At 36.0% G+C, this 60,948-nt stretch overlaps 5 protein-coding genes across 21 annotated transcripts in view; 3 read left to right on the forward strand and 2 right to left on the reverse strand.

Annotated features, from left to right (window-relative positions):
- The window catches only part of LOC122318854 (RNA-binding protein 24-A-like), a 6,411-nt gene extending 1,815 nt beyond the window's left edge, over positions 1-4,596 (reverse strand). The window contains exons 1-5 of one of the 3 annotated variants that reach the window (XR_006244919.1): positions 3,680-4,595; positions 3,231-3,354; positions 2,327-2,456; positions 917-953; positions 561-798 (exon numbers count right to left, since the gene is read on the reverse strand). Coding sequence is in view for 1 of the 3 variants with exons in the window: in XM_043136549.1 (XP_042992483.1) it covers positions 561-798; positions 917-953; positions 2,327-2,456; positions 3,231-3,354; positions 3,680-3,898 (748 nt within the window). In the remaining 2 variants the exon portion in view is untranslated. Of the gene's footprint in view, positions 1-560; positions 799-916; positions 954-2,326; positions 2,457-3,230; positions 3,355-3,679 lie in introns of all 3 variants that reach the window. The other 2 variants (XR_006244918.1, XM_043136549.1) reach the window with 2 other exon arrangements.
- A 26,045-nt stretch (positions 4,597-30,641) lies between these two features.
- Positions 30,642-32,799, forward strand: LOC122318056 (AT-hook motif nuclear-localized protein 25-like). The gene has a single exon (XM_043135185.1). It carries the CDS (start codon positions 31,560-31,562, stop codon positions 32,427-32,429), a length of 870 nt encoding a protein of 289 aa, XP_042991119.1. The 5' UTR covers positions 30,642-31,559; the 3' UTR covers positions 32,430-32,799.
- A 4,691-nt stretch (positions 32,800-37,490) lies between these two features.
- LOC122317994 (DEAD-box ATP-dependent RNA helicase 42) lies at positions 37,491-42,937 on the forward strand. 6 transcript variants are annotated; one of them, XR_006244698.1, is made up of 3 exons: positions 37,491-37,673; positions 37,789-41,830; positions 41,978-42,874. XR_006244698.1 is itself a non-coding variant. In XM_043135104.1 (2 exons), exon 1 carries the CDS (start codon positions 37,801-37,803, stop codon positions 41,266-41,268), a length of 3,468 nt encoding a protein of 1,155 aa, XP_042991038.1. In that variant the 5' UTR covers positions 37,492-37,800; the 3' UTR covers positions 41,269-41,270; positions 41,978-42,874. The 6 variants fall into 6 exon arrangements, 1 of the variants encoding a protein (XP_042991038.1); XR_006244697.1 differs by having other exon boundaries at positions 37,492-41,830; positions 41,978-42,081; positions 42,480-42,937; XR_006244700.1 differs by having other exon boundaries at positions 37,492-41,791; positions 41,978-42,081; positions 42,480-42,937.
- A 4,299-nt stretch (positions 42,938-47,236) lies between these two features.
- Positions 47,237-53,114, forward strand: LOC122274270 (protein PIN-LIKES 3-like). Of its 9 annotated transcripts, none has more exons than XM_043083304.1 (11): positions 47,237-47,391; positions 48,412-48,577; positions 48,677-48,756; positions 48,877-49,001; positions 49,603-49,724; positions 50,174-50,434; positions 51,092-51,184; positions 51,724-51,824; positions 52,333-52,385; positions 52,492-52,677; positions 52,854-53,114. In XM_043083304.1, exons 2-11 carry the CDS (start codon positions 48,443-48,445, stop codon positions 52,976-52,978), a joined length of 1,281 nt encoding a protein of 426 aa, XP_042939238.1. In that variant the 5' UTR covers positions 47,237-47,391; positions 48,412-48,442; the 3' UTR covers positions 52,979-53,114. The 9 variants fall into 9 exon arrangements, 8 of the variants coding, with proteins under 8 accessions (XP_042939238.1, XP_042939236.1, XP_042939237.1 ...); XM_043083302.1 differs by lacking the exon at positions 47,237-47,391 and adding an exon at positions 47,669-47,819; XM_043083303.1 differs by lacking the exon at positions 47,237-47,391 and adding an exon at positions 47,709-47,854.
- Positions 53,115-53,356: 242 nt separating this feature from the next.
- LOC122274271 (cyclin-dependent kinase B2-1-like) lies at positions 53,357-60,694 on the reverse strand. Of its 2 annotated transcripts, none has more exons than XM_043083309.1 (8): positions 60,489-60,694; positions 59,737-59,878; positions 54,536-54,609; positions 54,325-54,436; positions 54,138-54,231; positions 53,961-54,030; positions 53,728-53,866; positions 53,357-53,629 (listed from the first exon to the last, which is right to left on the reverse strand). In XM_043083309.1, exons 1-8 carry the CDS (start codon positions 60,683-60,685, stop codon positions 53,537-53,539), a joined length of 921 nt encoding a protein of 306 aa, XP_042939243.1. In that variant the 5' UTR covers positions 60,686-60,694; the 3' UTR covers positions 53,357-53,536. The 2 variants fall into 2 exon arrangements, with proteins under 2 accessions (XP_042939243.1, XP_042939242.1); XM_043083308.1 differs by having other exon boundaries at positions 59,743-59,878; positions 60,489-60,685.
- Positions 60,695-60,948: the final 254 nt, after the last annotated feature.

A 60,948-nucleotide genomic window follows, 5' to 3' on the forward strand; every position in this document is an offset into this window, starting at 1 on the left:
CCCAGATGTAACTAACCATACAACCTTTAATCATTCATCCTTCTCAACACGCATCTATTCATATTAAGTCTAATTAGAGTGGTTCCATCATCATTTACTCAGGACATAACTTTATCCCGAGTCTTTCTGAAACAGATTCCAATCAGACTCCCAAGATGACCAAAAAATCTCAATTCAGGTGTTTCACTACCTTTTGCATGCTTATTTCCCTATCTTATGGGCTGGTACTGATACATACACTACAATACAAGATATGGCAAATCATTTTATTGCTAATAAGTTTGAATATATTTGTTGAGCTGTGTGGTTTCTAGCGTAGAATGCCAAATTAAACATTAAAATCTGGACTTTATAACTGTTAGGTCCTTCAAGAAGGCTCGTGTAACGTAGAATTGTTGGAACTATCAGTAAACAATAACTTTGCATAGAAAAAAGTCCAAAGGTGTTCTTTCTAGAACATTCAGTGCATAAAGAAGGTGATGCTGTCACAGTACAATCCTATTTTCCAGGTGCAAGTAGCTATTGATGTTGTAAGCCATAGTTTTGAGGACAGAAACTACCTGTGGGATATGGTGACTGAATTGTAGGCATAGGTGAAGTTGCCATCGCACTAGCACTTGGTCCACCAAAATGTACTACCTGAGCACCCGGTACAGGATAACTGGGCACTGCCGTATAACCATGACCACCAGGAAGAGTTTGACCCAATTGTCCATAAGGATAAACAGCAGGGTTAACCGTCCCAGGTACTCCATATATCTGAAGGTAATGCTGACCAGCATAAGGGTTGTAAACACCCTGCAGTAAAAAATAGAACACAACAAATTATTACAAGAAAGTCGTGGTGAAATCGGGCAGTGTAACCATCATTAAATGCAGGTTTTGATTACTGCCACAATTTGGGAGCAATGCTGACCTGTGGGTAGACATATTCAGGTCCATATGTTTGATACCTGCAGGTTAAAACCAACATTGAAATTCTATAATTAGCACTAGGCCAGGGTTCTACATGCAAAAATTTTGATACAAATGAGTGATGCAGCTAGGACCCTTTCAGCGAATAACAGACAACCAACATACAACACCAATGACAAGACTGAAATGGCCCAGGTCTCCCAAGAAAATAAAAGGTTAAAGTGGCCCTGTCCTATCAAGAGCCATGTCATGCAGGCCTGAAGAATAAATCAATAAAATATTGAAACAAACAAGCCAGTATGTGGTCCTTGAGAAACAACCAACCCCTATCATGCCTGTCAAATAAGCAATGAGCTAGAACACATCATCTGAAGCTACCACAGTTTGCATTGCTTCAATTACCAATCATGCATATTACTGCACACTGGACGAAATCATGCACAAAGGAATGAATGTATTCTTATTTCCATTCATAAGTAAGGTCACATGTTGTGATTGGTAGGTAGCACACAATAGGAAACACAAAACATTAAGCACTTGCATACTTAATTGAGCAAAGTGGTGACAAATTATTTTAAGGTTGCTGAACCACAAATATGGGCTAACAAGCATATATTCAGCACAAGTCGAAAACATTCAGCTTCTAGGGCAAAGTGATCCAAGGGCAATCACATCATTCTATAATTAGTGATAACTGTGAGTGCATATGCACATAAACTATGTAAGAAACCACGCAAGATGAGTGAGGTATTACGTTTACTAAACATACTAAACACACCTCACAACAACTAGCCAAAAAAAGAAAATACAGCACTTTTCAGAGCTGACCCAACTTATTTACTTGTTCTCCAATGAGACATGGGAGCAAGGTTACTAGGCCAAGATAATGGAGGGGGGCGCCGTGCGGCGGTTTTTTTTTGGGGTGGGGAAGGAGGGGGGGGGGGGGGGGGGAGGGAATAAAAAAGCCATGCAACTATTAACCAAAGCATTTTTGTTCAAATATCAACTAATGCAATTTAATTTTTTTTTTTTTTTTTTAATTATGTCGGGAAACCTCTCCAAGGTAGGACCCATCCCTGCAGATTAAACCCCAATCCCGTGCCCCACACACTCGGGAGTTTCCTTACACGAACTGGTTAAATCACTGACTTTTCACCAGGGGTGTGGCCCTAAAGGATTGTTTGCACACATGAGGTGTTGAACCTTGAACCTTGAAGGGAGTGATACATCAGACCAAGGCCTTCACCACTTGGGCTAACCCCTTGGGGTTTAAAATTTAAATTTTACTTAACCTTCTATAAAAAGAAAAAAAATCAAAAAGAAAAAATGATACTTTTTTCTCTTAAGAGTTTGGATTTGAAACTACAACTACCCATCAAGTTGACAATTTGCTTTGAAATTCACAACTTACCCATATGGAGGATACATCAATCCATGTTGGTAGCTATAAGAAAGTGGATGCTGGTAGCCAAAATTTCCAACATAAGCTCCCCGGGCAACTTGCACACTTCCAGAATATGGAGTTGTTGGTCTCAAACGTCCTATAATATAAAATAAAAAATCGACCCATAGGAAATAAATAATATATAAGGAGGCTAATAGGAAAAGATGATTTAATGGGCTGAAAGTTAACTTAATTGAAATTAACAATCAAACTCGCTCAATTATATTAACTTTTTTTTTTTTATCACTAAATAAGAATTTTACTAATAAGACTAGCTCAATTATATTAAATTTTAGGCATTAGTTCACATGTTTCTCAATGAATTCATTTTCCACCAAAACAAAAAGACAAAAGAATAGGAAGAGCACCGTTATCACACTACTAGCTGCTACTTATTGCAAGTATAAGCACCTTAGAAAACGGCTTAAGGTTAAAATGGACAGAGTCCACCTTTAACAAGGCAAAACATATTGCATGTAATATTTGTTCTCCCAACAACACATCAATCGGCTCACCACAACCAAAAGGACCAAAAAATGACAGAACCCACCTGCATAGCTTGTTTGAAGAAAAAGTAAAAATTCAAGAACATCAACAGCCATGCAAAAAATGAATTATCAGTAAAAATATCATATTTCTGGAGAGCAGTATCTCAGCAGTGATACACAGAAATCAAACCATGGTAATAAATTATAACTTAAGCCGGGTGTAACAGAGAGGTCAGAGAAGGCTTTGGCACAAAAGCAATCAGTTTTGTGATGTTTCGAGCATACCAGATAACATATATAGTGTATAATCTTAAAAAAAATATACATAGAATGAAAGCACGAACAGGAAAATTATTAGATAAGTTCCGGCAAAAATTTCATACCATAAGGCATAGAAGGCCGAGGCCGCCCGAGTGAAGCCAAATTACAATTTGCCCGCCTGCCATCAATAATTGGAGTTGGATCAATGCAGGCTCTCCTAGCAGCCTCAGGTTCACGAAAAGTCACCTAAAACCCTCCATGTAAATATGAGTGAAAACCAAGTCATTTCAGAAGTCAAACAAGTACTCTCCCCATTTAGATGGCTCAATGTAAATGATGCAAACACCAATAAACTCAATCATACACATATTGATAGCTACAAACATCTAAAGTTTTCAAATTTCAAAGTAGCAAACAGACCGTTCTAATCAATTCTAAGATCATCAAAGAAGAACGATTATAATTGGCATCTCTACAATACCATGATACTCATTTTTTCCAAATGAAAGATAATATATACATATATATATAAGATAACGAAAAACACAAATTGAAAAGAATAAATACTCACAAAACCATAGCCTTTCGATCGACCAGTATTCTTATCAGTGATCACGACGGCCTCTAGAATCTCACCGAACTGCTCGAAATACCGCCGCATAGTTTCGCTCTGCGTCTCCCAGGCAAGTCCCCCAACAAAGACCTTGGTGAAGGTCGTATCACCAAAAGGGGAGTTCATGAACTGAAAGCCGGAACTCGAAGTCGGACCCGTAATCGGCTGGTACGCCATGAATGAAAATTTTCAACTCAGACAGAGAGAGAGAGCACCAATTCAAATTCACAGAGAAAAAAGACACCAAGAGTAAAAAGACGATATATTTAAGTGATACTACAGTCGACCCAGGAAACGCGAAGCCGCATATCAAAGGAAAAACCCTAGAAAAACCCTAGATATTGACGACGAGATATCCTAAGAATCCATATAGAACTTTTTAAAGAATCCAAGAAACAGAACACGGAGCTAATCTTAAATGAGAAGGGAATGATCAGACAGCACAGTAATGGAGGGAATAAGCCCTAAAAAATCAATGATAAAAGAAATTACAAAAAAAATAAATAAAAGTGGAAAGAAAAGGAAAACACATAAAAAGGAAACGCTAGAATAGAGGGGGTGGGGATGATGGGCCAAGAGGTCGGTGGTGGGATTGGATGGTGGAACATAGAAATAGCATGGGCTGGGCTCTGTTGATGAGCGGTAGCACCCAAAAAAATTTATAAAAAAAAAAAAAAACTGTAGAAGAATCTTTTAGAGTAGCCGTAGCAGCAGCGAAGTATTGGTACTGTAGAAGGAGGAGACACTGGGAAGTGGGAGACGAACGATGGATCCTGATTTTCTCCTACTTTTTTCTTTCGGTTTTCTCATCTTCTCGGCGAAGGAAGATAGTCATTTGATCTTGCACTGAAAGAGAAAAAGGAAAGGGAAAAGGAAAGAGAACGGGGGGAAAGGTAGGACCCACTTTTGTCTTTTGAGATTTCTGAAACATTAGCCGACAACAGCTCGGGAGAGGGTACAGAATGTGGGACCCAATCATGCTTTTTGGTTTTCCCCCTAACCTTTGAAAAATAAAAATAAAAAAACAAAACAAAAACCTTTGTAAAAATGGGTTATCCTCTGTGTCTCTGTCTCCCGTCTCAATCTAATAATAATCCGAGGGCTTTTGCTTTTGCACGTACTGATAAAAGGGTGTCCACCATATACAAACTACACCGGCACCGACCTAACACTGTAATCATCATATCCTGCTGTCTTTCCGTTCACAACCTTCTTTCTACCTTTCGATGCTTCGAATTTTTGTTTCATATTAACTTTTTATTTTTTGTTTTCATCTTCATTTAAGAAATATAAAAATAAATAAATAAATAAAAATAATTATTGATTAATGTTATCAAATTAAATATTATGTATTATTTTCCTTTTGATATATAATAAATTTATAACATTTAAAAAAATTATATTTATAGACTAACAATATTCTTACCCACTGGTTTGCGAAATTATTAGATTACTAATATTCTTAACAATTTCGTGCATTGGAATCTTTACTCATTTTTCATTGAGAATTGTCACATACAAAAAAACTTATATAAAAATAATTTTATAATTTAATATATCACGTCAAATTATATTAATTTATAAATTTATTTTTACGTAATCTTTTTATATTTAAAATATTTTCTTTCCTCATTTATTTGAAATCTAGATTATTCTTGGAGGAGCAAAATTCCATATGCAAAAGGATTCTATCTTTAGCAAAACTTATAAAAATTTTAAAACAAATGGGGTATCTTTTAAAAAAAAAAAACAAAAATGGGGTATCTATTTATTTAGGAGAATGGGAGATTATTATAAAAGAAAAAAATAATGATATACTTACAACTTATTTTACAATAAATTAATATAAATAGATCAATTAATTTATAAAATTACTATTTGTTTAATATAAAGTCAAAGAAGAGTTGGTAGGTAATCATTTTTAATAATTTCGGTAGTGTATATAATAGTCGTAGGGTAATACCGAATATACAGAATCAAAACCCGGCATTGGATAAAGAGGAAGGAGACGTCACGTAAGTATATATTGGTAATGCTCTTACCCAGAAAGGGACCCTCACTTTGGATGATGCAGGTCAGTCCGGACACGAATCATTACTTTCCTTTGTGAAACGGGTCGGTTTTGGTAATGCTCTTAAACTATTTTATCATGGGCCAAGATCACAAGCGCTCGTCTCCACTGCCTGCTCCTGCTGCATCACAACTTGATTCCATTTAACGTGATTTTTAAAATTATTTATATTAATTTAATGATTATGTTAGATTATAAAATTATTTATATTATAAAATAAATGATATAAAATTATATTAATTTATATATTTATTTTTATATAATTTTTTTTATCTTTTATTTTTCCACTTTAGTCGGCATCTCTTCCTTTGAATTTTTCTCACACGCAATCAGGAACCGACCAAACCGACTAGCCACTGTGGGGCGATTGCAATCGTCTCCCACCGGCGCTGTCCGGCTAACATTGGGCTGTTAAGGCTTAAGATTGACTAATAGCTGTTTTTCTTTCAAAAAAGAATAAGAAAAAAAAAATGCCTTCAGTGTGTTCTAGAGGCCATAGGCCCATATGTAGTTAATATATAATATAAAATATAAAATATTTATAAAAATAAAACTATTAAAATAAACATACAATTTTAAAAAGTTATGTTTCGAAATGTTTGACAACTAGAAATTATCATTGAACTCAAATATATATTTTAATCAAAAATTATTTCAACAAAGTTATAAAGATCCAATCCAATATGATGGATAAAATATGGATGAATTTATTGGGCCTAAAATTATGCTTAATGGGCTAATATTTTGTAAGATCTAATTAAGATTTACTGGATAATTTTAAACGAATAATATTACTCATCATCTTTTTTATTATTTTCTCATTATTTCGTGATGTAATATTAGATAATTAAAGATTATTTATTATATTTTATTTATAAACTTATTATTTAATGTTATATTATAAAATAATAAGAAAAAAAATAATAAATATTTATTCATAGATAGATCACAAGCTCAAAAGTTATTTAAATGGTTATAAAATCTTTAGTGGGATTAGTAGTTGGAGTTAAGCCCATTTTATATTTTATGGATTAAATAGATTCAAACCCATGAGAACTAAGGCTCGGTTTATTTATGAAGTCCAAGCCAATAAACATGTTCAATTTCAAACATGGTTACAGTTCTACAATCCTCTTCACGTTAAAATTCCTAAACACACTCTTCTATATATTCAGACCCGTAAACCACTATAACCCAATTGTGACTCGTGAGCATTTCTCTGTGAGTAGTATCCACATGATTTCATTGGTTTTCATCACTATACTAGGATGAAATAGGAATTTTGTGATGACGGGATGCTTTACATGACATTATAGAGACCGCCAGAACAGTAGCTGATCATGTGGCCAAGAGGTGCGAGTCCAAGTTTCACCAAGAAAATGATGAAAGAGCAATAATGGTACAACTGTTGAAGGTGCTAACTCATTTAAATTTGGGTTTGGTCACTGGTTTAAATCTCTTCTTGCTTGAGGGCCACACCCGTTATCTAAAATAATGAAAAAATAACAGCTTAATACGATGTGAAAAGGAATTAAGGAAGTAGATGTGCATAATCATCGATCCTCCTAGCAAATATGAGCTATAGAGAGCTTGGAATATCTCTTTAGATTCTAATTTGTCTACAAATGAATAAACCTCGGAAACAAAATGACTGGTTTTCCTTTTCATTTTGATATATTGTTGGGGAGACCCGTAGGCCTTCAGTATCAGATCAACACCAGTTCCATTTTATGATGTCTTAAAGAAAGTTGCCGTCTTTCGTCAATAAGCTTTGGCTCAAATGGCACTTTCTCCCCTAAATAATAATGGGGGACGACTTTCTGGTTACTGTACAGGACACTAATAAAAAAAAAAAAAAATGGAAAGGAAGAGGAAGCTGCTCACTTCTCCTAATTGAGTGGAGTTCTAAATTGACGACTTTCTGCATGCGATAGTCCTAACTGAACCGCAGATAGGTTGAAAGATGCATCCGCGGTTATTGTTGGTAGGTCTGTCTTTTGGAACCACTGCAATTGATGTTTGAATCCATTAATGTGGCATTCATATCCTTGATAAGGTTCTCGAATGCATGTGGAAGCCCCATCATGACCTTAATGAGCCATGGATTCCTCAATTGTTGCAGATATTTGATACTCGAAATTCCATATCTTGAGTTGTTGGTCTTGAAAAGATTGTAGTATTGTGTATTTTTTAATATGCCAAATGTCTATGTATACCAGTTCCTTAATTGAGTAATGGCTAGAGGTGTGTCAGTGGTCATATTGATTTAGATCTCTGAGTCGAGCAACCTCTTGACCCAACCGATTGCGGGCAGGAGTAGAAAACATTTGGTAAGCTGAATTGCTCAATAGAATATAAGACAGATCTCTCTCTGCATGGTGAAGAAAACTCTAATCAATTTAGCTTTAGATAATATTTGAGAAATGATTTGTACAAATCCTAAATAGATAAACGTCATACAAAAAATGGATCATACCTAAACAAAATGTTAAAAAATTATTATTTATGAATGGGACCCACTTTTTTACAAATGACTTGTATGAAACTTGCACCTAATATTACTCTTTTTATTTTTAGATTTGTACTTAATAGTAGGAGTTATACTTGATTACTCTCTCTCTCTCTCTCTCTCTCTCTCTCTCTCTCTCTCTCTCTCTCTCTCTCTCTCTCTCTCTCCATGGCATAGCAGATTTAATCCTATATGGTTCCCTTATTCTTTCGGAAATTTGCCATCTAATGCAGGCAGATTATTGTGGTAATCTAATTCCTAACACAATAATCTAATTCCTAATGAATGTGTTTAAGATTACCCTTCTTGATGCGCAAACTTGCTTGCAATAAGAATATTCCTAATGATAGAGGAGTGGTCAAGTGGGAAAAGCATGCTGAATTAGCAGTGAAAGCAAATTAGGATGCTACCATGGATGCTTAACATAAAAGGGTGTGTATTGGTGTAGTAATTAGAGACTCAAAAGGAAGGGGGGGGGGGGGGGGGGGGGGGGCGGGGGGGATGCTAACATTTTTGTGTTCAACTGCTGATCACATAAAGAAACCGATAGTTGCTGAAGTTTTGGCATTGAGGAGAGCAGCTGTACCATGTGCTGAATTGGGCCTTTAGGACTTGGTATTGGAGGGAAACTCTCAACTGGTATTGAAAGCTACTAATAGCAGAGATATGGGCTGAACATGGAAATATTATTAAAGATGTAAGGATGTTAATGACTGAGAAGTGAAAATTAAGGTGTAAGATTTGTGTAAAGAGAAGCAAATAAAAAAAAATGAAATATCCAATTCATAGAGAAAAATGACTCCGCAATTGGATGGTTCGGGACAACATATATAAACGTGTTATGAACCAAGCACTGCCGATCTTCCACGGAGCCACTGGGAGAGTCAAAAGTCCTTCCCTCTGGTCAATATATATATATATATTAATATAAATCGAAAATGTGCACAGATAGAACCCATGCATAGAGAGAGAGAGAGAGAGCTAGACTTTCCCTTGACCAGCTATTTAATTACCAACTCCCACTGCAACAAAAATTGATTTTTCTCGTAAGGAAATTTGATCGAAATAGGTGGAGATTATGTGAGAAAAAATATTTTTTTCCCAATTTTGTTCATGAGATGTTGGTGGCATATAATTCATGAGCAATAAATTTATTCGTGGGAAAAGACTACTTTTTGTCACGAATAGAAGTTGTAGCAAACCTGTTTTCATCCGTTGCAAATGGAGATAGAAACTTGGCTCTTTGTGGTGAGATTAACATCAATTATCACCAGAGTTACAGTCCGAAAAAGTGTATTAACTACATATGATTTTGTCACACATTTAGTGGTATAAAGTTTTTGGCCACTCCCTAAATCGTGACTATTATTAGTATTGGGGCTCAAATGTTTGGTGATAAATATGTTTTAGTCACTTCTATATTTGTCGAAAGAACTTATTATTTACTACTTGTACTATTAGAAATAAGTATTTCCCGTGACAAAAGCAATGGCGGATGATTTAGTGTGGTGGCTTACTGCATCATTTTCGTGAGAATAATTAGTCGAAAAAAGTGGGGAGGTCGTGAGAACAAACATTTTTCCACCAAATTTCCTTGTGAGAGACTCGTGGCATATAATTCATGAGCAATAATAATTTACCCACCATTTCTACACTCATTGGACAAATACTAGTGTAATTAAGGAGTAAATATTAAATTTGTCCACTACAATCTGAAATTACTCTCAAAACCTATGAACATACAATTACTAAATCCATAGTCCACTTAAACTCAAGCCAAAACATAAGGCTGCATACAATCATAATAGAACATATGTTTTCAAGCCTGTACCAAGTTTGCTGGAGGTAGGTGACAGTGCAGAATCTACATGAAAGGAAGAGGATATCTAAATCAATTCAAAACTCCATAGCCCACATAGGCAAAATAAATAAAGCATCATATTCCAGTGATACAACCCTGAATGTTAGGATAAAATAAAAACATATAAATTAAAACCAGTAGGGAGATAGAAAGCGACTGACCCATAGCTAGTGGCACAAGCAGAAAAAGGGGCACTAACTTCAGGGCGTTTAAGAGGCCATTTTCTAATTTTTTGCTTCTATCTTGATATTTTCTTGTCAAAATATAAACATGACAAAATATAAAATAGCTCATGACTATTAAACACTTATAGTTTAATCATGAATGTCCGCCTATCAATTTCATGTATGGTCTCTAAAACAACCATAACTTGTGCATGCACTTGGGGAGTAAGTATCATAACTATCGTAGACATTAGCCCTTCTGCCTGAAAATGTTGTGAAAAAACGATGACAATGAATTGAAAGATATTAACGAACGAGAAAAACAATCACACACGCAATCACACACGACACAAGATGTACGTGGTTCGGCAAATTGCCTACGTCCACGGGAGCTGCAGAGGATTTTATTATTGAGGAATATCACACTACAAGATGGATCTCAACACTGTTCGTCCACAGTGTTTTTTTTTTCTTGTCTACAGTAACCGGCTATATGAGTTTAAACATCATATATATAGTTCAAACGGCGGAATCTCTAAAATCGCATGTTCGCTCGAGCGGCGTGTCGAGCGCGCGTCGAGTGAACTTCCATTCCGCGTCCCGCTCGAGCTCACTGTCGAGCTGACGTTGAGCGTTCGACTCTGTCTGACTTCACTCGAGCGGCCAATGCCTCCGCTCGAGCGAACTCCTCCCGCTCGAGCTCACTGTCGAGCTGACGTCGAGCGTTTGACTCTGCCTGACTTCGCTCGAGCGGCCAATGCCTCCGCTCGAGCGGTGTGGACCAGACTCCACAGTACTCAACAATTCTCCCACTTGGAGACTGGTACACTCGCTGTATCGCCGTCTTCCTCAAACATGATATCCACCTCTGCAACTCACTGCTCCTGTCTTCATTCTAGAAGACCAACTGAAGTTTCTCAAGCGTAACACCCTTTGTCAACATATCAGCAGGGTTCTTGCTTCCACAAATCTTCTCAAGTAACAACTGTCCGTCATCTAACAATGACCGTATGAAGTGATACCTAATCTGAATGTGCTTGGTCCTGGAATGGAATGCTGGATTCTTGGCTAGGAATATGGCACTCTGACTGTCACTGTAGAGAGTGCCTTTCTGATTCTTATTACCCAATTCTTCCAAGAAGCCTTGTAGCCATACCATCTCCTTTGCAGCCTCTGACACTGCAATATACTCAGCTTCTGTTGTAGACAAAGAAACTGTTTTCTATAGATTAGAACCCCATGACACTGTAGTACCACCAAGTGTATAAACAAAGCCCGTGGTACTCTTTCTGCTGTCAATATCTCTAGCTAAATCAGCATCAACATAGCCCTGCACCTCCAATCTCTCTCCAGAGAAACATAAACAGGTTTTTGAGGAACCCTTTAGGTACCTCAAAATCTACTTCACTGCTTCCCAATGTTGCTTTCCTGGGTTACTCATGTATCTACTCACAACTCCCACTGCATGGGCAATATCCGGTCTTGTGCAAACCATAGCATACATAAGTGAACCAATGGCTGAGGCATAAGGAACCTTACTCATGTAATCTTGTTCCTCCTCTGACTCTGGTGACTGATTCTTGCTGAGTCTGAAGTGACTTCCCAAGGGTGTGCCAACTGGTTTGGCCTTGTCCATATTGAACCTGCTGAGTACCTTTTTCACATACTCAGCCTGTGAAAGTCTCAACGTACCTCTGACTCTGTCTCTGACAATTCTCATGCCAAGGATTTGCTTTGCAGCTCCCAAATCCTTCATTGCAAAGTGCTTTGACATCTGCTTCTTCAGATTATTGATCTCATCAATACTAACCCCTGCAATAAGCATGTCATCCACATACAATAGCAAAATAATGTAAGAATTGTCAAAATGCCTGACATAGCAGCAGTGATCTACCTGACATCTAATATACCCTGCACTGTGCATGAAGTTGTCAAATTTCTTGTACCACTGTCTAGGAGCTTGCTTCAGGCCATACAAGCTCTTCTTCAGTCTGCAAACTGAACCTTCCTTTCCCTATACCACAAACCCCTCAGGCTGGTGCATGTAGATGTCTTCTTCAAGGTCTCCATGAAGAAAAGTTGTCTTCACATCTAACTGCTCAAGAAATAGATCTTCAGTGGCAACCATAGCCAGTATCATCCTGATAGTTGTGATCTTTACCACAGGAGAAAAAATCTCAGAGTAATCAATAACCTGCTTTTGCTGAAAGCCTTTTACAACAAGTCTAGCCTTGTACCTCTTACTGTCGTCATGCTCAGTTTTCACCCGGTACACCCACTTGTTGTGTAATGCCTTCTTCCCTGATGGAAGTTCTGTCAACTCCCATGTCTGATTCCCTAGCAGGGAATCCATCTCGTCTTTCATGGTCAGCTCCCACTTGCTAGAATTCTCATCTTGCAAGGTTTCTTCATAACTTTGCGGTTCTCCACCATCTGTCAACAAAATGTAATTCAAAGTAGGTGAGAAGCGCTGTGGAGGACGTATAGTCCTAACTGACCTGCGAACTGCAACTGTAGGAGTAGACGGTTCTGAAACTGCCTGCGGAATAATAGGAATGGATGCACTGGACCCACTCTCCCCGTCACTCACATCTCTACACTGCACTATGACCTCTGGTAGGTCATCCAATCCTACAAACTCGGACTCCTGAGGAGTTACTACAGAAGCTGTACTCGACTTATCCTTGTACATCATTTTCTCATTGAAAATCACATTCCTGCTTCTTATGATTTTCCGACCCTGATCATCCCAGAAACGGTAGCCAAATGCCTCGTCTCCATAACCAATGAAATAGCATTTCTTTGACTTAACCTCAAGCTTACTACGAGCATCAGAATCAACAAGCACATTGTAACAGCCCGCTAGAAATTCAATTGTGAAATTTCTATTAACTTTAGGAACCTCGTGAAAACCTCATAAGTTTTCACGAATCCATTAATCGTATAGGTTTTTGTCTAACTACATAGTTAGTGTTATTATTTACTATGGTATCAGAAGTGTGTTTTTGATTATTGGAGATAGTTAGAAGTGTCAAAATGTATTATGGTTTGTGCCATTAGACTCGAAGGGTTATTTAAAGTCTTATGGCGCAATAACTTTTTTTCATATTTTCGGACAAAACGTCTGTTCAAAACTGTAGATATTATTGGATAAAAAGAAATATCTTGAGGTAATTTTCATGAATATTATTGGGTAAAAATATTTTGAGTTGATTTTTATAGATATTATTAGATAAAAATATCTTAAGTTGATTTTTTGTAGATACTATTGGATAGAATATTATGAGATAATCTTTTATAGATATTTTGGGTAGGAGAAAACTACACTCAACTCTCAACTCCAACCTCATCTCTTCCATATCTCATCCATAAGTATCTCCAGCCACCTCTCCCCGTGAAATTATCTTCATTTACACTTTCTATTGAAAGAATATCAAACACTCTCTCTCGGACAGCTTTTAGGAGGTCTTTTGCACACCCATTTCGAAGCTTTTGTAAGTGTTTTATCATAAAGTCTCCTCCATATAAGTTGTTCCTTTTTTAGTCTAGTTTACATGGATATCTTATTTGCCCCATTTGAAGATCATTTGGCCAGTCAAATATTGTGTAAACTATAGAAAGGTCATTCTGGGAGATAAACTGGAGAATATGTTATAGTTTGAAGTTTTTGACCAAGCTAATAGATAGATATTGGTCCGAAATTTTTATGGAGTATTGTTAACATGTATATATGACTATTGGTTGAAGAGTTTTGCATGATTAAAGGTTTTGATGAAAGATTTTCTTAGATTTAGAAACTTAGAAACTGGAAGAAGAAAAACAGTTTCTGTTTTGAGAAAGTTTAACTCTTTGGTGATCTTAACCTATTCTAATGACTTTAATAATTTTATTGGAGGATCCTAAGTATCTTATATACATGTTATATTATTATTTTGAAGATATTTGATATTAGTTTCAAATATATGAAATTTTATGCAAAGAGATATTCAAATAAGCCAAAGTGTGGATATTCTTGGCTAAATTTATGTTTTGGTTAATTTCTAACCATGTGATCTTGAATTAGAAGCTTATATATGTTTTAGGACATCTTTTTAAACCATGTGATGGTTTGGTTTGAAGATCATATATTTATAAGTCATAGATGAAGAGATTTATCAAAACTAGTTGAGGAAAAAGTTTCTGTTTTTGGACTAAGTGTAAAACCAAAAACTCCAAATGTTATTTTGTGATTTTGGTGACTTTAGTTTGATGATTTAAAGCATGGTTGATGTTAGGATGATATTATGAATATGTTAGAAGTAAGATTTGATTTTTGAAATTCTTGGAGATGTTTTGATTTAAGGTCAAAACTTGTGATTCAAGTGCTTGGATTTTTTTACAAAAAGTTTGGTGTTAATTATTAGCTTTTTCTAAATGGATGTTTTAAGTATGGTTTTGAACTTAGGATTGGAAGATGTTTGTTGCAAAATTTTGGTTTAAGCATGAGTTTTGAAGTTGGAAGGAATTGCAACAAAAATCAAGGGAAATGGTCTATGGATGTTTCGGCCATAGTGTGTTCTTCATAGTTGTGTTTTGTTTTAAATTTTTCTGAGTTGATATTTAAGTTTAGGACAAAATTTACATGAGGAATGTAAATTTTGAAAACTTTTGGAATTAGTATGCAAAATCCTTAAGTTATGGGTAAAACGGTTATTTTCCCACATGTAGAGAGTAAAATGAAAATTTTACTATTTAAGTTAGTATTTTCAATATTTCAAATTATTAGTGATTTAGTTCTAACTTTTAGAATCACTAATTACAGTTCCTCGTGGTCACACTTGAAGTTTTATAAGAAACGCGGAGATCGAGGTAAGTTAGTTTTTAACTTACTAGCAATCTACTGTGTATGTGTGCTAAGTAAAGGAACTACAGTGTATGTATGTGTGTTATCATATATGTCATGCCATGCCAAGTTATCACGTAATTGTCTATTATACAGAATTTATTCTGTCATCAATTTTTATCTGTTACATAATATATTCTGTCATGTATTACTGTACCATACAAGTACGTCATGCTAAGTATGTCATCTATTACATGTATGTCAAGTCATGTAATATTCACTGTTGCAAGTATGTTATGTTAAATATGTTGTCTATTATATGTTATGCAATGTTACGAAATATTTCTATCTCAAGTTGATCATGTATTTCAAGTTTTATTCAAGTCACGTTATGTTACATTGGGACTTCAGTCATTTCGTATTCTAGTCACGTTTCATCTTGATTACTTATGTATGGGGTCACAACAATTGTGACGCATACACTACGTGAGACACAACAATTGTGACACGTAGAATACATGGGGCCACAACAACTGTGGAGTATGTATTTTTTATGTTAAGTCAAGTTTGTGTAGAATACATGGGGCCACAACAACTGTGGAGTATGTATTTACACGTAGAATACATGGGGCCACAACAACTGTGGAGTATGTATTTTTCATGTTAAGTCAAGTTTGTGTAGAATACATGGGGCCACAACAACTGTGGAGTATGTATTTACACGTAGAATACATGGGGCCACAACAACTGTGGAGTATGTATTTTTCATGTTAAGTCAAGTTTGTGTAGAATACATGGGGCCACAACAACTGTGGAGTATGTATTTACACGTAGAATACATGGGGCCACAACAACTGTGGAGTATGTATTTTTCATGTTAAGTCAAGTTTCAGATCAAGTTCATGTCAAGTCAAGTTCAGTTCATGTTTCAATTTAAGTTATGTCAATTATACTATGTTGTACGCCAAGTTATGTTTTAATTACTTATGAATTTGATTATGCATTTATGCTTTTACTGTCATGCATGCATCATTAGCTTGTGTGGAAGTTTTTTTATTAACTTACTGAGATTTGTAATCAAATCTCACTTTGGTAGTCCCCACTTTGGTAGTACTTTTTGGATCATAACCATTTTGGACTAGTGTTGTGATCTATTCAATGGGTCTTTATGTATGAAGTATGTTTTAAGCATTTGGGATATTTTCAATTTGGTGCATAGTATTGCTAAAGAAAAAAAAATTATCCGCTGTGAATATTGCATAATGTTATATGCATGTTAGGAACATTGCATCTTATATGTCATGAACGGGGGCAGGTAACCTTGTGTTGCATGTCTTGACGCTTCGAATGTCCGTCCGATCCCAAACGGAATTTGGAGGCTTCACACACATAAGAAAGACAACCAAAGGTTTTAAGGTGAGAAAACTTAACCTCTTTCCCGCTCCAAACCTCCTCAGGCAATCCACAATCCAGTGGAACTGATGGCTCTCTGTTTATCAAATAAACGGCAGTGCTGACTGCATCTGCCCAGAAAGTTGGTGGTAGTCCAGCGTGCAACCTCATGCTTCTAGCACGCTCATTAATAGTCCTGTTCATATGCTCAGCAATTCTATTTTGCTGTGGTGTCCCAGGAATGGTCTTCTCCATTCTGATACCCAGAGCTGCACAATACTCCTTGAACCCGCCATCAACATACTCACCACCATTGTCAGACCTCAAACACTTCAGTTTCAAGCCTGTCTCTGTCTCAACCATGGCTTTCCAAATTTTAAAAACATTAAATACTTCAGATTTATGTTTCAAAAAATAAATCTATACCTTCCTACTATGGTCATCAATGAACGTAACATAGTAGCGAGAACCTCCAAGAGATGCAACTGGGGAAGGACCCCACACATCTGTGTGCACAAGATCAAGTCTTCCTGTCTTTGGCGTTCTGCCACTTTTCAAGAAGCTGACCTTCTTTTGTTTCCCCATAACACAACTCTCGCACATACTGAGATCAACTGTCTTTAGTTCTGGTAGCTTGCCTCTAGACAGAAGTTCCATCATGCCCTTCTGACTCATATGGCCAAGCCTGCAATGCCACAAATCTGCTGTGCTTTCTGCAACGGTAGTAGCAATAGTGTCAATTAAACCAGTAGTCATATGTAGTGTACCAGTTTTCTTACCCCGAGCTAGTACCAATGCCCCTTTTGTGACCTTCTAGGTGCTATCTGAGAACACCACTGAATGACCACACTCATCAAGTTGTCCAATAGAAATGAGGTTCTTCTTCAACTCAGGAATGTGCCTGACCTTTTGCAAGGTCCATTTGTTCTTACCAGAGAGTGCAATGTCAATGTCTCTCATCCCCACTACGTTCAAAACCTCACCATCAGCCAAATATACCTTCCCAAAATCACCTGCAACATAGTTCCGCATTAGCTCCCGGTGGGAAGATGTATGGAAGGAATCCCCTGAATCCAGTATCCAGTCATCAACTGGACTATGAACTGCAAGCAATAGTGCATCCTGTACTTCTTCAGTTACCACATTAGCACTATCATTCTCCGTCTTCTTTGGGTTTTTGCAGTTCTTCTTTATGTGGCCAGCTTTGCCACAATTCCAACAAGTTGCCTGCTGACCAGGCCTCGACTTGCTCTTACCCCTGTACTTTGATTTTGATCTTCCTCTGTTTGAGTTCCTGTCATGTGATCTCCCTCGAGAGTCAACATTTAGGGCTGAACTCAAACCCGAGGTCTCGCCTGAATCTTTCCTGCGCACCTCCTCAGCCAAAATCAAATCACGAATATCATCATATTTCAGTTTAGTTTTACCAGCAGAATTACTAACAGCCATTCTCATGGCTTCCCAACTATTTGGCAATGAAGCCAATAGTATCAGTGCACGTATCTCATCATCAAATTCAATTTTAACAGACGACAATTGATTTGTGATAGTATTAAAATCATTCAGATGTTGTGCAATAGACGTACCATCTGCCATTTTCAAATTGAATAACTTTTTCATCAGATGTACCTTGTTATTCGCTGACGGCTTTTCATACATACCTGACAAAGCCGCCATGAGATCCGCTGTCGTCTTCTCCTTGATGACGTTGTGTGCAACGGATCTCGACAGGGTTAATCGAATAACCCCCAGAACCTGTCGATCCAACAGGTTCCAACTAGCATCATCCATCTTTTCCGATTGCTGCCCCAATAGTGGAAAATGAAGTTTCTTCCCATAGAGGTAGTCCTCTATCTGCATCCTCCAGTATCCAAAATCCGTGCCATCAAACTTCTCGATCCCCGATACCTTCAATTCATCTCCAGCCATCGTTTCTCCTCAGACCCGAACCTTGGCTCTTGATACCAATTGTTGTGAAAAAACGATGACAATGAATTGAAAGATATTAACGAACGAGAAAAACAATCACACACGCAATCACACACGACATAAGATGTACGTGGTTCGGCAAATTGCCTACGTCCACGGGAGCTGCAGAGGATTTTATTATTGAGGAATATCACACTACAAGATGGATCTCAACACTGTTCGTCCACGGTGTTTTTTTTTTCATGTCTACAGTAACCGGCTATATGAGTTTAAACATCATATATATAGTTCAAACGGTGGAATCCCTAAAATCACGAGCGGTGTGTCGAGCGCGCGTCGAGCGAACTTCCCTTCCGCGTCCCGCTCGAGCTCACTTTCGAGCTGACGTCGAGCGTTCGACTCTGCCTGACTTCGCTCGAGCAGCCAATGCCTCCGCTCGAGCGAACTCCTCCCACTCGAGCTCACTGTCGAGCTAACGTCGAGCGTTCGACTCTGTCTGACTTCGCTCGAGCGGCCAATGCCTCTGCTCGAGCGGTGTGGACCAGACTCCATAGTACTCAACAGAAAAGACCATGAATGAATCTTTTTATTGCTCTTTGTATATGTGTGCATGGGTGGGTAGGGTGAGGTATATATTAGTACAATAAGAAGATGACTAGTCGTGCAAGTAAGAAAACTCAGGACTAATATTATTGATATATATATATATTATTTCATTAGATTGGACTTTATTGACATATCGATTATTTTATTGACATATCTAGTAATTTTCAAATGCCCTTTCTCTTAACTTGGAACAATATAAGGTTGACATTATGCAAAACACTAAGTTTCCTAGCCACTGACGCTAGACATACATACCCTCTAATTTTGGCTTTTGAATTTAACAAATATCAAGGGGCCCAAGCATTTGAAAAGCTATCATACCATATATCCAAAACAAATGTATTCTAACAAATGTATACCATATAAGAAAAGGAAATATACAAGGGGCTTTAAAAACTTTCCAACCACTAGAAATACAAAAGAGCAACTTGTTAGTAGAAATCTACTTGACAAATAAGCACTGGAATAAAATTTCATTGAAGGAAAGATTATACGTTGGGCATACCTTTTATAAGATTATAAGTTTAACACTAAGAATCTCATTCCTTAAATTGGTCTTCAAATGCACACACCCAACCCCCCTCCCCCAAAAAAAAAACCTCTTTTTCTCAAGCACACACACACACAAACACAACAAACGGAAATCCAAGTTTAAACCATTTAGAGGTGATGAAAAGGTTCAAGCTTCAATCTTACATCATAGAAAGAACTTCAATAGAAAAAATAAAATTCCAAAGGAAAAAATTAACAGCCCACAAAACAGAGCACTCAAGAGGAAAGCAATTAACCAACTAATATAAGTGGAGGGCTGCAATCGAAGCATCATTTACTTGGCCAAATAATACAGAAAAGGGGTACATGTTTGCTCCCATTCCAAGCCTCAGACCTGTTTCCTTAGCAATGGCTAATTGGCTCCCTATAAATTGAGACAAAAGTTTATAAATCTTAAGCAAATGAACAGAAAAACTTCAAAAAAATCATGCAAGGATTAAGGCTTGAGGGGATCAAACAGAGACAACAAACCAACAAACTGCCAACAAACTGGGATGCCTCACAGGTTTCGATAAATGACATGCTAGGCAAGATTGAGCCTTCCACAAATTCTCCCCATCCGATCTCAATTCTCCCACAAATTAAATGGCCAGATTGAGCGTTCCAAACAACCAATCTTACAGCATCCTCGAGAAATTCATCTTCCAATCTTACAGCAACATCCGCGATAAATTCATCATCATAATGCCCACACAAACCCAGAAATCCCAAAACCCTCATATAAGAAATCCCTTACTAACAATAATCAAGACATGCTCTCGAATAGCAACAAAAACACAAATTTAACAAAACCAACCCACTTCAAGTTCTACCTACTTGAGCAAAACCAAGCACTTAGAACCAACAATTATATTACAAAGAAAACGAAAATAAACTAGAGGAGAACTTACAGGAGGTGAAGCGTGGGGCTTCAAACGTGGTGGATTGGGAGTGGGAAATGGTAGTTTGGGTTGCTATAAGACCGGTAATGAAATGGTGAGAAGATGGTGGCCAATAGTGATGGGACGGCGGCACGGGGAGGATTTTGGGCCGCTGCTTGCAGCCGTACGTGGTGGAGTTTAGCGGCGCGAGAGGGGCTAAAAATAAAGGGGTGAGGTCGCCAACTGATGGGGAAGAGAATGGGAGCAGGTGATAGAAATGGGCGGCGCAACAACCCACAACCTGAATGGGTTTCGTACGGCCAACGGGGAGAAGAGAGGGAGCGTGGGGAAGGGAGGTTGGGGTGGGGGAGGTCGCCAGAGTGTGGGGGAGTTGGTGAGCTGGGCGGTGTCGCCGGACGGCGGGGCACAGCGTGGCTGGGTCGCGCACGGGAGATCGGGAGGCTGGATCGAGAGGCTGGTAAATTTAAATGAAGTGTAGTCGTTTTAATCTGAGTCCCAAATAGACCTAACGAAAAAGATTTCACAATGGTAAATTTAAATAATATAATTTAAATGTAGTGATTTAGTAAAATAAAATAATAAAATTTATTAACTACAAAATAATAATTAATAACAAGAAAATACATCAAAATAATTTTCATAACTAAAAAAATCATAAAATAAATCCAATGAGAAATCTGATAAATTTAAAACAAAAGAATTAATCTTTTAAATCTCTAAAATAAATCTCTAAAAAAAATAAAAGAAAGATAATCGACGTTAGGTGTGGGTGTGAGGTATACAATAGGCTGATATATAGTATTCTTCTATTTAAAAATATATAGAGATTTTTATGGCGAGTAGTATTTGTGGGAATTACTTATTTAGTAGCGGGCAAAAACAATAAGCCACGATGATGAGGGTACAAGTTAAATAGTAATTTTGCGACGACTTCAATCCGTGGTAAAAAGTCAATTTAACTCGTTACAATAACTATTTTTCTATTAAAGGTGCATATTTTGTCCATATTTATTATCCAAGAAACAAGTTTGTGACAAAAAGTACATAAGTGGTAGAGAACAAATTTTTGCCATGAAACACTATTGACCAAGACAATTTCATGGGAAAATGTCTATATTTATTCTCTCCAAACGTTTTGGTGACAAAAAGTCACTTTTTTCCACGACAGCTAGCCGAAGAAAAAGAATTCGTGGCAAAAGCCACAAAATGTTGTAGTGTCCCTTTCCTGCACTTACAGATAATACAGCTATATATCATCAATTACAAGGATTATCAATTTATAACAAGCAATTAGTACATGTAAATCATGTGCAAGTTCGACACAAGTAGTGTAGCTCCCTGAGAGTGAGACTTGATGCATGGTGTTAATCTTGCAACAGATTTCTCTTTAGGCCAATCAGAGCTAATGTAAGAAATAAGCCAGCAACAAACAGATAGCATGCAATCAGCTAGCAAACAACAAGCAAATAGCTAACTAGTACCATACATATATATATATATATATATTGACAAAAATTCTATATACAGTCACTTTTGATACTTTTTGTATATTCAATTAATATGATTAGCTGTATCACTTTTTTTAATATAAAATAATTGATTTGGTCAATTATCTCGGTAGAGTTCATAATGAATACGAAAAATGATTATATGTAGCAGAACTCATATCTTGAATACTAATTACAAGTCAAGCGTGCAATTCTGGTTTAATCATTTTAAATAAAGAAGTAGAATCTACTCTATATAAATAAAAGTAATGTTATACACCATACTCTCATTTTACTTTTATTTTATTACATAAAATGTGATACATTTATCACAATTTGATTATAAATAATCATTCAATTGTAATAAATATGTTGGATCTTATAAAGTAAATTGAAGGTATGGAATATAAAATATTCCAATAAATAAAGTGAATATTACGGGTTTCATGGCCTTTTTAAAAGAATTTGCATATTGAAATTTAACCATATGCATTGATCCAACCAATGGATCATTGCCCAACATTGATCGACCAATTAAAATATAATAAATTTTTTTTTTAAAAAGATACATATAAGAATGCACACACACATTAGGCACATTTTGAATGGTAGAATAAAATGAGATGATTTTAAATGAAAGTTGAATAAAATATTATTATAATGTAATTTTTTAATATTATAATTATTTTAAAATTAAAAAAATTTAAATTATTGATTATGATATAAAATTTTAAAAAAATTATAATAAATAAATGAAATAAGATGAAAACAATTCTATACCTAAACGAAGCTTAATCTTCGCAAAAATAAGTTATAGAGTAATGTCGGGAAGATTAGAGTGGCCTGAAATGACCTAATGAAAAGGCCAAAATCGTTTTCTAGAGAGAGAAGACACAATGATCTGGCAGTCGTCCGTACGTGTGCCTGCCTCTCCGCTAGCTACTCAAATTATTAGTATTATTTTATAAGGGTCAGGCATAGTCCCAAACGGTACGCCCAACATTTTTTATTTTTTTTTTTCATTTTTCATTTCATATTTTTTTAATTACCTTTTTGGGCATTAAATAAAAAAATTATACTAATACATTTAAAATTATTTTCTTAATTATTAAATAAAAAAATAAATAAATAAATTTTTATCTAACGAATCAATTCCAAGCAGCAAAAGGACTTTTTCCTATTTTATAAATAAAGCATTCTTTTTATTTTTTAGACCAAATAAATAAAGCATCTTGGGCTTGGCCAACATGCTTAATTATTCTTGTTGACATCGATGATCACGCCTTTTAGTGGTCCTCATGCATGGCAATTTTTAGCCGAATTTAGTTATTACTTTAACAATAAAATAAAATAAGATAAAATAAATTTAAATAAAAAATAAATATTAAATAAAATATTATTTTTGAATATTATTATTATTTTAAAATTTAAAAAAAATAAATTAAAATTTAAAATAATTAAATTAATTTTTATATTTTGTAAATAAATTTTAAAAAATTATTATAATAAAATAAGATGAATTGACAGTTTCTCGATTCAAACGGGATCCGAGTACCTTTCATTATTATATTAAACTTCAAAATTAAGCATTCAAACTTTGATGTTCCCTTTAATGAAATGTGGACCGCTCATGTCCCTTAAAATAATGCATGCTAATTATTATTTTATTTTAATATGCTTATACATTTGTTACGTACCTTTATTATTATTATTTTTGTGTTCCCCGTATTTAAATATTTAATTATATTTAACAGAGATTGTGGTTGTTGAACCGAACTTTTCCGACACCATATGCAATGATGCATGCAGGTAGTGATAATATTGGTTTCCAAGGGAGTATTAATAATTAATATTCAAAAAACTTCTTATCATCTATCGTGTCATCATCTTATTATGTGATGGTAGAGTATCCCTATCCAGTTTTTTAAAATACTGTATTCTTTATAATTTGGGATTTATTATTGAGTTTTGATTAAAATATCCCCACGTCCGGATCCTTATTTTAAGAAAAGGGTTTAGAGAATAAACAGTAAGTTCCTATATTTGGAGACTCACTATTCATTCTCTAAATCATTTTTATCAATATTTTATTCTAATATATAAAATAAATAATTTTCTAACCATCTACACTTTCTCTCATACTCATATTTATTATAGTTTTAAATAATAATATTAAAAATAATTTAATTAATTAAGAAAATATATAAAAATTAATTTTAAAAATATTATCATATTCACAAAAAAATAATTTAAATTTTTGTTTAAAATATTCACTAGAGTAATAGTTCAAAAAATAAGAAAAAATATTGAGTAGTTAAATTTGTAAATAGAAGCGAAAGAAAAAAATAATAAAAAAGGAATAGAAAAATATTATTTAATAGAATAGAGATAGGGATGTGGAATGAGATGTAGGAGGTTTTTGAAAGATGAAAAAAATATAGGAAAAATTTTGAGAAAATGTGATTTTGAATTAAATTATAGGAATGGAGATGAGGAATGGGATGAGGATGCTCTTAGATGTTAGGTTCATAAATAAAATATAATAAACAGTCTCTAATTATCTAATGTCACATCATGCGATAAGAAAAATATGATAAATAACATTTTTCATTAATATTATAGTCATTTAATTAAGGTTTAAACCGTCATAATGCATGCATGCTTGCATTAATTTTCAAGTGATTCCTACATTCCTTGAATAAATAATTATTTCCATAGTTAATCAGGTGATTAAACTAATTAATAGATTAAATTAATATAATTGGTGTATAAACTCAATTATATGGAATATAATATGTCAGTCAACCTCACCTGAAGATATCATTGCAAGAAATTAGTGTAATCTATTTTATTCTTTACCTATTTTATTATTATATACATAAGATCATATATATATATATATATATAGATAAAGAAGATAATTCAGCCAACCTCGCTTGTTGTTTTTGTTTTGTTTTTCTTTTTTTACATGAAAAATAATATTATTATTAAAAAACTACTCACCTAATTATTAAATAAAAATAATAAAAATAAATTAAAAAATTGCAGTGATAGGAGTTGTCAGCATAAAGATCAGTAGCTCCAAATGGGAAATACTAAGGCGGCGAGTCGACTATAATGGGAGACACACTAGCACAAGTGGGTGGGAGGGGAATTGACTAAAATGGGATTTGATGGACTTTTGTGTAACAATCACACGTCAGCTTTAGACTCAAACGTCTCCATCGACTTCCCCACTTGTGTGCAGTGGGACCTCTACTTTCTCGAGACAATGAATTTTGATGCTGACGCCTGACATGGTGGTTATTGAATCTTTCCAATTCAAGGCATCTACAGTTATGTTCAACTTTTTAGACAATTAATGCTTGACTTGTAATTCCATTTTGATCACAACCACTGTATCCCCTATTCATTGATAATTGATAATTGACTTGACATCAATATGAAATATGATTATTCGGAATAGCAGGAAATAATTGAATTCTTATTTGAATACTAGAGCATTTATATTTATTTATGTATATTTATATGTAAAGTTATTTTTATATAATATAAATATAAATTCAGCTGTATTAAATTATTTATTTTTAAATATTTAGTTAGTAATAAATAATAACTTTACACTTTTACATATTTACTGTTTATTCTCTAAAATATATTTTTTTTCTTTTTTTTTTCTTCTTCAATACTCTCCCACACACTCTCTATTATTTCTTCCTCCCAAAATAATAAAATATAATATTTTATTATTATTTTGTTTCAAATATGCAGCAGTCAATGTGAAAGTTTTGTTTGAATGACAAAGTAGATATGCAAAAAAGGATCTTTTGCATATGCATATGTATAGACCAATGTGAATGTTCTAAAAAGATAAGAAATATTTTATTTTTAAATAATGTGAAATTCTATACACTATCTGATTTTTATCATTTATCAAAACGTGGTATCATAATTAGGAGGGTTTTGTAATAGGCATCATAAGGAGGAATAATTCTGATTTATACCCGATTCATTACTAGCTAAGACACTTGCAGCCCTACGTGCTGTTATTTTCTGTAAGGATTTGAGAATAAAACAAGTCATATTAGAGATTGATCATATGAAAATAGTATAAATGATTAAAAAACAATAAACAGATGACACTTGTTGTGGCATATTTAATGAAATCATTGAGAATATGACTTCTTCTTTTTCAATAGTAATTGCACCATGATGTTATCATTTGGGGAGGGAATGTAGCAAGACTACTTATGCTTTAAGCAAAAATGCTTTGGAGATCCATGATGATATGATTAATTTTAAAGTGATTTCTCAATGTATCCTCTCATTATGTCAATGCTTATTAATAAAGTTCTATATTTTTATTAAAGAAGAAACTATATCGTGTTTTATGAATTACAAATAAATAAGAAGTTATGGCATGACGACTGAAGTAATGGTCAACTTCATTGATCTTATTGTCGAGCTTAAATCTGCAATCGTGGATTGATAGTTGCACAAAGTTTATCATATGAAAATCTCATTGTCAAATTTTCTTCTTTATGAAATGAGGTGTCGACAAAGTGAATCATGAATGCTCTTTTTATTTTAAAAGTATTGATTGATCTACCACGAAATAAATTATGGTGTCGCATCATGTTAATGCAAAATTGAAAATAGTTGGTATTCTTGTTAGGGGTGAAGGAAGAAATGATCCCAATGATGGAGGGGGAGTTTGAGAGCCACACATTTTGCAAGTAAAACGATGGATGCTGACATGTCATGATTATGTGGAACTTACTAAGTGGGTGTACATATATATATATATATAGTACTAATAAATCTATCTCTAGGATCTGCCCATGCAACATCTAAAGTGACGGAGATCATCAACACTCTTCATGATCAGTAAGTCTACGTGTGGTTGGGGACTAAACTTGAGGGCTGGGGGACAAGAGATAGAGCTTGCCTTTTCCATTTTCTGATCAGGAAGCTGAGGACGACAGAGTACTTGGGAGCGTCAAAATTACCTTTCATTTCTTATTTATATATATATATATAGTTAAATAGACGAGTATTGATGTGTTAATATATCGTAAGAAGAGATAAGGTTGACCAAGTTCCCATGAGCCGACATCTTCCACGTGGTCCGACCACCGACAACCGATGGATTTGCCCATCTGTGGGTCCCACTTATATTTTAACGTACTAGATCATCTTTTAAATTTGAGTTGTACGGGAAAATACTGGCCAGAAGTGGACTTTCTAATTTCTCTTTACCCCTAGCTAAAGGCTCATCCTTCCTACGTTAAAATTCCAACATTTTTTTTTGAATATAGGAAATACGCTAGATTTACAGTTTTTAAAAATAAAATATAAAAAAAGGTAATTAATTAATTTGCATATGGCTTCCTGATCTAATAGGTAAACAATTTGCATCAGCTCCAAAAAAAAAAAAAAAAAAAGTTAAAACAATTTGCATCTAATATTTCCGTTCCCCTAATAATTGTCATTATCTCATATTCCCACCGCCCCCACGTTAGTTTTTTAATTAGTTTTTTTTTTTAAATCTTATATGTATTTTTTTAATATTTTTTAAAAAATATAAATATAATATTATTAAAAAAATATTTTCTTAATTACTAAGTAAAAAAATTAAAAAAAATTCGAATAGTAACACCGAGAGATAAATTTGAGTAGTGAGAGTATCATTTTCCTAAATTAAAATGCGATGCTCTAATTTTTCAAGCCAATCCACTCGATCTATTTTTTATGTGATGGGATCTGATTGTCAATATCAAGCTGCTGATCATCAAATGTTCGCGTGGAGATCGACCGTCTAATTAGTTGTGAATTAATGTAGGATACAGCGTTTTCTTTGAACCTATCCAAGTCAAACTCAGATACATACATACATACATACATACATATATATATATACATATATACATACTAGTAAAGGGGCTATGTGCAAGGCACATATAGGACCTGGGATCGGTAGTTTGTCAGAAAATCATTATAGAGAACCTATTTGAAAAGTATTATTATAATAGTATTTTTTGTAGAAATATTTGAAGTTTAATATTTTTTAGAGAAATTTTATATCATGATATAAAGAAATAATCAACTATTTTAAATAAAGTGACTGATATAAATACATGCAATTTAAGATAAAAAAAAAAAAAAAGTATATGAAACAAGTTTTTCAAATACAGATATTAAAGAGCAATATATAAAACATATATCTAAACTATATTGAAAAGTATCACAGGAATTCTTTAAAGGTAAGTTCTAAATTAGAATAGTATGTACATCATAAAAGTTTGTTTAAGTTAAGGAAACATTATTTTTACAGCATGAGAAAAATATTTACATTTGCAAGCCATGTCGTTGTTTTGGTTACGGGATGAATAGATATCACTAGGGCTGTGTAGAAAAGTTGGTGACTCGGCCCGTCCTTGAGATCCGACCCTATCCGATTGAGAAAGACGGTTTAAACTAGCTTGCGGGTCGAACTCGCTGAATGTCGAAATGATCCGAGTCATCCGACTCTCACCATTTCTGGTCTTTCACATTGATTCTTCTTCATTTTATTTGCAACAACAACCAACCTCCACGAATCAAGAGCAAAGTCCCAACACCACAAGCAACCAAGATTGGCGAATGCAGCCTCGTAAATTGATGGTAGTAAAACCAGTGTAAAGACACCCAAGACTTTCATCATCAGCCACGTAAGTCTCTCTCCCAAAACTTTCTGTCTATAGCTTAGATTTTCATATAGCATTATCTAGTTTTCCTTCTTTCTCTCCCTCCTCCTTCCTTCCAAAATCCAATTTCTTCCCTCCCACCATGATTCTCCTTCACTTTATTGCCCAAAAAACCACATTTTCCCTGTATTCTCCCTCAAAGCAGTATCACACACAGCGTCCATTTCTTCTCGCTAAGCCCCACAAGATCTATACTTTTCTTCCGTTGATTTTTTTGTGAAACACCTCCATATTTTTGGCCTAATTTTTGGTCGTTTTGTACCCTTGAAATTTGTGTTGCTGTTTACCCAGCCAACTCTATAGAATAGCTTCTTGCTACTCGGTGAGTTGTTCTTGAAGCCTCTCCTTTCTCAAACTAAGGGTCACAATTAAATGAATTATAAGAGGAATACGGAATACAAGTTGAGGTTGCAGAATATGCACGAGAAAGAGAGAACGAGAGGCAATCAGTGTTCGCTGTTGGCAAAATGGTGGAATGGGTTTTGGTGTATTCTGATCTTGATTTACGGGTTGATCCGACTATGTGTCGGGTCGAACCGTGTTCGTTTCATGCTATCGCGGGTCGGTTCGGGTCAGGTCAAAAAACCAAGCAATTTGGCCGGGTTGCAGGCTTAGATATCACGTTAAATTTTGTGTGTTGTACTTGTTTTTTAGATTGAGGGAGACTCAATCTATCTTATTTTATTACTATAATTTTTATAAATTTTAATAGAAAATATAATACAAAATTTAAATTTTCAAATCTTAAAATAATAATAATATTAAAAATTAATATTATAATAATATTTTAATAAATTTTCAACTTTTATTTCAACTGATTTCATCTAAACTCACTATTTATATCAATGACAAGATATTTAAATAAAAATATAAACTCACAAATTGATATAATTTTATAAAATCCATGAATTCTATTTTATAATAAAAATAATTTTATAATTTATATTAATTTTGCATAATTGACTAAATTATTTTATTTATTTAAATTAATAAAAGTCACACCACTACTTTAATACTGCATGTAATCATGATGATTTTTTTTTTATTTATTACTCGGTATAAAGGTAGGTCTCAAGACTATTTATTCATTGAACTGAGACTTTTGAGGAAGGTGACGAGGATTTGAAAATGTATGCAGGGGTAAAATAGAAATAAATGTTGTAATATAAAATACTGTTCATTCACGAATTGACACTTGTATATATAATAATATATATATGGGTGTACGTGTATTTTAGTCCCAAATGATTTCCTAAGTTTAATTTAGATGGAATTTTGGTACACCCCCATATTCCAATGCAGGCATGCACGCAGGTCCTTGATGACCATTATAAGAAATTTTACTACTTGAGTGGGTTTAAGTATTGAGCAGAGTTGTAAATAGTAATAAAAAGTAAATAAAAAATAATAATAAAATAAAAAATAATAATAAAAAATAAATAAAAAATAATGAATAATAATAAAAATATGTGAAAAATAATAATAAAATAATAAATAATAATAAAAAGTGTTCAGAATAGTTATCTTTCTCTTAACAATAATGTTATTTGCCTTAAATATTATCATCATCAATTATAAAATAAAAATAATAATATTTTAATTTCCTTTTATATATTTGAAAAGATAATCAAGTTTCGTAAAAAGACAATGCTGCTGAGTTCGAAAAAATAGATTGAGAGAGCCGACCGAATAGTTTAAATCTTTTTTTTTTTTTATACATTTTTAAATATTTTTTAAAAGATAAAAAAATATGAACTCATTAATAATTAATTTTTTAATTATTAAATAAAATAAAAATAAAACATAAAATCCGTATTTTTTTTAAAAAAAATTGCATTTTCCTTCGTAAAAAGGGTGAGACTGGTAGATAAAACCATAAAGAGAAAGGAAAGGATCCATCTTGGCCCGATTAGAAACGAAATACAAGTATGTACAAAAGTATCAACGCGCTTGAAAGAACGGGAAGAGTCTTTCTCACCGGGCAGAGCGTTTTTTCGTCTTCATATTTGCTATTTTGCTTTGATGATTCTTTCAGCCGCGCGTATTTCCACTGTTTTCTCCTCAAACTCGCAAATTTCTCTCTTCCCACTCAAATCTCCATTGACCATTCACCGTCACTGGAGCGCGTGGATTTATTGGAAGAATTTCATGGTTGCTTCTGTAATTTCTTTTCTTCACTTTTACACAGCGAGACGGTGGGAACTTATCTCATGAGAATTTTCATTTATTAATATTCATTTCTTCCTGACTACGGCCATTTCTTTCTCATTTCTCTCTACGATCTGGTTAATGTAAATGGTAGAAACAGCTGCGCAGGACTTGTTGGGACTCGGGAGCCACCTCTTGCCGGTTTTGGGGTTTGATTCCCTGGCCCAAAAAAGGGACAAGAAAGTACTGCGTTTGATTGGCGACAAAGACCAAGTGCAAAAGCTCTGAACTTATTAAGGATAGTACTTCGAATTACAAACTTGGTTGGGGATTTGATTGGTAGGGAAGACTGTGCACGAAGATCCTTTCAGGTTATGTTGTTTCAGAACTTGTAACGGATTATTCTCCAATAATAGCCCTCCTCCGACTCGATATATTGCCCTGTAGGAAGTCGGATCTAAAATCCCGGAAAAACTTTTTCCGTTGTCGGTACGTGAGCTCCAGAACTTACTATTTTCTTTTTGGGATAAAGATTTGGATTTTATAGTCCTGCGTGAGAAAACAGTAACTCCTTCTCTTACGTTCTCGATCGAGCTTTGAGTCTAAGATCAGAGAGAGTTCCGCTACACGGCTACAGAATAAAGTGGTGGGAGAGAGAGTAGATGTGGCGATGGCTGGTTACAATGAAGCAAACCAGACTGGTTCTCGCTACTTTCATCAATTGCTCATACCCGAACTGCACCTCCAGAGACCGCCCATTTCTCCTCAGCATCAACCCAGCTCCCAGCAAACCTCTGATTCCAACAATTCCTCTGATCAAGACCAGATGCCCGAAGCCGATGCCCAAGCCACTAGTAGCTCCGGTGCAGCCACCACTTCCACTCGCAGACCACGCGGCCGTCCTCCAGGCTCGAAGAACAAGCCGAAGCCACCGCTTATCGTAACGCGGGACAGCCCCAGCGCCCTCCGATCCCACGTCCTCGAGGTGTCGAATGCCGCCGACATCGTGGAGAGCGTTTCGAATTTTGCGAGGAGAAGAGGGAGAGGAGTCTGTGTGCTCAGCGGAACCGGGACGGTGGAGAACGTTACGCTGCGGCAACCTGCGGCTCCGGCACCGGGGAGTGTGGTGACGCTGCACGGGCGGTTCGAGATTCTGTCTCTTTCGGGGACCGTGCTCCCACCTCCGGCACCGCCTGGTGCTGGGGGGTTGTCAATATTTTTGTCTGGTGCACAGGGACAGGTAGTTGGGGGAAGTGTAGTGGGACCCTTAATGGCCTCGGGTCCGGTGGTTTTGATGGCTGCGTCGTTTGCCAACGCCGTGTTCGAACGTCTATCTTTGGATGAGGAGGAAGCTGGGGCCGTGCAAGTCCGTCCCACTGCATCACAGTCTTCGGGCTTGACTGGAGGCGGGGGGCACCTTGGGGAGGGTGGTAGTGGAGGTGTCTCTCTTTTAAGTAGGGGAGCTGGAAATTTTCCATTTTCTGGTGATCTGTTTGGCTGGGGTACTGGGAGTAGTACTGCTCCAAGGCCTCCATTTTAATTGGTCTTGATTCCAAGGGAGATATATTTACTGGAAATGTTATCAGGGATGGAGAATTAAGGAGCAGGAGAATTAAGAGGGTCAAGGTCAGAAGCGATCACAATGTAAAGTTTCCTTCAGGCTTTTAGTTTAAAATTGTTCGTGATATATCCAACGTATTGGTCCTGATCTCAACTTGTCTCTCGGAAAAGAAACCCAGTTAAAAGCAAATTAACCAATTAAGGATTGATGATCTGCAGACTTCTCAGAGGTCAGTCATGAGAAACAATTTTCTTTTTTCTAGGCCTTCACGATCTCCTTCTTCTTTCCTATATATGTCATTTCCTTTTTTTCGACCTTTCTTAATATATATCTCTGCTTATTTGATCAAGTTTTAGGTGTATATTCACATATATATGAGGGCTAGAACTGCATGTATTGAGGAAACATACAGCTATATATTAATGCCCATGATGACATATATATAAATATAGGGCAGCTAGGGGCTCTTTCCATCTCTCTGATGCCGCATGATGCGCACTTCGTCAAATGCCTTTTTCCTGTTTATAAATTTAATGATTGAATGTAAGAATAAGAATAAGAAAGCGTTTCTCAGTTTATTAATAATTTCTTTAATTGACACAAATATGAATTAACTATTGATTCCCCTCCCTTTTAATTAACAATCTCTTTGTGCATATATATATATATATATATATATATATATATTTGTGTGTGTACATGATCTATGGTCTATATTATATATATGGTTGATGGTCTATTATTCTATATTATATATATGGTAGATGCATGAACCTGCTGAAGACCCTGAGTTCCATGCTGCAAATACTTGTAGTACTCTTCGCTTATCCTGCGTCATGCATGCGTGAAGCCATATATATTCATGTGTTCTCCCCATCTTTTTTGTACATTTAGTAGATTTTCTGCTAAACCAACATGTAAAAATTAGCTTGTTCGATCCTCATGAACAGCGTAAACCCTAGTTCTTCTGAAACTTGCTAGTCTCTCCTGCCAACTTACATTGGCTGATCATCACCAACGTTACATGCATGAGCGGTAGAAAGTAGCTAGAAAAATAACGTTGATCAGTACTAGTTGTCAGTTGCATAATTTACAGTTTTTGAGAGATTGGAGAATATTTAAGATCTAAAACATGCATGCCTAGCTACATAACTCATGCCTTATTAATTTGTACAAAACTTGTCTCACAGTTTTGGATTTTGATAGAAATATGGAACCTATTTTCATATTTGAACAAACTTGTCTCATAAACTTGTCTTAGGTGTTGTTTGGACAGTGAATTGAGATGAGATGAGATGAGTTGAAATGAAAATTAAAAGTTGAATAAAATATTATTAGAATATATTTTCTAAAAATAATATTATTGTTTTGGAAGTTAAAAAAGTTGAATTGTTTATTATATTTTGTGTAGGAATTTGCAAAATTTGTAATAATGAGATAAAATAAGATGAGATGAAATACTTCTTATATCCGAACTGGGGTTAAGCTCCGAACAACTTAATTTTGCCCCAATGACAAAACCCAAAATTTGGGATAGAAGAGTAGCTAGTACTGATCAGGCAATATAGTTGAACTCAGTAGCTTTGAAACATAACAGAGAAAAAAGATCATGCGCTCATGCTTAAAAATTTATAAGTTTCTTTCTTTTCTTTGTGGTTGGGTTTTTAAATGCTAGCTAGATCATTTTGAAAGACTTTTGTATCACGCAAATATCAAAGGCTATGTAAGAGCTAGCTCTCCCATATGTTGTCAATGATGTGGACTTTCCTAGCTACCTTATCATGATCTACAAATTGCTTAAATAGCTAATTTGCACAGTACGGTTATATACATTATATAATTGTTTTGAAAATATATCACAAAAGCAAAGCTTACATGCTAAATTTGACTTTTGTGGTACATAAAAAATTGTAAAGCTTAATTTACTGTAAAGTTATCTAAAGTATCATTTCCATCCGTATCAATTTGTGAACTCTACTTTTATGAAATCTTTTTATAGTTCGAGCACTTCTCGTTTTATGTTTAGTGGACGATGTTTAATTTTATTTGTCTTTGCCAATGTCTACACACACGACAGACAGATCCAGGGAAAGAATTCTAAGTACAGTCCATGAAAGATCACTAGCATTAGTGATTCATAATTTGATCACTTGAGGGCATGCAAGAAGATCGGGTTTCTTGAACCTAATTGTAATACTTAACCGTAAAAGATGAAACTAGCAGTACATATGCAGGAAAATAGCTTTGCATATTATATATATAGGCATAAATTGATCAATTTAATTGAGATTTTAATGTATAGATCGATCAAGCTAATTTCTATGTAAATATATTATATAGCTAGGATTGTTTCATTTTGTAGTAGAATATCATGTTATAGTTACCTTAAATTTATATATCTTATAAGAAATTAAGCTCTAAATATTAAGAGGCAGATGATGATGATGATCAGTATCATGTAAATATATATAAACGGTGTTTAAGTTAAGAGCATATAAGATTTATAAATCACATGCAGTACCATGAGTACTTTGAGGCCCTTGCGATCTGAGTACTAGTACTGGACCTGCTTAATTTTCCTAACATTGGTGCAACTAGTAAATCATGATATATTAGCTATTAATATATATATATTTTAATTAGTTAGTAACCTGCATACTTAATTACACAAAAATTATATGTATAGTCATTTTTGTGTATTTTTTTGTACATTCTACTAATATGATTGATTGTGTATTAAAAAAAATTGATCTAGCTAATCATATCTGTAAAGTGTATAAAGATTATGTAAAAGTGACTATATATGCATCAATCTTTTCAAAGTCTCATCATATATATATATATATATATGTAAGTATTCCATGCATATTTGATCAAATTATATATTGACGCATATGTATGATTGGGTACGTACGTATGATGCGGTGAAGTGGAAGACAAAAGGGCCGGGGGAAAGAAAAACCCTTGAAAATGTTATTTGTATAGATGTAGTCCTAAGTCATGATGGGCTCTCTCTGATCTCTAGAACTTGTAAGAGATTTAGATCATCCACCTTCGACCTAATTAATTGTATGGAGAAAATTCCATTATATGATTCTCTAACATTATTTGTACTTCTTATTCTATGATTTTTTCTCATATGTAACAATCTATGAATATAGGAAAGAAGTATAAATGAAGAAGCATGCAGGAATTAAGGAGGCATAATTACTATATATAAAAAAGATGATCATGCAGGTGCAGTAGTCGTACTCACGTTGAGTGACGTTGGAATCATCATGATCAGGACGATCATTTTTCCATTTTGCACTGCACCAATTCCTCATCATCATCATCATGCACATCATGAACTTTCTCGTAAATATATATATATATATATATATATATATATATATATTTTTTTTTGTGTGTGTGAGAGAGAGAGAGAATCCAGTGGGCTAACTGCAGAGATTGGCTAGCAAGGGATAGAAGCAATGTTTGATAGACCGTAGTCCGAACCGTGCTAAGTACTTGAGTTTGATGTGGTCTGCCCGCCAATTTTGTGCTCCAAATTATTATATATAATAATTAGTGGTTGGATAATGCTTAATTAATTTCACGAATTAATTACTTTTCATATAATAACAGAGGAGATCGCTTCTCCGTTTTATCAACTAGGCTGGCTGGCTAGCTCTTGTATAAATTAATTAATGAGTAATTACAGTTATTTTTATATATTTTTTATATATTTTATTGATATAATTAGTTGTATTAATTTTTTTAATACATAATTAATTATATCAATAGAGTGCATTAAATAATACACAAAAATAATTACACATATTTTATTTATTAATTAACAGCTGACCACCGTCATAACCATCACCATGCATATAAAATGAAGTTTTTATATTTTAAGATTGTAACACACCAAAAAATTATAATAAGTTGTATATATTTTATTTTAATTATATGGTGGGGATTTTGATAAGTGCCTTATTATCTTGCTGTATTTATCAAATCACATATGATAAGACTATGAATAAAAATTGAGATTTTCTTTATGGGCAAAAATGTAGAGAGATTCAAAATTTGATATCATTTGTACATGTCCAAGATCTTATAATTGTATTGATCAGAAAATAAATTATAGTTGTAACATTTCAGTCGAAATATTCTTGTCACGCTAATGACTTATAAATTTTTTTTATGGTTGATGTTGTAGGCCTACAGCATGATCTATCTATTACATTAACAATATTACTCAATAGCTACTCTTAGGGTGTTACGAGTAATTTAGTGTTTGTTTCCATAACAAAGAGGTCTTATATAAATAAAGTTTATAAATTAACGTGATTGGTTGTGATACATTAAATTTTAAAATTATTTTTATTAGCAAGTAGATATAATATATCAAATTTAACCATATCAGAGAAGTGCTAAAAAAAATAAAAGAATTATATAAAAATAAATTTATAGTGACTTAATTTTAGATAATTCGTTAAATCTATTTTATGATATAAATAATTTTATAATTAAATGTACCATATCAAACTATGTTACTTTATAGATTTACTCTAACAAGATTCATTGCATAAGTTCTATATATTTTTTTAAATATAATACTTCTCGTTAGTTGTTATAAAATAACAAATCCAAGTATCAAGATCTATTGGATCAATTGATAATATCTTGATTTCTTATTAAGAGAACCAAAGAACGAATTCCCTTTCTCATATATAAAAAAAATTTATATTACATATAATTATTTTTGTGTATTCATTATATATTCTATTGATGTAATTGGTTAAAATAATTATTTTATATTAAAAAATTAATATAATTAATTATATTAATAGAATACGTAAAAATTATATAAAAATGATTATATATAGAATTTTTAATAAAAAAATAAAAATAAAATAAAGAGTTCAAGTATTCAAAACTTGAATTGGGCTGCGGTAAACAGCCCATTTGTTAGTTAACGCAGTCCAACAATCAGTCCAATGGGGGTCCGTACCATCGCGACGTGGGCGTTCTCCCTCGTTACGCTGCCCGCTTATTTATTCGACCAAAACGGGGAGGATTAGGGTTTGCGAAATTTCTATCTGCATTCATTGCTCTACTCGATTCTCTCTTATTCGAATTTTTCAATGCTTGGGAGTTTGATTTCGCGGCTTTTCTAGATTTTCTCCTGCTGAAGATTTTTCTTTGTAATATTTCACTTTGGTATCTTTGATTCAGGTCTCTCATAAACTCAGCCGTCGTAATTGCTTTTTCATAAGATTAGCATACAGTTTTCGGCCTAATTATATGATTTCTAGTTTGTTTGGTTTTGAGTTTTGATCTGTAAATTCAGTAGGAAGAAGCAATGGATGAGGGGAAACGTAAGTCTAGGAGGGAGGACTCGGAGAGGAGCGAGGAGGATTTGAAGCGGAGCCACCGGGACCGGGATAAAGAAAGAGATAAGGAGAGGAACGGGGATAAGCACAAGGAGAAGAGGAACCGTGATAGTCGGCGAGCCGAGAGAGAAAGGAGTAGTGATTCTGATGGAAAGTATGATAGGGAGAGGGAGAGGGAGAAGCATAGAACGCGGAGTCGGGATGATGAGAAGGAAAGAGCGAGAGAGAAGAAGAGGGAAAAAGAGAGGGAAGATAGAGAGAGGGAGAGGGAGAAAGAGAGAGAGAAAGAGAGAGAGAAAGAGAAGAGGGAGAGGGCGAGGGAGAAAGAAAAGGAGAGGGAAAGGGAAAGGGAACGAGAGAAGAGAGAACGTGATAGAGAGGAGAGGGAGAGGGAGAGGGGAAGAGAGAAGGAAAGGGAAAGGAGGGAGCGTGAAAGAGAGAGAGAGAAGGAGAGGAGAATGCGTGATAGGGAGAAGCGGCGAGCAGCTGATAGTGATGACAGCAATGACGAGGATGAGTACAGGGAGCGTGATAGGAAGCGGCATAGGAGAGATGACGGTGATCACAGGGAGAGAGATCGTGAACGGAGTAGCAGTAGGCCTCGCAAACACAGGGATGACAGTGAAGAGATCTCAAGGAGAAAGAGCGGTGATGATGATTCGGAGAAGATAGAGAAGAAAGCGACTCGTGAGGAGGAGTTAGAGGACGAGCAGAAGAGATTGGATGAGGAAATGGAGAAGCGAAGGAGGAGAGTACAGGAGTGGCAAGAGTTGAGGAGAGTGAAGGAAGAAGCTGAGAGAGAAAAACGTGGGGAAGCGGATGCTGATGAACCTATGTCTGGCAAGACCTGGACTCTTGAAGGGGAATCTGACGATGAAGAAGCACCGGGAAAATTGGAGACTGACATGGATGTTGATGAAGATGCCAAGCCTACAACCGAACAAGCTGGTGATTCAGTGTTGGTTGATTCTCACGATGGAAACGTGACATCCACTTCACAGGAGGTGGTTGATGTTTCTGCGGAGGATGATGAAATCGATCCATTGGATGCCTTCATGAATTCTATGGTGTTGCCTGAGGTTGAGAAGCTAAAAGATAGTTTGGCTCCTTCAAATGCTAATGATAAGAATGATGAGTTGAATAACAAAGATAAGAAGCATGCAGCAAGTAACGGTCAACAGCCACGGAAGACTTCAAATAAATCTATGGGTCGAATAATGCAGGGCGAAGATTCCGAGTCAGATTATGGTGACCCTGATAATGATGAGGATACTTTGGATGATGAAGACGATGATGAGTTCATGAAAAGGGTGAAGAAGACGAAAGCGGAGAAGCTTTCAATAGTTGACCACTCGAAGATTGATTATCAACCATTCCGGAAAAATTTCTACATTGAAGTGAAAGAGACATCAAAGATGACTTCTGAAGACGTTGCTGCTTACCGGAAACAATTGGAATTGAAGATACACGGTAAGGATGTGCCAAAGCCGGTCAAAACATGGCACCAAACTGGACTTACAGGTAAAATCTTGGAGACGATAAAGAAGCTTGACTATGAAAAGCCAATGCCAATTCAAGCTCAGGCTCTGCCTATAATTATGAGTGGTCGAGACTGCATTGGCATTGCCAAAACTGGCTCGGGCAAAACCCTTGCGTTTGTGCTGCCAATGTTGAGGCATATCAAGGACCAGCCGCCGGTGGTAGCTGGAGATGGACCTATTGGGCTAATAATGGCCCCTACAAGGGAGCTTGTACAGCAGATCCACAGTGATATAAAGAAGTTTACAAAAGTGCTAGGCATCGGGTGTGTGCCTGTATATGGAGGTTCTGGTGTTGCCCAACAAATTAGTGATTTAAAACGGGGCACCGAAATTGTTGTATGTACTCCAGGTAGGATGATTGACATACTTTGCACCAGTGGGGGGAAAATCACAAATCTGCGTAGAGTCACTTATTTGGTCATGGATGAAGCTGATCGAATGTTTGACATGGGTTTTGAACCCCAAATTACTCGAATTGTGCAAAATATTCGGCCAGATCGCCAAACAGTACTCTTCTCTGCCACATTCCCCCGCCAAGTTGAAGTTTTGGCGCGGAAAGTGTTAAACAAGCCTGTAGAGATACAAGTCGGTGGTAGAAGTGTTGTGAACAAGGACATAACGCAGTTGGTTGAGGTGAGGCCTGAAAATGAGAGGTTCTTTAGATTGTTGGAATTACTTGGTGAATGGTATGAGAAGGGAAAAATTTTGATTTTTGTCCACTCACAAGAGAAGTGTGATGCTTTGTTCAAGGATCTCCTCAGGCATGGTTATCCTTGCCTCTCACTGCATGGGGCCAAGGATCAGACAGATAGAGAATCCACCATTTCTGACTTTAAAAGCAACGTTTGCAATTTGTTGATTGCAACAAGTATTGCTGCCAGGGGGTTAGACGTGAAGGAGCTTGAATTGGTGATCAACTTTGACGTTCCAAATCACTATGAAGACTATGTCCACCGTGTTGGTCGTACAGGTCGAGCTGGTCGGAAAGGCTGTGCTATCACATTTATCTCTGAGGACGATGCAAGATATGCACCGGATCTTGTAAAGGCATTGGAACTCTCTGAGCAAGCTGTTCCCGATGACCTGAAAGCTCTTTCTGATAGTTTTATGGCAAAAGTAAATCAGGGACTTGAGCAAGCCCATGGGACTGGTTATGGTGGAAGTGGTTTTAAATTCAATGAAGAGGAAGATGAAGTGAGGAGAGCAGCAAAGAAAGCACAGGCCAAAGAATATGGTTTTGAGGAGGACAAGACAGACTCAGAAGATGAAGATGAAGGTATAAGGAAGGCAGGTGGTGACATATCGCAGCAGGCTGCCTTAGCTCAGATAATCGCTGCTGCCTCCAAAGTCAGTACACCTTCTATGCCAACGCCTGTCTCTGCTGCCCAACTGCTTCCCAATGGTGGACTGCCTGTTACACTGCCAGGCGTAATGGGTCTAACAATTCCTGGAACGACAGCAGTTGTGACTGGGACTGGCCTGCCTGTTGTTGCCAATGACGCTGCGGGGGCAGCTCGAGCAGCAGCCATTGCTGCTGCTCTCAACTTGCAGCAAAATTTGGCAAAAATTCAAGCTGATGCTATGCCGGAACACTATGAGGCAGAATTGGAGATAAACGATTTTCCCCAGAATGCCCGATGGAAAGTTACCCACAAGGAAACTTTGGGCCCTATTTCGGAGTGGACTGGAGCCGCTATTACTACCAGGGGGCAGTATTTCCCGTCAGGTAAGGTGGCAGGACCAGGAGAACGTAAGCTTTACTTGTTCATTGAGGGCCCTACCGAACAGTCTGTGAAGAGAGCTAAATCAGAATTAAAACGCGTTTTGGAAGACATCACTAACCAGGCCTTACAACTACCTGGTGGAGCTCAACCTGGCAGATACCAAGTTCTGTAAGGGTAAGAACATGATTGCAATTCGTACAACCATTGTAGAGATATCTTTACCTGCTTACGTTAAATCTAGGTTGAGTTCCAACTTCCATTTTATTTCTCGGTTACTTAATCAAATTTTGTTTTCTCGGTTAAGCGCGATGTGACGGGGATATGCAGAGTCATCAACCACTTGAAATACCTGTAACAACACAGGCTCAACACAAAGAAATCGCTCATACAATCTTCTATACTACTTTTCTTCCCTCTTTTGTTCACAGCTTCAAGTAGACTTGTGGATTATGAGTCAAAAGCATATAGTTTGCCCGATTTCCATTCCTCCCTCCCTCACCATTGTCATATCTTGTTGTGTCTTGGATGTGCTATAAAATTTATGGATTTGTTTCTGATTTCTACATTGTTTTCGACCCGTTTGATTTTTTCTTTTCTTATGGCACGAGGGATGTTTTAAGCCCATGCTCGCATGTCCAATATTGTCTCTGCCTCTTACCTTTGCTATCATGGCTGTGAAAGAGATGGAGGTTATGGTGCGACACTTCCCTCATGTTCACGTTGTTAAGTATAGAGTTACGCGTTTTGAACTATGCTTTTGTATCATTTGTGTTGTTCTCTTGAGCATGAGTTTTGGGATCTCCAATTCTCATTAAAAAATAATGTTTGGGGATATCTGGTATTATGTTGTAGATTTAACTATGTTGTTCTTGTTTTTTCAGGTCTACAGTCGGGAAACATTTCTGGAGCCAATTGTTGCTATATTTGCAACTTTGTTATGGTTATATATCAACAGGAGTACTAAACCTAGTCACGATGCCTGCTAGTAAGAAGAAATCCACTTGTTGGTTTGGGTTCCATAAAAGTGATCTTTAGATTGAATTGGCTTGGCTAACCTTAGAATGGATGCCTATATAGTATGCGTACTTTATAAAAAGTTGTCTAATCTCTTCACAATAATAATCACCTCATGCGTAGAATATGTTACCATTATTTTTGTGAACTATGGGAATGTAACGAGTGACCCCTATTGTTGAAGATGCTTTTGGTTTGGTTCTCTTTTCGCAAGTGGATATTCTTATCTTGACTGATGGAATGGTTCCAACTGAGATATTGGTGTGTGATGAAATTGTTAATGGTTTCTGTCTCTCTTTTCATAGAAATGATTGTTATGAATGGTAGTTTCAATTGAAGTTTCGCTAATGCTTTGTTTCTCTATTTCAGCCCAAGCCACCGACAGGACAAATTTCTAATGGTTATTTTAATTTACATGCATTGAGGTTTGATTTAAGCTCTCAGAAATTGGTTCAGCCACAGGTTACCAAGGGCTCTGGAAGCTTAGGAGGGAGGGAGATATATATGAAATGAGGTCCAGAAGAAGTAGTAGAGGGGGCAGCATGCATAATCACTATATGTTGGATAGCTTATTGGCAATCTGGCATGCTTTCTGCAGAGGATTTTTGATGGGTTATTTGTGTTGTGGTGGAGGAATGGTTTCACATGGTGTTGGTATTACAATAGATTAATCCGCTTGTCTCAGAAGGCGGCTGCTGCTGCTCCCTTTGGAATCAGGACTTGAATTATTTACTTAAAATAATGGTTTAATATTTTTTTAACAAGTTCTACCTTTTGAGGAAGGAGAAAGTGGAAATAATGGTTTAATAATAATAATAAGCAAAACACTATAATCTTGTAAAGGGATTCCACACTGATGTGGCACGACTCTCCGGTTTTTTATTTTTTTTATTTTATTTTTGTCGTGCCTCTTCCCCCCTCCCCCTATTGTCGATGGCTGTGTACGTTTTGTTCATTGTGTCGTGGTTCATTGGTTGCGGCTTGCATGGGGACCACCTTAAGGTGGACAAAAGTCGCCAACAGTCCAAGTGGCACCTTTGGCGGGGACATGAGAGCTCATGACAGTGCCGTGAGCTTGCCTTTTTGTGCACAGTGTCGTGGCCGGGGTGATTGCAGTTAGTGTGGCTGACGATCGCTGTCCGTTGGCTGGAGAACCACCCCAGGGGGCAGACATAGTTAATGAGAGAAAGAAAAGAAAAGAAAAGAAAAGAAAAGAAAAGAAAAGAAAGATTTGGTAGTGTGTCACATTAATGTGTTTTTTTCATGGAATTTCTTTGTATTTCTAGTGGTCCTTTAATAATAATTTTTGTTTTATTTTGATTGGCCAAAACAAATGAAAGATTGCTGAGATTGGCAGCAGGGGATGCCCGTCTGTCTTCCATCCTCAAAAGGGGCGGCCTCCTTTGTGCTGGGTTACGTCTCTTCTGTCTTTTCTCTTTATGCACCGAGCGGGTGCCAGTGGTATACCGTATACGTCTCTCTGTTTTGCGAATGCCAATGGGAACGGCAATTCGTGGTCTATGAGCTGGATGTTTATAATTGCATTAGCATTTTCTGACGTTTTCCTCTGGTTTCTTTCATGAGTTGCTATTAGCTTTTGTCAATGGTTACTCTTTTTTACTATTTTGGGTTTGCCGCCATCTGACATTGTGACTCCCATTCGGAGTTTGAGGCTGAATGACATAGGCAAACAACTTTAGTTCAAACGAAGCTTATATGCTACAATAATTAATGAAAGTGGGATTCAGCTTTTCTATACCATTTTAAAGTCAAATGCTTATTATAAATACAATGTGTATTCCACTACAATAAAAGAAACACGTGCGTAATGTGGACTTCAACTTAAATTAATAATTCTGTTTGGATAAACAAATTATAAAAACTCCTTTATCTATGAAAGCCCACTACGATTAGATTCATAAAAAACGCTTGGATTTACTTAAACCAGTTTTATTGTGCTGTGAATTCCTTTGAACAAATTTATGGTCCTATTTGATAAAATCAATATTGAAGTCTAATTATCAACATGATTAGAGAATATAAGGAATAATAATAAAAAAATGATACCCTTGCAATGAGTATATAACCCATTTACAATTTTGGGTGACGTGGCAGCTTGACATTGGCTCATTTTTAAAAATAAATAAATAAATAAATAAATAAATAATAAATAAAATTTTGAAGTCACATGTCCGATTTGTTCTTGAGCTGCCCTTTTTGTTCCCAAAAAACCAGTTGCCCGCCCATCATCCTCTCAACTTCATGAATGTAGAAAATGGTAGAAGCAAAATGGCCAGAATCAAAGCAATATGTGCTTGCATTACTAAAATGAATAAAAAAAAAAAAATCTTAAGCTTAAGCTTGTAGTGGTAGTGCTACAATTAGGTAGTGCTATTATTTTCATTTCAATTAGAGAATGTAGTGGTGCATGAATGTAGAAAATCTTAAGCTTGAATTGAGAATAAAACAACAACTTCATGAGAGGAAACTCTTTTGTGGTTCTAATAGGATATTAATGCATTTCACCATCATGAGAAATTGAACTCCTCTACATAATTCACATACCTATTAAGAAATCATGGTTTTGGGGAAACACCATTTTGCACATCTCTTTAGTTGATTATGACTGAGAGCTAATTTCTTGCAAGACTTTCCTTGCAACCAATCGAGGTAAAGGAGTAAAAAATTAGAGGAATGATAGTTGCAGTCGTGGTTGTGCAAGCGGTGTGCAGTCATTTTGAAAAAAATGAATTAATATGGACCTATATGAAAAAAAACTAACTTTTTAATCGTGGATCCCACTCTTTTTCAAAGCGTTTATGCGGCGTTTGCAATTTCACGACTGTATGTAGCATTGCTTAAAAAATTAAGATAGAGTTCACAATTTTTTTCCATCCTAGGTTGTAGTAACTATTTTTATGTGCTGTTTTTCGACAGGAGTATGCAGCATTTGCGTATTATATGTGTGGATCCTGCACTGTGTGGATCAACACAGTCATGGTGATCCACCTCAGCAATCCATAATCCATGCACATGCCTCCAACATTACACAGCTGAGATAATGTCCTTGTCTACCGCACTTAAACACGTCTTTTCTCCAATATTTATACTAATCAAGGTATAGATAGCAAAGCTGTTCCATTTCTTTTTTCTATATTTCTGTTGTTTGAAAAAAGAATATATGGCTAGGCATCTCAGTGTGTTATTAAATTATGAGCAAATCCAGCTGTAATTGGATATGAGAAATGATATTTGTAATCGTAAGTATACAAACACCGTATAATTATTTTAAAAAAAATAAATAAATATGAGTCCCATATGAAAATAAATTAATTTTTTAATAGTAGATCTTACTTTTTTTCAAAGCGACTGCATATAGTAGAGCCTATTCTTTTTTGAAAGAATTATACGGTACTTGCACACTCCATCATTATGTGTTACATTACTCAAATATATATTTTCGCTTTCCATGTTACACCTCTTTCTTCCTGTTCAAGATGGGGAGTTCTTTCCAATTGTGCATGGCACCTGCGCATCACACTGAATATGATCATTTATTAGTTTTATTTTCTTTTAATTTTATTTATAACTTAATTATGTGAATTTGTTATTTAAAGATGTTCTTCTTCGATTACTAATTTTAATGTACGTAATAGATATAAATAAAAGAAGACAAAATGTTATTTATGAAAGAAGATGAAATATTACAGATAAAAACAATACGAAGTATTTTCGACCTTTAAGATTCTATGGCCTTCCAAATTATTTTAAATTTATGGTTATTTGATACAATAGAAGAAGAAAAAATGTTATGAATGAAAGATGACGAAATTTATGGTTAGTTATTTTGGAAAGTAAGATTGAAGTATCTTTTGTGCATTGAAGAGCCCTTTAAATAAAAATTAGATGGAAAAAAAAAAAATGTTTGTATGAAATAAAATTATTTGAATAGAGTAATTATACATATTTATATTACATCATATAAAATGTGTCACTATTATCACTCTTAGATCATCCCCGGGCAGCCTGAAGACCCACCCAAAAATAATCCCAAATATTAAAAAAACAGAAAAAAAATTAATTAACTCAATCAGAGAAGATCGATTAAATGCATCAAATACATCTTATTGTATTATTAGTTTTAAAAGTATCTCTATGTAATAATTATTTCACATACTCTCTTTTTAAGAATACATGCACTTGTCTTTTGTCATTATTATTTTAATATAAAATATGAAAATTATAAATAGCAAAATTTAATTCTTTTTTGTATAATTCTTTGAAGAGGTGAGGGCCACTGTAAAACTAAATTTGATAAAATCTTCTCTAAATTAATAATTTTGTAACAATGATTAAGTTTGTTATTCATTGAGAAGGGGTATTATACCTTAAATAGTAATTTTATGTTGCAAACCGATAGGAATAGTTTTTAAATAAAATTGTAATGTAAAAAATGAAATTAAAATATATTTACTGAATTTTAGTTTTTAAAATAATAAAAGGTCTTCTCAAAATTCTCGTCTTAGGCCCTACATTCTATTGAGCTGACACTGAATTATTATTGGATGATATCTGTGCCGTATCTTATATAGTGTGACGAAAATTATCGCTAGGATGATAATATAATGTATAACATTATTCTTAATTTTTTAAAGAAGAAACTCAAAAGTTGATGAACAATGAGACTTCGTCATAGTGGGATGGAAGCGGAGTAATTTGTAGAAATTTTCATTTGGATAACTATAATAAAACTAACTGAAAAAGATACTTGGATGGTCGGAATATATGTTCGGCTTGATGGCCGGGTACATATGCAGGAATGAAGTGCACACATGTTCAACGAGGATGCATGATTGGCATACAATGTTCGGATGGTTAAAACATTTACTTAGATAGTTGATAATTAATTATATGCTTGGATCGATAATCTAAGTACATTTTCGAATGGCCGGAACATATGCGCGCTCAGATGATCGAAATATATGTTCGAAATATTTATTCGCGCGGATGGTCGGAATATATACTCATGAGATGGTTTAGACATATATGCTCGAAATCCTCGGATATTAGTTGTAGTTGGAACATATGCTCGGATGGGATGACATCTTCTTCTTCTTCTTCTTATATATTGCAGTACTCTTGTGATGTATCTCAGCGAACATTGCTCATCACCGAGGTTTGCTGAACTGATATTTGGAGGGAAGACTGCTGGAATTAAAGACTGGGAGCTCCTTCACCTACCTAAATCCCAAGGCTTATGAAACTCTTTTTAACTTCTTTTGTGAGTGAAAATATGTATCTCTCTCCAATCTTTTAGAGCTAAATAGCACCCAGCATTATTCGTAATTATAATAGTATTGTGGATCGGATTAGGCTCTGGTTTATCATTATTCCTTGGTTTAAAAAATACTAGGTGCAATATTTTATAAAAAGATTTGCTTGCTTTGTTGTAGTAATGGATAGATAACAACAAAATAAAACATTTCGAAAGTAATTCACTGTGTACGTCCCTAGAATCTAGACATGACACGGTTCGAGACTCAGTCATGTGAGACGTCCGATTTGCTAGTTAGGCTTCTCCTCGTTTCTTCGCCTGTGCTATGTTCTCTGGGTTCTCTTATAAAAACCTTATTGCCTTCCTTGAGTTCTTCACACGTGGGATCGTTGCATGGATGACATAGAGCAGAGGAAATAGGAGGTTCTTTCGAGGTGTCTCTCTCTCTCTCGTGTTGAAGAGTTAGCTGGTTGGACTCACACGTTTCAAATTTTCTGTTTCGTTTCGTACTCAATATATACAGCCTTTCTTACTTAGTCCGTTTGGGAATCCATAAATGTTTTGCATCTTTTGGTTTGTTTAGTCGATATTTAATTCAAAATCTCGAAGCTGGATATATAATATATAAAACTATTTGTGCATGCCTGTAATCGTTTTCGTTTTTAATCTTTAGACCATCTTACAAAGAAATGAATCCTCCACAACGATTCCAAGCAAATGTTCCTGTGATACTTGAACTAGATATGCAGTTTTGTTCAATAGAAGCTGGGATTTAACCTTATGAGAATCGAAAAGGTTTTTAAATAAGCCAACGGGTAATTCCATGTGATTCCTTTGTACCCCTATTGTTCGGCGAGTTGCAGGTGTTGGCATTTTGTTATATGTATGAATGATTTAGCCATTTTGGGTATTTTTCCGTTTTATTGTTCGAATCATTTGTGTTTCAGACAGCAGTCAATTAATCTGAACTCTCTCTCTCTCTCAAGGCATTTTTCATAATATTGGCTTTTGGTGTGGTTGGTGAAGGTCGTTTTCAAGGTTGTGAGGGGATCTCAACATGAAGCTTTTGCAGCTCTTCATCACAGCATCAGTTCCTGTCTTGAAACTGCTCTTGATTACCGGACTTGGGGCTTATCTTGCTCGAGATGGTATCGATATTTTGGGGGAAGATGCTAGGAAGCATTTAAATACTGTTAGTTGTTCGTTGATTCATTTCTATGTTGTTTCACAAGCATTATTGATTAAATGCACTGTGCAGTCTCTTATTAGAGTATTCTTTGTTTGTTAACAGGTTGCATTCTATGTATTTTGTCCAGCCCTTGTAGCCTCCAAGCTGGCCCAAACAATAACAAGCAAGAGCATCGTTGAGATGTGATTTCAGTTCTCAGTCCACTTTAACCTATGCCGAAGCTCACTGGAAAAAGAAAATTCAATTCTTTTTTTGAGTATTACAATTCTAGTATTTTGAAGTGAATTTGGTTGGGTGTGTAGGTGGTTTATGCCAATCAATATCCTCATCACATTTATTATTGGTTCTATTCTTGGATGGATAGTTATCCTGGTTACAAGAGCTCCTCCACACCTGAGTGGCCTCATATTGGGTTGCTGCTCTGCAGGTAAACACACACACACACACACACACATAAAGATATAGATACTTCCTTTCCTTATTGCTCAAAATAACTAGACGATCAGAAGTGCAGTAATCCTTTCATTAAACGTTCCATAGTATCTAAGAAATTGATGATGGACACAGAATGCAATTTTTAAGGAAGATTTGATTTGATTTGATTTCATTTCACCTGCTTGCTCACTCTTGCAATCAGAAGTTTAATCAGTCATTGGAGGAGGCTCTGTCCTGGCTTTCGAAAGCTGGATTACCCTTGAAGGGTTATCAACCTCACTTACCATCGGCTTATTGCACCAATGATGGGTTAACTTATCCATGCATAGTAGAGTCGTTGGGGTTGTAGAGGCTGATTACCTTGACAAGAAGCAATAAACAATATTTTTTGTCTCAACATTTTTTATGACTTGTTTGTTTATTTTCTCTGGTGAAAAACATAGCTAAAGTAATTACTTCCTAAAAAATTCTGCATCGTTTCATCTTCATAGTACACTAATTTTATTCGAGGATGTAATTCAATGAAGTGCTATTATTCTACGTGTCCTATGTTATAAATCATTGACACACACTTTTTCCCCTTATGTGAACAGGAAATTTAGGGACCATTCTGTTGATTATAATCCCGTCTATTTGTAAAGAAAAAGGAGGGCCGTTTGGAGCACCTGATGTCTGTCAAACAAATGGAATGGGTTATGTTTCACTTTCAATGGCGGTATTTCCCTTTCCTTTTATTGCATTTCTTTTTCTGGACTGAACTCTGAAGTTATTTATAATATTTTGCTTGGATTCCAAGGGTGAAGGATATCAGATGATCTTGCTAGTTGCTTCTTGTGAATTTTAAGATGTTTATAACCACTTTTACTATATAATAACCACCATCAAATTTTAGTATATATATGCCAACTCTTGGGTGGTCTGTAACAAAAAAAATCGTCTCAGTAAGACTCTAGCCCAACAAATTGAGAATGTTTTCGATTATGGTTGGTATCTCATAAAATAGAAAGATTATCCAATTGAGATTTAAATAATCATATGGTATACATTTTTCGCCTTCAGTTTAGAATTTTGTTGTCCTAATATATGAAATGTGAGCATTTGTTTCAGTACATCTTACCCTGTTTAACTATGTAATGTGAGCAATTGTTTGCTATGACATTTCAGATTGGAAGCATTTATATTTGGTCTTACGCGTATAATATCGTACGGATATTTTCAAGGAGAAGCACCAAAGGATCAGAAGTAAGTGAAATCTCTATCAGTATGCCTTCCAAAGAATCCTCCACATCAGACCCAGAGAGTTGCATAGAGCCGCTACCTTCTTCCTCCAAGGACATGATAGCTGAGGACAATGAAGATCATCAATGTGCAGTTCCCTGCAGTAGATCTGTAGCGAAACCTGAGGTTGTCTCCAGCATCAATATGGTTAGCTTTTCATCTGTATATTACTTCTTACATTAAATATTCTTTGGCGTTATTTCATCCCAGTTGCAACCCTGGCCATAAACTGTCCCACTTGTCTAACAATTTGAGGAATTCTTGTAGCAAACTCAGGAGAGGCCTGAAAGGGGCTCTCAGCATTTAGCTACAATTTTGAAACTTACAATTCATTTGGATTAATTTTTTTCTTGTCAAAATAATTGCAAATACAGATACTGAGATTCACCAGGTTTCATGTTAAGGTCCCTTACAGGACGATTTCTTCTTCTATTTGACATGCAGCAAGTGGAGAGCTTTACTTCTTATTGGTACATTATGTGAAAATTATGTCTCTCTCGTTTTCTTTTTGGGGTATTCTGGTATTGAGTTGATGGTTTCAATTGGGATATTAGACAAACTGACTCAGTCTTGGAGACCTGTTGGCTGCATGTGAAGAACAAACCTATTTTTGCAGAAAAGTGTTGTCTTAGCACGACTTTCTTTTATAAATTTTCATTCCAGAATAGTTAAGATTTTACCTTTTTCTGTATGATTCATTATGGTAGATCTAGTAAATTCTTTGCACTAGTATATGGTTTATTGTAGTATTCTCATTCAGAGAAGGTATTCTGTGATTTCATTATTTATTGAAGTCAATTTCAGGTTTCAGTTACAGATAAAGTAAAGCAAAATATATCAATGCTGTTCAGAAAAACTAATATGAGCGCGATACTTAATCCTTCAACTATTGCAGCGGTATGACCATTGAACTGCTTGTTTTAATCTAATCCCCTTTCATGTACTTTTAGCACTGTTTCCTTGGGTATATCTGATTCTAAATTAGCTGTCATAAACAAAACTAATTTCATCCTCCTTGGTGGATGTACTTTGCATTTTACAGAAGAATGACTAATACAACTAGTGGAATGAGTTATATTATGTTTCCAACTTCCATATAGAATAAATTTTCACATCTATAACACGCCATGTGCTATGTCCTGGCCCTAGGTGAATGTATAAACTTCATTGGAGCTTTGAAATAGCACTAGGTGATCAGATTATAACCAAATATGTGAAAGCATGTTGTCTCATGTCTGGTTTCACTGTGCCTCCAATCTGGAGTACAGACTATGTCCCCATCAGAATGTTTGACTCCCAAGTGCGCTCATGCCAGCCATGACTTCTTTCTAACTTGGATTGTGCTGGTTTTCTTTGCTAGTGGGGAGGCTGGTATATTTAATCCAAACTTTTGCTTAGTTATGGACACATTGACCTCATGCTCTTTTCTCGTGTAGATTGTTGGGTTTGTAATTGGACTTGTCCCCGAGATCCGAAAGTTAATGATTGGTGAAGGTGCTCCTCTTCGTGTTATCCAAGACTCTGTCCTCTTGTTGGGGTATAAAACTCATGCCCTAAATCTGTTAAACTCTGGATATATTGGTCATTATCTTTTTTCAGGATGTAGGTAATAGATATTTGTTGGTTAATTGAATGAGTTTGTAGAATTCAGCACATTTTATATCTGAATGTGCACTTTCAATCCTCAAATATAATGTTAGAGCTTATTGTGAAAGTGGGTGAATGAGCATTATGAATCCCTTTTGCTGCACAATGTACTTACTCCATGACCTATACAAACTATTGCATCATATTATTCAAAGGCACATAGAGAAAGGTATCCAGAATGGCATAATTTTGATATCGATTCATTAGTTAAAACGCTTCTCTTATTATTGAATTGCTGAAACAAGAATTTTACTCCTGAGACGAAGTGCGAAACAAGAAATTGGATTTTATTTTTTGCCCATGTTATTTACATCGTTACATTTCACAAAATGAGAATCTTTTTGTTGTTCAACTTCTCCTTGCTGCTAAGTTTCCCAATACTCTCTTCACAAGTACAGAGATGGAGCCATTCCAGCTGTCACTCTGATAATCGGTGGAAACCTTCTCAAAGGTAATAACTGATATGAGGCTCTATCTTTTGACATCAAAGCCCAACTTTCTGTTGGACTTTTGCCACATTTGCAACAGGGAAGTTGCAACTGATATCTGTCTTTCAGGTTTGCAAGGCCAAGGAATTCGAAAATCCTTTATCATTGGCATTGTAATCGTTCGTTATATTGCCCTGCCTTTGACAGGGATTTTCATTATTAAAGGTGCCCAAAAAATTGGTTTGCTGCACTCGGATCCATTGTACCGGTTCGTTCTCTTGCTCCAGTATGCACTTCCTCCTGCTATGAGCATAGGTAAATCTGTTCATTCAGATATAAAGTGACTTGAAAATTTTTGCCATAGTGCTTTAAAATATATTGAATAGTTTGATAATTCGTAAACCAAAAAACTTTGGAATTTGTTAAAGTCTTGTTCAATTGACTTGCATCTGGACCTTGTTAAACCTTTTAATTCTAATATCAAATGCCAGGAGTCATGACTCAACTGTTTGGAGCAGGAGAGAATGAATGTTCTGTGATCATGCTGTGGACTTATGCCTTGGCTTCGATTTCACTTACTCTATGGTCAACCGCCTTCATTTGGCTCGTGGCTTGAAGTCTCAGCTTTTATTAAATATATCCACAATCTTATCTATTATTGCAGCCAATTGTGGAATGTGCGACTTACAACAGATTTTGGACTTTTTTTTTGAAGTATTTGGAATAAGAAAGTCGGATCAGATTAAATTAAAGATGAGTGCTACAGCCACAAAAGAATTATATAAAAATAATCCCACAAACTGAGGTAGTTTCATGTGATCTTTCCAATACACTTTACAATCTGACGAACCTAATCATACCATATCAGTTTATGAGATTACTTTTGTGTAATACTTTTGTGGCTATACTATTTCTCTAAAAAAAATAAAATCTCAGACTAGTGAAATTAGATTCGTCGACATTCTGATCAATTGTGAAATTCAGACTAGTGAAATTAAATTTGGTTTAACACAGCCCTAAGAAAAGTTATGAAAACCATATGTTCATTAAAATATTTTATGAGGATTCTGTGCAATGACATATATTACAAATTCTGTCATAAAACAAATTTGGTTTTCTACAGAATTTCTGTTAATATCCAGCAGAAAGATTTCCCATCCAGGTAGCTTTCTGTTCAAAGTGAGTCCTTATCCAGATCATTGAAGTAAGTATGTTCCATAACTTTCTTTGCAGAGATCCGCCTGGAGGGTTCATACTGCAACATTTGCTACAAAACATAGCGTCTTAAGCGTGTCAATTATTACATCTTTTTGTCTAGAGCAACCATTGCATGGCCAATTGAAGGGGTGAGTAGGTCCAACTTACAGACAACAGATCCAGTCCATCCTGATCCAAGTTAGGAACAGCTGTTGAAAGATGTTTGGGTCTCCATTGGGGGTACTCATGCCAATGAGTTAGGTTGCTTACCCCAGGCCACATTTCGTCATTTGGGGTACCTAATAACCTGCATCAAAAACCCAGAAAAAAAACAAATTACGTTGGCACACGAATACAGAAGCCAGGGTGACACATTGAGAGTAGATGTTGCATCACTAAACTTGAATATGTGAAGGAGCTGATGCAGTTCAGAATCTCCTTGAAACAGTGCTTGTGTTGTGAGGAGCTCAGCTACAACTCAGATGAAATAAATAAACCCTTAAACCAAATGTCTGATATGGTGACGAACAAATTCAATCGAGGATCAAACTAGTTTCTCTGAAATAAGGATCTTTTACCAAATATACAGCCAACAGACCACACATCTACTGCGGTTGAGTAATGGGTAGACCCTAGAAGGACTTCTGGAGCTCTATACCAAAGAGTCAATATCTGGAACATCAATTAGACACAATTTTTACTTATGATTCAGTTAAGATAACTTGAGATAAACATAAATGCATACATGAAAAAACATGATTTTACCTCATGAGTATACTTCTTGATTGGCACAGTGTACGCTCGAGCCAGTCCAAGGTCTGCTATTTTAAGCATCATTGTCTTTGGGTCCATCAAGAGATTATGAGGTTTCAGATCCCTTAACATAAAAACAGTAAAGAGAAAGAGTACACAATTCTAGTTTACTCATTTAGAACGATTCGTTTTGAAGGAAAAAAAAAAATAGTTGGAAAATTACCTGTGTAGGATTCCATGACCGTGGCAAAAAGCAACACCATTGCAAAGTTGGAACATCATGTAGCGGTAAAGCCACTTTTATGGACTTTTATGGGTCAAAAATGGTGGCTGGTTGAGCTTGCATTTTGCTTCCGCCATCTTCCACTTGCTTCCGCTATCTTCTTTATGGGTCAAAAATGGTGACTAGTTGACAACTTACATCAAGCTTGCGTTCACATTTGCTTCCGCCATCTTCCACTTGCTTCTGCCATCTTTCACCTCCTTTAACTCCTATAAATACATTTTTTTGCTTTTAAAAACCTATCCCATTTTGAAAGAAAAATTTAGAGAAAGAGAAAGAGTTTTAGAGAGAAAAATAGTGAGGTTTCTCCTATATATTGTCTCTCCTTTTATAAGAAAGAGTGAGTTTTCTCATTTTATAAGAGAGGGTATTGTCAATTGTGCTCTCCTTATTCAAGAGAGAAATTCTTGTAATCCTTTTGCTATAAGTGAAATTCTTCTACAATTGGAGTTCCTTATTATTTCTTTTATTCTTTCTCATTTCTACTTCAGTTGTAATTGTATGCCCCATACCACAACGTCCTAACAGTGGTATCAGAGCATCAGGTTTATAGTCGGTTTTCGTGCTACAGTTAGATCCAGTTAGTGGAAAGGAGGCATCTTCAATAATGGCGACGAAGTACGAAATAGAGAAGTTCAATGGGAGTAATTTCTCATTGTGGAAAATGAGAATAAAAGTAATTTTGAGGAAAGATAATTGCTTGACGGCAATTGGAGATAGGCCCGATGAGATCACTGACGACGGCAAGTGGAACGAGATGGATGGCAATGCTATTGCTAATCTGCACCTAGCACTAGCTGATGGAGTATTGTCAAGTGTGGCGGAGAAAAAGACAGCAAAAGAGATATGGGATACTCTGACAAAATTGTACGAGGCCAAATCACTACACAACAAAATTTTCTTGAGAAGAAAACTCTACACCCTTCGGATGATGGAGTCAACTATGGTGACAGACCACATCAACACCCTCAACACTTTATTTTCACAGCTCACAGCAATGGGGCATAACATAGAGACGGGTGAACGTGCTGAAATTCTACTTCAAAGTCTACCTGATTCGTATGATCAACTCATCATCAACTTAACCAACAACATTGAAGTTCTAGTCTTCGATGATATTGCAGCGGCAGTTCTTGAAGAAGAAAGTCGGCGCAAAAGCAAAGAAGATAGACCAGGAGGTTCACAACAAGCCGAAGCTTTGGTAATGACGAGAGGGAGATCAACGGAACGTGGCCCCAGTGGGAGTCAAAATCAGAGTAGATCAAAATCCAAAAGTAAGAAGAAGTGTCATCACTGTGGCAAGAAAGGACACTACAAAAGGGAGTGTTGGCATCTCAAGAAGAACGAAGAAGCCAAAGGAAAAGGCCCTGAGTTGTCAAAAGCTCAGGGTTGTGTAGCAAGCACCTCAGATGATGGTGAAATTTTATACAGTGAGGCAACAACAGTTACTGAAGGTAGAAGAAAATTTGCTGATGTCTGGCTTATTGACTCAGGAGCAACATGGCATATGACTCCCCGGAGAGAATGGTTCTATCAATATGAACCTATCTCAGGAGGATCTGTGTTCATGGGAGACGATCATGCCTTGGAGATTGCTGGTATTGGTACCATCAAATTGAAGATGTGTGGCGGTACAGTTCGCACCATTCAGGAGGTACAACATGTGAAAGGCCTGAAGAAAAATCTATTGTCTTTAGGAAAATTAGATAATAGTGGGTGTAAAACCCATATTCAAGATGTGATCATGAAAATAGTTAAAGGTGCGCTTGTAATGATGAAAGTGGAAAAGATAGCTGCAAATTTGTACATGCTTAAAGGAGAAACACAACAAGAAGGAGAAGCATCCACTGCGTTGGCAAGTGCGGCAGAAGAATTAACAATGATGTGGCACCGTAAGCTTGGCCACATGTCGGAACGAGGTTTGAAGATTCTTGCTGAACAAAAGCTTCTTCCAGGGCTCAAAAAGGTTTGTGAGCATTGTGTTACTATTTTGTCCCTAGGAGGAGCAAAATACTTTGTGTCATTTATTGACGATTACTCCAGGAGATGTTGGGTGTATCCAATAAAAAATAAAGCAAATGTATTTCCAGTTTTCAAAATATTCAAAGCGCGGGTTGAGCTTGAATTTGAAAAGAAGATCAAGTGTTTAAGGACAGACAATGGAGGAGAATATACTAGTAGTGAATTTGATAGCTTCTGTCAACAAGAAGGTATCAAAAGGCAGCTCACGGTGGCATACACTCCACAACAAAATAGAGTAGCAGAGCGGATGAACAGAACCTTGTTAGAACGAACAAGAGCGATGTTGAGAACTGCGGGAATGGCCAAGTCATTTTGGGCAGAAGCAGTCAAGACTGCCTGTTATGTGATCAATCGGTCACCATCAACCGCAATTGATCTGAAAACGCCGATGGAGATGTGGACTGATAAGCCAGCTGATTATTCTCACTTACATACATTTGGAAGTCCTGTTTATGTTATGTACAACACCCAAGAAACATCAAAGCTAGATCCAAAATCCAGAAAATGTATTTTCTTAGGGTATGCTGATGGAGTCAAGGGGTATCGCTTGTGGGATCCTACTGCCTGCAAGGTGCTAATCAGCAGGGATATTGTATTTGTAGAAGATAAGGTACAAGAAAAAGAAAATGATAGCACTTCAAGAGAGAAACCAGAGACTACTACAGTTCAAGTTGAAGAAAGACAAGAATTAGAAGTTCCAGATTCTTCTGAAGCAATATCAGAGCACGAAGTACAAGAACAAGCTGAGTGTGCAATTCCACAAGTTCGACGGTCAACTCGGGAGAAAAGAAAACCAACTTGGCACTCAGAGTACATCATGGAGGGAAATGTCGCATACTGTCTACTAACAGAAGATGGAGAACCGTCAAATTTCCATGAGGCTACAAATAGCCAAGAATCTTCTCTGTGGATGGTTGCAATGCAAGAAGAAATTGAAGCTCTCCATAAAAACAAAACATGTGATCTTGTACCACTACCACAAGGAAGAAAGGCCATCGGAAACAAATGGGTTTACAAGATCAAACGAAATGGCAATGATCAAGTGGAGCAGTATCGTGCTAGATTGGTGGTGAAAGGATTCGCTCAGAAAGAAGGCATAGACTTCAACGAAATATTCTCTCCTGTTGTTCGACTCTCAACGGTTCGAACAGTCCTTGCGATGTGTGCTACATTTGACTTGTACTTAGAACAACTGGACGTGAAAACTGCATTTCTTCATGGAGAAATTGAAGAAGAAATTTACATGCTCCAACCAGAAGGTTTTGAAGAAAAAGAAAAAGAGAACTTGGTTTGTAGGTTGAACAAATCTCTATACGGTCTCAAACAGGCGCCGAGATGTTGGTATAAGAGATTTGATTCCTTTATCATGAGCCTTGGATACAACAGACATAGTTCAGATCCTTGTGTTTACTACAAGAGATTTGGTGATGGTAATTTCATTATTCTGTTGTTGTATGTTGACGACATATTGGTAGCAGGCCCCAACAAAGATCGTATTACAGACTTAAAGGCACAGTTGGCTAGGGAGTTTGAAATGAAGGACTTAGGACCAGCAAACAAGATTCTAGGGATGCAAATTTACCGAGACAGAAATAATAGGAAGATATGGCTTTATCAGAAAAATTATTTGAAGAAAATCTTGCGACGCTTCAACATGCAAGATTGTAAGCCAATTTCTACCCCTCTTCATATTAATTTCAAGTTATCCTCAAGTATGAGTCCTAGCAATGAAGCAGAGAGGATGGAAATGTCTCGAGTACCGTATGCATCAGCAGTGGGTAGCTTAATGTTCGCTATGGTTTGTACAAGACCAAACATTGCACAATCAGTGGGAGTGGTTAGTCGATACATGGCAAATCTTGGTAAAGAGCATTGGAGTGCTGTAAAGAGGATCCTGAGATATGTCAAGGGTACCTCAAATGTCGCATTATGTTATGAAGGATCAGACTTTACTGTCAGAGGCTATGTTGATTCAGATTATGCAGGTGATCTTGACAAGAGCAAGTCCACCTCAGGTTATGTGTTTACTCTTGTTGGAGGAGCTGTAAGCTGGGTTTCAAAATTGCAGTCTATCGTGGCTACTTCTACAACGGAGGCAGAATATGTCGCAGCTACACAAGCTAGCAAAGAGGCAATATGGTTGCAAATGCTACTGGAAGAGCTCGGACACATACAAGAGAAGGTTGATTTATTTTGTGATAGTCAGAGCGCTTTGCATTTGGCAAAGAATCCAGCATTTCATTCAAGGACAAAGCACATACGAGTTCAGTATCACTTCGTTCGTGAGAAGGTGGAAGAAGGAAGTGTGGATATACAAAAAATCTATACAAAAGACAACCTAGCAGATATATTAACAAAGCCAATTAATAATGACAAGTTTATCTGGTGTCGATCCTCCTTAGGCCTAGCAGTTATGTAAGCGGCATAGAGATAGAAAGTGTAGAAAAGATAGAAGGATTACAAAAGTGACTTTAAGTGGGAGATATGTAGCGGTAAAGCCACTTTTATGGACTTTTATGGGTCAAAAATGGTGGCTAGTCGAGCTTGCATTCACATTTGCTTCTGCCATCTTCCACTTACTTCCGCCATCTTCCACTTGCTTCCGCTATCTTCTTTATGGGTCAAAAATGGTGGCTAGTTGATAACCTACATCAAGCTTGCGTTCACATTTGTTTCCGCCATCTTCCACCTCCTTTAACTCTTATAAATACATATTTTTGCTTTTAAAAACCTATCCCATTTTGAAAGAAAAATTTAGAGAAAAAGAGAGAGTTTTAGAGAGAAAAATAGTGAGTTTTCTCCTATATATTGTCTCTCCTTTTATAAGAAAGAGTGAGTTTTCTCCTTTTATAAGAGAGGGTATTGTCAATTGTGCTCTCCTTATTTAAGAGAGAAATTCTTGTAATCCTTTTGCTATAAGTGAAATTCTTCTACAATTGAAGTTTCTTATTATTTCTTTTATTCTTTCTCATTTCTACTTCAGTTGTAATTGTATGTCCCGTACCACAACATCCTAACACATCAAACTCTGCATAAACATCCCCCAATTTCCAAACACATTTGTAATTATGATGGAGGGAAAACAACCATAAAACAGTGATTCGGAATCATTCATTTACCTTGACTGTTTTGGCAGGAATGCTTTCTCCGGTCTGACGGAAGCTCCGGATGAATTTTTTTAGATCAGTTTCCATGTACTCGAAGACCAGGTAGAGTATTGTCTTCCCTTCTTTATTCTGACCTTGTTTGACATCGATCAATCTGTTGGGCGCGTTGTTTAATTGAAAAATTAAGACCTCTTAAGCAGTAGAAAGAAATGGAAGAGAGGTTAAATTAAAAAAAAATATGTAACTTGGGAAGAAACCGATCCTGTATAGCATGAGAAAAATAAATCTAACTCTAGACTACACCCATTACAAATCAATAAGTAGACAATGAGCTCAGGATATATTAGATTGGAAGTGGAAAAATCTATAAATATTTGCACAAAAGGGTGAAAAGCCAAAAAGGAACATGCTCAATAAATAAGACCAAATATTTGCACAAAAGGGTAAAAAGCTACAAGGAACATGCTCAAGAAAGAAGACCGACTTTAGAAAACCAACAAGAAACAGGTACAACCATTTTGCAAACACAACCAAAGAAGAGACGATCAAATCACAGCAACAAAGAAGTTGCAACCCAAATAATTAACTAACGAAATAAACCCCTAAAAAATAATCAAATCTCCATGGAAATGAAAAGCTAGATACCAGCTAAAACCACAGAAATAATACCCAGGACTTAAAATGTAACATTAAACATATATTAAGAACCGATTGAAAGGGAACCAAGAAGCGGGATTGTCAAAAAAAGGAGAAACAGAGTATACCTGACGACATGGGGATCGTGGGAGAGCATGAGGAGGATGGAAACCTCTCGGAGAGTAGTGGGAGGGACGCCTTCCTCGTTCTCGTGGAGGCGAGTCTTCTTCAGGGCCACGATATTCCCGGTCGCCTTCTCTTTCGCCCTGTACACCTTCCCGTACGTTCCCTCTCCTACCTTCTCGAGCTTCTGGTATGCATCCATGGCAGACACCACAGTCCTTACCCCTCCTGCTCCCTCCATTTTCTCTCCCGTGTTTCTTTCAAATGGCTAGTCGTGTGCAAGAAGGTATGAATCCAAAATGAGAAATATACAGAGACTTGGGGAGTAGGCGAGAGGCGCTCTTCGTTCCCATTGGGACAACGTCTACAGATTTAAAATTCAAATTCATGCCTGTAGAAAAGGGGTTAGTATGCACTACACATATATAATTTTTTTATGGAAAATGCTATGCCCACCGCTTGGTG

This window comes from Carya illinoinensis, chromosome 8 (assembly GCF_018687715.1).
Source record: "Carya illinoinensis cultivar Pawnee chromosome 8, C.illinoinensisPawnee_v1, whole genome shotgun sequence".
Lineage (NCBI taxonomy): Eukaryota > Viridiplantae > Streptophyta > Magnoliopsida > Fagales > Juglandaceae > Carya > Carya illinoinensis.

Coding starts and splice junctions, on each gene's coding strand:
- LOC122317994 (XM_043135104.1), top strand. CDS start 37,801: ATGGATGAGGGGAAACGTAAGTCTAGGAGGGAGGACTCGGAGAGGAGC.
- LOC122274271 (XM_043083309.1), bottom strand. CDS start 60,685: ATGGATGCATACCAGAAGCTCGAGAAGGTAGGAGAGGGAACGTACGGG. Junction 59,879..60,488: donor CACGATCCCCATGTCGTCAG/GTATACTCTGTT, acceptor CGCGCCCAACAG/ATTGATCGATGTCAAACAAG. Junction 54,031..54,137: donor GTCTGTTGGCTGTATATTTG/GTAAAAGATCCT, acceptor TCTGAGTTGTAG/CTGAGCTCCTCACAACACAA.
- LOC122274270 (XM_043083304.1), top strand. CDS start 48,443: ATGAAGCTTTTGCAGCTCTTCATCACAGCATCAGTTCCTGTCTTGAAA. Junction 48,757..48,876: donor AGCAAGAGCATCGTTGAGAT/GTGATTTCAGTT, acceptor TTGGGTGTGTAG/GTGGTTTATGCCAATCAATA. Junction 51,825..52,332: donor GACTCTGTCCTCTTGTTGGG/GTATAAAACTCA, acceptor TCACAAGTACAG/AGATGGAGCCATTCCAGCTG.
- LOC122318056 (XM_043135185.1), top strand. CDS start 31,560: ATGGCTGGTTACAATGAAGCAAACCAGACTGGTTCTCGCTACTTTCAT.